Here is a 72,089-nt window from a genome sequence, read left to right on the forward strand (position 1 = left end):
CAAATCATCCTAAAGTGTCAACATTTGATTGTGTACCACTACTCAGATATTTTAAGATGATTTGGAAATGAAGCTCGAAAACAATGCAAGAAAGGGGATATTGTCTTCACATTACTTGACATGGGATTTGATCTAAAAAGTTAGCATTTGAAGACAGTGGTCAGGTAAACAAAACCAAAGCATGGATTGCTGTCTGAGCTTGTCCATATACTGCTTACGGGGTAAAGAAACCAAATGTAATTTAGATGAACTATACCATTTAACAGGAGTGTGGAACTCCTACGTGAAGTCGTTACAGTATAGCCCTCTGACGCAATTTCCTAAAGAGCATTTCAGGTAGGTCTTACCACTTAGCTTCATAATCATAAGGCATTATGCTGCCTGCTTAAAATGCTGTAGGAATATATAGACATGGATTAGCCAATAGTGCCTAAGTCATGCAATATGATGTATAATGAATAGATTATAAGGTGTTATGAAGGCACTTATAACACATTATGATGAGGGTATTCATAGGAAGTGTTACCCGCAGTTCTTGCGGAAGGAACTGTACCCCACATCCCCACCTACTAGTGACATTGTGAAAAATACCACACCTTTAGACAGGAATTGTGTAGCTATGTTGACATTTGTGTTCACCGTTTCATTAGAACGTTTAACACATTGAGAGTATTTGTCAGGTCAAATGACTTAGGCGAATGACATGCCCACGTACATTGAGACCTTATAACCTTAGTGTCAGAAAAGGTTCATTTTCTTCACATTTGAATTATGGTAATTTGACTTACTTGTAATGTATTTGATGTCATGTATGTGGGTTGGTCCCATACTTTATGAATGGTTTTCACCTGATGCTTTTATGGTTAGTTACCTTACACATGTATTTTGTTTCATTTCCTTATTACATTTTCATGACCAATTTACACTGAGTGCACAAAACATTAAGAACATGACAGACTGACCAGGTGAATCCAGGTGAAAGCTATTATCTCTAATTGATGTCACTTGTTAAATCCACTTCAATCAGTGTAGATGGAGGGGAGGAGACAGGTTAAAGGTTTTTTAAGCCTTGACACATGGATTGTGTGTGGGTGCCATTGTCAGGGTACTCAAGGAAGCAGGAGGGGTGAAGTCAGGCGCAGGAGACTAATGTCCGTGAAACCACGTTTAATAGGCAAAATCCCAAAACTGACAAAAAACAAGTAACGCAGGGAAACAATACAATAATGGAACGAGCCCGGAAACAGAGTAGGGGCGCAGCCCAATCTCGCAGCCTTACAACACACAAAGGCAGAGGGAAAAAACACCTAACCCCAGCCTAACAAACCAGACAAAAAACAATCACGCACAAACCCAAACCTAAACAAAAAGACTAAATAACCCCCCCACTAATGTACTAACACAATACAGGTGCAAACCTAAACCAGACCTAACCAAAAGAAAATGAACAGAGGATCGGTGGCAGCTAGTAGGCCGGCGACGCCGAGCACCGCCCGAACGAGGAGAGGCGCCACCTTCAGTTGACTTTGTGACAGCCATTCAGAGGGTGAGTGGGCATGACAAAATATTTAAATGCCTTTGAACGGGCTGTGGTAGTATGTGCCAGGATCACTGGTTTGAGTGTGTCAAGAACTGCAACGCTGCTGGACTTTTCACTCTCAACAGTTTCCCGTGTGTATCAAAAATGGTCCACCACCCAAAGGACATCCAGCCAACTTGACACAACTGTGGGAAGCATTGGAGTCAACATGGGCCAGCATCCCTGTGGAAAGCTTTCGACACCTTGTAGAGTCCATCCCTTGACGAATTGAGGCTGTTCTGAGGGCAAAAGCGGGTGTAACTCAATATTAGGAAGGTGTTCCTAATGTTTGTACACTCAGTGTATAGTACTATGCATTTTGATTGTTGGATTGATAGGATATGCCCATACATTGCCAATACAAGAAAGTGAGTTCCTTAACACTATTGTTTAATGGATAACTTAGGTCTGATGGATAGAATTGCCCCTCATACTCTCTTGTATTATTTGTAACAAACTTTTTGCATGTATTTGTATGAACAAACCTCCAAATTATTGTCATATCTACTTTTTAGGAAGGCTATTCTGCAGAGTTTTGTGTATGGTCACAACTTGTTTTATTTAATACATTAACATTTTAGTAATTAAGCAGAAGCTCTTATGCAGAGTGACTTACAGGAGCAATTCAAGTTTAGTGCCTTGCTCAAAGGTACCTCGACAGACCTAGTCGCAGAGTACGACCCTGCCTCACACAGGAAGCGGCGCAGGTCCTAATCCAGGTACTTGTCATCTCCCGTCTGGATTACTGCAACTCGCTGTTGGCTGGGCTCCCTGCCTGTGCCATTAAACCCCTACAACTCATCCAGAACGCCGCAGCCCGTCTGGTGTTCAACCTTCCCAAGTTCTCTCACGTCAGCCCGCTCCTCCGCTCTCTCCACTGGCTTCCAGTTGAAGCTCGCATCCGCTACAAGACCATGGTGCTTGCCTACGGAGCTGTGAGGGGAACGGCACCTCCGTACCTTCAGGCTCTGATCAGGCCCTACACCCAAACAAGGGCACTGCGTTCATCCACCTCTGGCCTGCTCGCCTCCCTACCTTCCCGCTCAGCCCAGTCAAAACTGTTCGCTGCTCTGGCACCCCAATGGTGGAACAAGCTCCCTCACGGCGCCAGGACAGCGGAGTCAATCACCACCTTCCGGAGACACCTGAAACTCCACCTCTTTAAGGAATACCTGGGATAGGATAAAGTAATCCTCCTAACCCCCCCCCCCTTTAAAAGATTTAGATGCACTATTGTAAAGTGGTTGTTCCACTGGATATTATAAGGTGAATGCACCAATTTGTAAGTCGCTCTGGATAAGAGCGTCTGCTAAATGACTTAAATGTAAAATGTAAATGTAGTCGGCTCGAGGAATCAAACCAGTGACTTTTCAGTTACTGGTACAACGCTTATTAATATTATAATGAGTTGCTTTCCTTTTATCATTAAAACATTCCTTTCCAGCTTGTGGTCGTGTTTTCTTCAAATGAGACACTGGAGGAGAGGGAAAGATCAAACTGATTATTTATTTAGTCTTGTGTCACTCATTTTCAGTTTTTCAAGTTTATGCAGACACACACACACATGCAGGCACACACACACACACACACACACACACGTTCCACGCCAATGCTCCTGGTTTCTACAGTAGCTGCTCATGTGATCATGTACACAGACTGCATGTCTGTCTTTGTGGGGTGTCTGATGTGTTCACCAGTAACATACAGGAGCCAATGATGGTATGGCACGGTATGTATTGTACAGTATGGTATGGATGATGAGTTTCTGATCTTTTCCTATTTCATCCCACTCTGAAATGTACCACGTGATCGTAATAATGATATTCTCTTCACACCCTCCACTCACTGAGGGTCAGAGGTCACAGTCAAACTAGAGTGTTCATCATCTTTATAAACATGTTAAAAACGCTAACTACTTGTGATCACTTTACCCGCTGAATCACTCGAACAGTTATCTACCATGAGGTAAAGTTATCTAACATGAGGTAAAGTTATCTATCATTTGGTAAAGTTATCTACCATGAGGTAAAGTTATGTAACATGAGGTAAATGGGGCAGCAGGTAGCCTAGTGGAGCGTTGGGCCAGTAATCGAAAGGTTGCTGGATCAAATCCCCGAGCTGACAAGGTAAAAATCTGTCGTTCTGCCCCTGAGCAAGGCAGTTAACCCACTGTTCCCCGGGCACGGAAGACGTGGATGTCGATTAAGGCAGCCCCCCGCCCCTCTCTGATTCAGAGGGGTTGGGTTAAATGCGGAATACACATTTCAGTTGAAGGCATCAGCTGTACAACTGACGAGGTATCCCCCTTTTCCCTACAGTTCAACAAAACCATGTTCTTCATTCCTACAGTACAACAACAGCCCCTTCTAGTGGTCAGAAGTGTTGTGTGCAGGACCCTGAGTTTTTACTGACATTGTGACCTTCTAGACAGGTCATGTGGGCAGGAGACAGGTAATATGGACCTAGTAATGAGTTCTGCACCACAGACACATCGCAGTGCACTACCTACAGTGCAATAAAGCATAACACTATTATCAGACTGCCCCACCAGTAGGAATCAGGTCAAGTTGTCATCCTACTGGAGGCTTTACATGGGGGAAAGGAACATTTATTGAAAATATTATAACTTTTTAATATCAATGCATTAAGTTGTATACAAAAGAAATCTAGTTTAATTGTCACAAAACGTTAAAATATTTATCCAAAAACCAGATGTGTTTATCGTTGCTCCTCCTTATGATGTAACTTCCGCTCAATAAGAGAAAGTGTGTCTTTCCCGCCTTTATTTGCTTTGCACCGACAGACTGGAACTCAACACGCAGCACACAGTTGTTTGTAATAAGGGGTCACCATGTCTATTTCTTATCTGTTTGGTTTATTATTGACAATCCTGTTCGTTCAAGGTAAGAGATTGTGTTTTGACTTTGTATTTTTTCTGGGTGAAGCTGACATTTTGTGTCTTAAGTCTCCCCAATTCCTGACACATATTTACAGTAGTGTAGTTGGTTTAGCTTTTTCAATGTCTTGAGTGTTTGCTTATCTCTCAGCCATTTGCCGTTCTCTTGAAAAAGTTACAATTCTCAGGAAAGAGAGATTGCAAAATATAAATTCTCCCTCAAATAGTTTTTCTGCAAAATGGCGTTGGCAGTAAAGCATTTTTGGGGCGTTGGCTACAGTACCAGCACTGTTACAGTATTTCTTTGGTTGTGAGATGTCTCTCCTGCTCCTACAAACTATATCACTACATGTTAATGTTATCAGGGTCTGTAAATTTAAACTGTTTTTATCTATTCAAAACACATCTGGTTTGTGTCATAAGTTTCAAATCTTCTCCTAACCCGGTGGTAATTGTTTTTCAACATACATGATCTCTTCCTCCTTTTTTCGGCAGGCTGTTGGGGTGGAGAAGAAACCAAGAATGTTAGTTGTGCAAGCCTCCGAACTGGAAATGCTTACAAATACTGTGTAAAGGACAAGGAAAAACCTAAACGTGTGGAGTGGCAATCAGTGGATTCCAATAAGGTAAGATTTCTGTTTATTGTATCTCACAAGACTCTCGTGACTACAACTACAGATGATGTACAACTTTCAAACTGGGTATTCAATATGATTCACAGGCTTCACTATCAGACTACTGTAGAATCAGAAATATGACTGTCTTTCACACTTCAGGGGAGGCAGGTAGCCTAGTGGTTAGAGCGTTGGGCCAGTAACCTATAGGTTGCTGGATTGAATCCCCAAGCTGACAAGGTAAAAATCTGTTGTTCTGCCCCTGAACAAGGCAGTTAACCCACTGTTCCCCGGTAGGCTGTCATTGTAAAAAAGAATTTGTTCTTAACTGACTTGCATTGTTAAATAAACAAAAAATACAGACAGTTGATACAGTTTAATGACAACATGTAGAATATTGTTTTTCAGTGTTACTTTACTCTTATATTTTTTCTTCCACAGACGTCTATGTGGCTTGCTACGTGGCTTTGCCAAAACAAAGACACTACACATACACACAATGTGATTGATGTCAGCTACTCCTGCATCACCCTCCTGGAGTGTATCAACGTAGACCACACTGCCATAAGCAATGTGACTGTGAGTATGGCTATTTATCACTGCAGTTTAGGCAATGTACAGTTACCTTGTAAACTACAATACCAGACCAAACTTTCCAGTTGCATGTTAATAATTTGATATTGATGTTATCATATTTCAGGAGCATTTGACCCATTTCATTGTGTCTGGTGCATCAGGTGAGATGGATGTGTATATTGCTTTTCAAATTTGAGGAGCCTTCTTGTTTAATAGTTTTTTTCTCATATTCATATACATACACTGCCGTTCAAATGTTTGGGGTCACTTAGAAATGTCCTTGTTTTTGAAAGAAAGCACATTTTTTTGTCCATTACAAAAACATAAAATTGATCAGAAATACAGTGTAGACATTATTAATGTTGTAAATTACTATTGTAGCTGGAAACAGCTGGCCTTCTAGGCAGAGTTGCAAAGAAAAAGCCTTATCTCAGACTGGCAAATAAAAAGAAAAGATCAAGATGGGCAAAAGAACACAGATACTGGAAAGAGCAACCCTGCCTAGAAGGCCAGCATCCCGGAGTCACCTCTTCGCTGTTGACGTTGGGACTGGTGTTTTGCGGGTACTATTTAATGAAGCTGCCAGTTGAGGACTTGTGAGGCATCTGTTTTTCAAACTAGACACTCTAATGTACTTGTCCTCTTGCTCAGTTGTGCACCGGGGCCTCACACTCCTCTTTCTATTCTGGTTAGAGCCAGTTTGCGCTGTTCTGTGAAGGGAGTAGTACACAGCGTTGTACGAGATCTTCAGTTTCTTGGCAATTTCTCACATGGAATAGCCTTCATTTCTCAGATCAAGAATAGACTGACAAGTTTCAGAAGAAAGTTATTTATTTCTGGCCTGTAATCGAACCCATAAGTGCTGATGCTCCAGATACTCAACTAGTCTAAAGAAGGCCAGTTTTATTACTTCTTTAATCAGCACAACAGTTTTCAGCTGTGCTAACATAATTACAAAAGGGTTTTCTAATGATCAATTAGCCTTTGAAAATGATAAACTTGGATTAGCTAACACAACGTGCCATTGGAACACAGGAGTGATGGTTGCTGATAAATGGCCTCTGTACGCCTATGTAGATATTCCATACAAATGTGTCGTTTCCAGCTACAATAGTCATTTACAACATTAGCAATGTCTACACTGTATTTCTGATCAAATCTTTGAAAGGTAGAATATACAGCTTATATATATATTGTCTTGTTCTAGATGAGCCAAAGGAGCTTTTGGAGAAAGAGCCCGACAGTCAGAATTCAATTGCAGGTGAGTGTTCCTCTGTAACAACAGAGCAGAGCATATTGAAGGAGAGATGTTGTTTCCACTGGCTCTCTGTTGGGTAGTCATCAAATGCTTCTCAGTTATACATTTCATTAACTATGTCTTTCATTTTATTTTTAAGATGATGTGAAGCAGGATGTTGACAATGAAAACCCCAACCATGACAACACTCACACATGGCTCTTCCCAGGTGAGTGAGTCCACGTGATCATTGTGTGGTACAGTAACACTCTCTTATTAAGCTTAAAAACATGAAATAATATCGTAGCCAATATCAATGGGCAAAACTGTGTTCAACCATTACAAATATTATTGCATCTCTGACAAGTGATTGTTGCAGTCAAATTCCACTTGACTGTTGAGTCACAGTAACTAGGCTTCTCCAAAACTGCCCTCTGATGCCACTGATGGTCATTAGTAGCCTACCAAACTTGCTAACGGACAGTCGCTAATGGTGTGTTCCCTCTAATCACTCTGACAGAACCCTGGCATTCAGAGTTTGAGTAGAATAGGATCACCTGTTGCGCAGTGAGAGCCAGCTCCTCATAACTGGTTGATACATGGAATAAAATAAGTGTTCCTATATAGGCCCATGTTGCGCAACATTTTTCTATAGGCTGTGCTATGCATTTGCGTGAGAAAACAGTTTTGATGACCTATATTAAAAAGAGGAGGATCCCATCAGCTTTCTATAGGCTAGGCCTACTATATTTATTTCTCAACTTTGCTCATATTAAGCACATTTCTTCCCTTTACAACTGGAGTAGCCTATCTGGCTGGGCTGAAAATGAACCGCTGGAAAGGTGTCCTCCATTTGCTATTCAAGTGCAGTCTTTTCCCCTGCCCCTGTTCCCACAGAGGCATGATAATGGCTTATTCTACATACAAACCAATTTCACACATATATTATTTAGCATACTGTATGTAAAGACAATATTAAAGTAAGAATAGTCTGATGGGTGAGAATATTACCACTTGTGAATCATGCCCAGTGTGTATAGTCTATAAGGCAAGAAACAGTACTTGACTTGTTGGGTGACTTTTTCAAATCGAAGTCGCATGTTTCATGGTTTTCTTTTCTGGATTGATTTTATTTTATGGATTTATCGACCGATGGCCTGTAAGGTCTGGAAAGATATATCCATTTGTTGTTTGTTATGTTTTGACAACTATTTTTGTCTAGTATTAAGCCCAACTAAAAAGCTTAAACTTCTGGAGAACTCAGAATCCAGCAAAAGTATATGGACACCCCTTCGGATTCGGCTATTTCAGCCACACCCATTTCTAACAGTCATGCAAACTCCAAAGACAAACATTGGGAGTACAATGGCCTTACTGAAGAGCTCAGTGACTTTCAATGTGGCATAGTCATAGGATGCCACCTTTCCTACAAGTCAGTTCATCACATTTCTGCCCTGCTAGAGCTCAACTGTAAGCGGTCAACTGTAAGTGCTGTTATTGTGAAGTGGTAACGTCTAGGAGCATCAACGGCTCAGCCGTGAAGTGGTAGGCCACACAAGCTCACAAAACGGGACGGCCGAGTGCTGAAGCGCATTGCGCCTAAAAATCCCCTGTCCTCGGTTGCAACACTCACTACTGAGCAGTGTAAAGCACTTATGTAAAAATACTTTAATGTACTTCTTAAGTAGTTTTTTGTGGTATCTGTACTTTACTTCACTATTTATATTTTTGTCAACTTTTACTTTTACTTCACTACATTCCTAATGAAAATAATGTACCTTTTACTCCATACATTTCCCCTGACATCCAATAGTACTCTGGATAAGAGCGTCTGCTAAATGACTTAAATGTAAATGTAAATGTACTCGGTACATTTTGACAGGAAAATGGTCCAATTCACACACTTATCAAGAGATCATCCCTGGTCATCACTACTGCCTCTGATCTGGCGGACTCACTAAACACAAATGCTTCATTTGTAAATTTTGTCTGGGTGTTGGAGTGTGCCCCTGGCTATCTGTATTTTTTTTCAAATAATAATTGTGCCATCTGGTTTGCTCAATGTGAGACATTTGAAATGGTTTATACTTGTACTTTTGACACCTAAGTACATTTTAGCAATTTCATTTACTTTTGACACGTAAGTATATTTAAAACCAAATACTTTTCGACTTTTACTCAAGTAGTATTTTACTGGGTGACTTTCACTTTTACTTGAGTAATTTTCTCTTAAGGTATCTTTACTTTTACTCAAGTATGACGATTGAGTACTTTTTCCACCACAGCTACTGAGTTCCAAATGACCTCTGTAAGCAAGGTCGTCAGCACAAGAACTGTTTTGTCGGGAGCTTCATGAAATTGGTTTCTAATGGCCGAGCAGCCCCACACAAGCCAAAGATCACCATACGCAATGTCAAGCGTCGGCTGGAGTGGTGTAAAGCTCGCTGCCATTGGACTCTGAAGCAGTGGAAACTCGTTCTCTGGAGTGAACAATCATGCTTCACCATCTGGCAGTCCGACAGACAAATCTGGGTTCGCCAGATGCCAGCAGAACACTACCTGCTCCAATGCATAGTGCCAACTGTAATGTTTGGTGGATGAGGAATACTGGTCTGGGGCTATTTTTCATGGTTCGGGCTAGGCCCCTTAGTTCCAGTGGAGGGAAATCTTAACACTACAGCATACAGTGACATTCTAGACGATTCTGTGTTTCCAACAATTTGTGGCAACAGTTTCCTGTTTCAGCATGACAATACTCCCATGGACAAAGCGAGGGCCATACAGAAAAGGTTTGTCGATCGGCGTGGATGAACTTGACTGGCCTGCACAGAGCCCTGACCTCAACCACATCGAACACCTTTGGGATGAATTGGATTGCCGACTGCGAGCCAGGCCTAATCACCCAATATCAGTGCCCGACCTCACTAATTCTCTTGTGGCTGAATGGAAGTACCTGCAGTAATACTCCAACATCTAGTGGAAAGCCTTCCCAGAAGAGTGTCCACATACTTCTGGTCATGTAGTGTATCTATGAGGATCAACCATCCATCAATTCTTGTGTAAGAAGTACTTTCCCTGTATAAGGCTGAATATTTTTGTTGATACATTTCAAAGTTGAACAAATTACTTTACACATTAACACATTTCATCAAGTTTTGTTAATGTTGAAGCAGCACCCATCACTCCCATAACACGGCCCGTAAAGATTGGCCCACACTGGATCAAAGTATTTTATGATGAACAAAGCCCTGCTCGTAAACAGAAGTGGCTGTCACAAACCCACTATAGAGGGGGTCAGGAGATGGTTGAGTATAGTCCCACTGTAGAGGGGGTCAGGAGATGGTTGAGTACAGTCCCACTGTAGAGGGGGTCAGGAGATGGTTGAGTACAGTCCCACTGTAGAGGGGGTCAGGAGATGGTTGAGTACAGTCCCACTGTAGAGGGGGTCAGGAGATGGTTGAGTACAGTCCCACTGTAGAGGGGGTCAGGAGATGGTTGAGTACAGTCCCACTGTAGAGGGGGTCAGGAGATGGTTGAGTACAGTCCCACTGTAGAGGGGGTCAGGAGATGGTTGAGTACAGTCCCACTGTAGAGGGGGTAAGGAGATGGTTGAGTACAGTCCCACTGTAGAGGGGGTCAGGAGATGGTTGAGTACAGTCCCACTGTAGAGGGGGTCAGGGGATGGTTGAGTACAGTCCCACTGTAGAGGGGGTCAGGAGATGGTTGAGTACAGTCCCACTGTAGAGGGGGTCAGGAGATGGTTGAGTACAGTCCCACTGTAGAGGAGGTCAGGAGATGGTTGAGTACAGTCCCACTGTAGAGGGGGTCAGGAGATGGTTGAGTACAGTCCCACTGTAGAGGGGGTCAGGAGATGGTTGAGTACAGTCCCACAGTAGAGGGGGTCAGGAGATGGTTGAGTACAGTCCCACTGTAGAGGGGGTCAGGAGATGGTTGAGTACAGTCCCACTGTAGAGGGGGTCAGGAGATGGTTGAGTACAGTGCTACTACACAGAAAAAGATAAGGTGCATAGAGGAAACCTTCTCACACTTTGTGCAGGACAACAATCCTGTCCCCATGAGAAGGGGAGACGTACCACATAGCTCAGCTGAAATGACATAAAGTGAGAGTGAGGTTGAACAGGATAATTCCTCAGCTCCAAAGGACAAAGGTGGTGTGAATGAATCATTGGAGTTGTTACCTGGTGAGCCAGAATCTACAACAATGACCTCTCAATCTAAGAAAAATAAGAATAGGAAAAATGCTAAAAATGAAGCTAGGAAAGTGGCTATTAAGCCGAGTGAATCGGAACCAAATAAAAACAGGATAAGAGTACCCAAAGGCAGTACAACTCTGGGGAATACAATTGAAGACAGCCAAACATCAATGTTGGCCTTCATTCAAACAATCCGGAACCAACAAACACCCAAGTCGCCCAGAGTACCAGGCTCCCCATCAGACTGGAGGTAGGACACCTGCAGAAAAGAAGACTGATATGGAGGATGTAATTCAGGGAGAAGTGGAGAAAAGTCCCCGTAATGAGCCATCCAGACAAAAATCATTGATGAATTGTGGAACATGAATGAATGAAATCATCTAGGTGTGAGTAGCTTATATTACTGGTTTCAGAGAATGACATTCTGTGTATGTGAGTATAACCTCTGTCACTGACATGGCTTTTCAAGAGAATGTGCAATCTCCAGATAATCTCACCTTAATGCAAACTCTCGATATATGTCACAAACAAAACCCGCCTTCAAAATAGAAACTCAGTTCCCTTAACCCAATGATTAGAAAACATCGTACCGTGAACCTTTTTCAAACCGTTCATCAGGTTTAAGTGCTCTGGGACCCATCGTTCCAAGTTTACAGAAAGTCAGTTGTAACGTGTACCCTTAGATTGGGGAAGCAACTACAGGGAGAGCAAATAAATAGAACAAAACAAGAAAATTATGCTACCAAGATCAACTACTGTTAGAAGGCTATTTTAAAACCTTTTCATTTGTGTGAATATGTCAACATCTGATGACTACATTTTGTTTTTCAGTTGGTGTTGTTGCTCTCGTGCTGGCCATTGCTGGTTCGCTCTTAGTGTTTATTTATGTGTACAAACCTTGGAGAGACAAACAGTGGTGAGTATCCTATATAACTGTTTCTATACCAGTTTTATAACTGTTTTTGTCTTTAAGTCAATTAGAATTGTTGCAGAGGGTATATGTTAGTTATGAGACTAGTTCTCTCTGTCTTACTACTAGGGTTTAAAATCAGACCAATGGGGTCCTAGCAGGTCACAAACAGGATGAGAACAGCCTGGAACTTGCAGGCCACTTACAAACTATAGACTTGTCGGCCATTTTGTCAAGTTACTGTTGTTTATCAAACATTATCCTTAATTTCTTATTAATGTAATAATCTAATCTTTAGCAACCAAGGCCACAGAGAAGTGGAAGCGGGTCAGGGCATTCCAGAACCAAACTCCATTCCTCTGATGCAGAATGAGCGACGTGATGCCAGGTAAACCTTTCCACATCCCTTTATTGATCTGTAATCAACCACTGAATGATAGTCTCTCTTGTCTTCATCTGTTGCTATGGGTCATATTAGTTTCTGTCTCTATAGAACAGTAGCTCTCCAACCCTGTTTCTGGAGAACTACTGTCCTGTAGGTTTTCACTCCAACCCTAATCTAGCACACCTGTTTCTAATAATTAGCTCAGGGACGGGAAACTGGCAGCCTGCAGACCCCCGTTTTACTGTTGACAGCTAGAATAGTAGAATACACAAGGTGCAATTAAAAAATTTGGTTGTGCATCAGGAGTTTTTCTCTTGTCATGTCAGTCATTGAAAATCACTCAATCACTCAATTTTTTTGATTGGTAAATGAATCTGACCAGCTACCTAAACCTAAACATCGTCGAATTGCTGACAGTGAGGGTGGGCATTGATTTTGTATTGATATCATATTGACATGCATACATTTCTCTCCACCCTATGGCAAAATGAATAGAATCGCAGCAAACTTGCTTTAAATCCTGTTGAGGATAGGGGGCAGTATTTTCACGGCCGGATGAAAAACGTACCCAAATTAAACTGCCTACTACTCGGGCCCAGAAACTAGAATATGCATATTATTAGTAGATTTGTATAGAAAACACTCTGACGTTTCTAAAACTGTTTGAATGATGTCTGTGAGTATAACAGAACTCATATGGCAGGCAAAAACCTGAGAAAAATCCAACCAGGAAGTGGGAAATCTGAGAATTGTAGTTCTTCTTTTGAATCCCTATCGAAACTACAGTGTCTGTGGGGTCACGTTGCACTTCCTAAGGCTTCCATTGGCTGTCAACAGCCTTTAGAAAGTTGTTTCATCCTTCTCCTGTTACTGGGCAGAGAATAGTAGCTCAGTCAATGAGTGGACTGCCTGAGGACAAAGGGCTTGGTTATGCGCAAGCCTGCGAGTGCGCCGTTCCTTCTTTTTCTCCTGGAATGAATACGCTATTGTCCGGTTGGAATATTATCGTATTTTTATGTAAAAAATTCCCTAAAGATTGATTGTAAACAATGATTGACATGTTTCTACGAACGGCAATGGAACATTTAGACTTTTTGTGTCTCGATTTGCGCTCGCGCATTATGCCTTTGGATTGTGATCTGAACGCACGAAAAAAACGGAGGTATTTGGACATAAATATGGAGTATTTCGAACAAAACAAACATTTCTTGTGGAAGTAGGAGTCCTGGGAGTGCATTCCGCCGAAGATCTGCAAAGGTAAGGAATGATTTATAACACTAATTCAGAGTTTTGTTGATGCCAGAACTTGGCGGGTAGCTGTATAGCTTGCATTGATGGTTGAGCTATGTACTCAGAATATTGAACAATGTGCTTTCTCCGTAAAGTTATTTTGAAATCTGACACAGCGGTTGCATCAAGGAGTAGTGTATCTATAATTCTTTAAATAATTGTTATATATTTTGTCAACGTTTATGATTAATGTGCTCATTCATCGGATGTTTTGGTGGGAATACATTTTCTGAACATCATGCGCCAATGTAAAATGCTGTTTTTGGATATAAATATCGAACTAAACATACATGTATTGTGTAACATGATGTCCTATGAGTGTCATCTGATGAAGATCGTCAAAGGTTAGTGCTTCATTTTAGCTGTATTTTGGGTTTTTGTGACACATCTCCTTGCTTGGATAATGGCTGTGTGGTTATTGTTTGTCTATGTACTGTCCTAACATAATCTAATGTTTTGCTTTCGCTGTAAAGCCTTTTTGAAATCGGACAATGTGGTTACATTAAGGAGAAGTGTATCTTTAAAATGGTGTAAAATAGTCGTATGTTTGAGAAATTGAAATTATTAGATTTTTGATGTTTTGTATTTCGCGCCCTGCTGTTCCATTGGATGTTGCTAGCGGAACGTCTGTCATCAACAGGTTTAAATCTGCAAAATGTTCTCTAATCCCCATAGCAAAATGTTGCTTAGGGCCGCTCTGACTGCATGTGTGAGTGTAAATGTGGGTATGCAGACCCACGAGTCACTGTGGTCCCTCATAATGAATTCAGATTTCTGTGGCCCCCCATCAAAGTTGCCCATCCCTGGAAGCTGCATCAGGTTAGTTACAACTGGGGTTGGAGACAGAACCTACAGGAGGGTGGCTCTCCAGGAACAGGGTTGGAGACGGAACCTACAGGAGGGTAGCTCTCCAGGAACAGGGTTAGAGACAGAACCTACAGGAGGGTAGCTCTCCAGGAACAGGGTTGGAGACGGAACCTACAGGAGGGTAGCTCTTCAGGAACAGGGTTAGAGACAGAACCTACAGGAGGGTAGCTCTCCAGGAACAGGGTTGGAGACAGAACCTACAGGAGGGTAGCTCTCCAGGAACAGGGTTGGAGACAGAACCTACAGGAGGGTAGCTCTCCAGGAACAGGGTTGGAAAGCCCTGCTATAGAAGGCAAAGGAAGAATTACTCAATAGATCTGCATGGCATTTCTTAATACCAGTAATGTCTATTGGCAAGCAACAACTTTCAGCAAAGTCCCTGCCTTTTGAGCCCTGCCCAGGCAAGACATAATATATTCAAGCCAGAAGGGCAACTGGTGTATTTTTGACTGTGGTGTAATGTATCGTAGATGATTCCAGTTGTACCTGTGGGTATCTGACTGAACCTTTGGTACATGTTTTATCACAGAGACATCAGAAAGCCTGATGACGCTGAGACTGTTGAGGCTGTGGTTGTTCTCAGGTTAGTTAGAATACCTCTATTACATCTTTATACTCTACTCTGTCCTGGATCAGTTTGCCTTGCTTATCCTTTCAGTCATGGTCATCATGATATAACTTTTAGTGACCAAGGAGGTGAGCCAGGAGAGGATAGCAGGCAGCCCATGGACAATGAAGAGACAGGCGCTGACACCTCTCTGCTGAATGGAGATGCCAGGTAAACTGTACCACATGACTAATCACCTGTTGTCACGTCCTGGCCAGTATAAGGGTTAATTGTTATTGTAGTTTGGTCAGGACGTGGCAGAGGGTATTTGTTTTATGTGGTCCGGGGTGGTGTTTTGGTAAAAGGGTGTTCGATTTAGTATTTCCGGGTTTTTTGGTTTAGGGTCTATGTTTATGTATTTCTATGTGTAGTCTTGTAAGTGTGTTTCTATGTAGAGTTAATTGGGGTGGACTTCCAATTGAAGGCAGCTGTGTGGTGTTGCCTTTGATTGGAAGTCCTATATTAGTTGGGTGTGTTTGTCTGTGTGTTTGTGGGAAATTGTTCTGTGTTTAGCCTTGTGCCTTGCCAGACTGGCTGTGGATCGTTCGTTCTCTTGTTTGTTGTTTTTCGTGTTCATTTTGATTTAATAAATGTTCAAAATGAACAAACACAGTCCTGCTGCATTTTGGTCCTCCTTCACCGACGATAGCCGTGACAGAATTTCCCACCAACTAAGGACCAAGCAGCAGAAGAAAGGGGACTTCGAGTTGGACTGGCGGGAGAGATGGACCTGGGAGGAAGTTCTGGACGGGGCTGGACCTTGGCACCAGGCTGGGGAGTACCGTCGCCCACGGGAGGAAATTGAGGCAGCCAAGGCAGAGAGGCGGAGGTATGAGGCCTTGGACGCGCTGAGCGAGAAGCACGAGAGGCACCCCCAATAATTTTTTTTGGGGGGGGCACACGGGTAGTTTGGCTAGGCCTAGGAAGAGCCGGAAGCCAGCTACCCGTGGTTATATGGAGGAGCGTATGAGGTCGAGAGCGCCATAGTGCGCTCCTCAGCGAAACATCTCACCCCTACGCACGCACAGTCCGGTGCGCATTATTCCAGCCCCTCGCAGGTGCCGTGCTAGAGCGGGCATCCAGCCTGGTAGGAGGATGCCTGCGCAGCGCATCTGGTCGCCGGTACGCCTCCGAGGACCAGGCTACCCAACTCCCGCTCTACGCACGGCTACCATCAGGCCCCTGCACAGCCCAGTCTGCCCTGTACAAACACCCCGCTCGTACAGGGCTACTAGTTCCATCCAGCCAAGACGGGTTGTGCAGGAGGTAAGATCAAGACCGACTGTGCGCCTCCATAGCCCTGGGTTTCCAGCTCCTGTCTCTCGTGTGGACCCGGAAGTGCGTCAACCCAGTCCGACTCGTCCTGTTCCCGCTCCCCGCACTAGCCTTCAAGTGCGTAAACCCAGCCTTGCCAGTCAACAGTCACCAGAGCTGCCCGCCAGTCAACAGTTGTCGGAGCTGCCCGCCAGTCAACAGTCGTCGGAGCTGCCCGCCAGTCAACAGTCGTCGGAGCTGCCCGCCAGTCAACAGTCGTCGGAGCTGCCCGCCAGTCAACAGTCGTCGGAGCTGCCCGCCAGTCAACAGTCGTCGGAGCTGCCAGACTGCCCCGAGCTGCCGGAGTGGCCAGACTGCCCCGAGCTGCCGGAGTGGCCAGACTGCCCCGAGCTGCCGGAGTGGCCAGACTGTCCCGAGCTGCCAGACTGCCCAGACTGCCCCGAGCTGCCAGACTGTCCCGAGCTGCGAGACTGCCCAGACTGTCCCGAGCTGCTAGACTGCCCAGACTGCCCCTTGTGCCTTGCCAGACTGTCTGTGGATCGTTCATTCTCTTGTTTGTTGTTTTTCGTGTTCATTTTGATTTAATAAATGTTCAAAATGAACAAACACAGTCCTCCTTCACCGACGATAGCCGTGACACCTGTCAGTCCTCTGTAATGTAGGCTATGGATATGGAGAACATTTGTATCCTTCCCAATCGAGATCTTTAAATCCTTATCAATGTAATAATCTCAACTTTAGTGGCCAAGGAGTGGAGGATGGAAAACCGTCAGACAATGACAGAGCAGACACCGAAACCTGTCAGAAGACACATGTTGATTCCCCTCCACTGAATGTACCCAAGGTTGTCAGGTAAATTCTCCACATGAGGACTCCTTTGATAGATCGTCATTATCTGTTGAATGACAATCTCATTTCTCCCATGTATCATGTTAGTCTCTGCCTCTATGGAGGACAGTGTTGTTTGTGCTGGATGAAGAGTTTTAATCCTGATGATAGCCCTGTTATTGCACCCACAGGGTTAACAGCCAGACTGATGACACACAGCTTCTGGGTCAACCTCAGAGCAATGGACACGTGCCATATAGAAGGTGAGAATGTGTATTTATCTGTGTGTAAAGTTGCATGGGATGGTAGAGGAGGTTAAATAACTGGTTGAGGTCATGTTTCCTGATCCAGTCTGTATCTTACTCCACAGGGAATCACACCTGACCAATGGGGCTCCAGGTCAGGGTGCTGGTGAGACCCCTCCTCTGAGACCCCTCCTCTGCAGGTGAGTCACTCCTCTGTCATTTAGGTCATGAACATGTAGACCATGTGTGCCCCTCTCAAACAGATCCTTCAATTGTTATCCATGTAATAATCACCCTTAGAAGCCCAGGAGAGGAAGGCGGGCTAGAAGGGCAGGACAGGAAGTCAGCAGACTGTGGGGGAACAGACCCTGAATCCTGTCAGAAGACGCATGCTGAACCACCTCTAGTGAATGGACACCATGATGTCAGGTAAAGTTGACCACATATTGATACATTGGATAATCATCTCACCAACCCAATTATCCCCCAGTTCATGTCAGCCCAGTGTTTCCCAAACGCTGACCTGGGGACCCCAAGTTTTGGTTTTTGCCCTAGCAGTACACAGCTGATTCAAATAATCAAAGCTTAATTATGAGTTCATTATTTGAATCAGTTGTGTAGTGCTACGGCAAAAACCAAAACGTGCACCCCCAGGGGGGGCCCCAGGACCGAGTTTGGGAAACCCTGTTATCTCTATAGGGGACAGTATTATGGTGGATCATGAATGTTGATGTTGATGTCTTATTATTCCAACAGGGTTAACGATGGGACTAAGGAAGTGACTCCTGGTGCACAGAGTCCAGGACCTCCTCAGATGAATGGAGGACCTCCCATGTCTAACAGAGCTGCAGAGGAGACCACTGCTCTATTGGACAAACAGGCCTTGGACAAGGACCAAGTCACCAAACCTCCTGAGTTAATAGTAAGTACTGTTTATGTCTTCTGACAACTGGTGAACTGTTTGGCTTGTTATCTAAAATGACGGGGCTCGTTGTCTTTTTGGTCCAACATATTTGTAACTGTTGTGTTTTCCCAAGGATAAAGGACCTAATGATATGGAGTCAAGAAGAGGAGAACTGTAACAAGCGGTGGACGTTTGTATAAGAAAATAAAACCTAATAAGTTATGATAAGATACAGTAATATATGATATACAGTACTTAATATAAGATACACATATGTGACTAGCTTCATCATAATTAGTATTGTCAACCCCAAGACACATTCTGAGCAGTGTGTTTTACTGCACATTGATTTTCAGAAAGCTCAACAGTTTATTAAGTTCATTCTCTATGTGACAGGTGTAATCTGGATAGGTTAGGAAACGTGTTTAAGCAAAATCAGTTCAAATTCCAAAACAGCCCAGCCCAGATAACTAAAATGACAAATTATTATTATCTGAAAATGAGTGTGACTTATGACTGATTATGATAGAGCATGTCACATATTAGCTACAGTATACAACACTGTAATGATATGAAAGGATGGTAAGATCATGCTTACGCTAGTATTGTATACTATACATACAAGCAAATATAAATTACATACACATGAGAAGATGCATAAAACATAAACCTCTTTAGTAGAGACATTTCCAAGGTCCTGAGGTCTCAATGTCTTGTGGACATGTCAAATAGCTAAACATTGACCAGGTGTTATTTACACTATGTATACACAAATGTATGTGGACACCCCTTCAAATTAGTGGATATGTCTATTTCAGCCACACCCGTTGCTGACAGGTGTATAAAATCGAGCACACAGCCATGCGATCTCCATAGACAAACATTGGCAGTAGAATGGCCCGTACTGAAGAGTGGCTTTCAATGTGGCCCCGTCATAGGATGCTACCTTTCCAACAATTCATCAAATTTCTGCCTTGCTAGAGCTGCCCTGGCCACCTGTAAGGGCTATTATTGTGGCGCGTCATTGGCTTAGCCATGAAGTGGTAGGCCACACAAGCTCACAGAACGTGACCGCCGTGTGGTGAAGCGTGTAAGTCGCAATCGTCCGTCCTCAGTTGCAACATTTTACATTTACATTTTAGTTATTTACCAGACGCTCTTATCCAGAGCGACTTACAGTAGTGAATGCATACATTTCATACATTTCATTTCATGCATATTTTTTTTTTTTGTAAATGTATTTAAAAAAAATTGTACTGGCCCCCCGTGGGAATCAAACCCACAACACTGGCGTTGCACACACCATGCTGGCGTTGCAAACACCATGCTCTACCAACTGAGCAACACACACTACAGAGTTCCAAACTGCCTCTGGAAGCATCGTCAGCACAACTGTTCGTCAGGAGCTTTATGAATTGGGTTTCCATGACCGAGCAGCCACACACAAGCCTAAGATCACCATGCGCAATGCCAAGCGTCGGCTGGAGTGGTGTAAAGCTTGCCGCCATTGGACTCTGGAGCAGTGGAAACGCGTTCTTGCTTCAACATCTGTTAGTCCATCAAACGAATCTGGGTTTTTCGGATCCCAGGAGAACGCTACCTGCCGTAGTGCCAACTGTAAAGTTGGTTAGAGGAGGAATAATGGTCTAGGGCTGTTTTTCATGGTTCGGGCTAGGCCCCTTAGTTCCAGTGAAGGGAAATCTTAACTCTACAGCATACAATTACAATATAGATGGTTCTGTGCTTCCAACTATGGGGCAACAGTTTGGGGAAGGCCTTTTCCTGTTTCAGCATGACAATGCCCCCATGCACAAAGCAAGGTCCATAGAGAAATTATTTGTTGAGATCTGTGTGGAAGAACTTGACTGGCCTGGACACGTGACCTCAACCCCATCGGACACCTTTGAGATGACCTAATCGCCCAACATCAGTGCCCGACCTCACTAATGCTCTTGTGGCTGAATGGAAGAAAGTCCCCGCAGCAATGTTCCAACATCTAGAGGAAAGCCTTCCCAGAAGAGTGGAGGCAATTATAGCAGCAAAGGGGGGGACCAACTCCATATTAAAAACCCATGATTTTGGAATGAGACGTTTGATGAGCAGGTGTCCACATACTTTGGTTATGTAGTGTAGCAGAGACATCATTCTCACAGGGCCCAGTCTAAGAAGCTTTATTTTACTGAAGAAATTACTATTTGAGAGTTACAGCATGTTAGTTTTAAAATAACTTGCAGAATTTGTCCCAACTTCAGCAAAATATTTCACAGACATTTAACACACATCTATAATCCTACTTTCAGTAAAGAAAGTTGATGTACCATTTTCCTTTAGAGACTAGAGCTCTCAAACTCAACTCTGGACCTCAAAACAAGTTCCACTGCATTTTGTCATTCTTCCCCTCTAATCAGGGACTGATTTAGACCTGTGACCCCAGTTTAGTGCAATTAATTATCAGGTATTACAGAAAACCATCAGGCTCCGGACCTCGTAGGGTAAGAGTTGAGTACCCCTGCTCTAGAAAATACTACAACAGACTTTATTTAAACCACCGTTTTCATAGGAAAGCATGATTGGTCAGTTTAAACAGGTAACACTTCATATGGATGTTCTCTTTATAATGCATTATAGGAGCATTAATAACACCTTCTATTCATAATGCATCAGGATGCACAACATAGGTGCTAATAACTGCTCATGAACATCTATAACTGCATAAAGCATTATCACCAGGATGTGTAATGCCTTATGAAGCAAAGTATTACTATGCCAGATGCCATATTTGAAAAGCACATTAGGATCGTTATATTATACATTCTGTGCTCATTAAGTGGTAGGCTATATTCTAATTTCACTGCATACCCTCTTACACCTATGTAACTCTGTCTTGCGGGCATAAAGGGATAGTTCACCCAAATTACAAAACTACATGTTGTTCTTACCCTGTAAGCAGTCTATGGACAAGATAAGAAAGCAATCCATGCTTTGGTTTTGTTTACTGTACTTGGTTAGGGAAATGCAAACATTTTAGCATTTGTGGCACAAATCCAAGTCAATAACCCTGTTAAAAGCATTTTTTGCAAATCATCCTAAAGTGTCAACATTTGATTGTGTAGCTCAATTTAATCATTTTAAGATGATTTGGACATGAAGCATGAAAACAATGCAAGAAAGGGGATATTGTCTTAACATTACTTGACATGGGATTTGATCTAAAAAGTTAGCATTTGAAGACAGTGGTCAGGTAAACAAAACCAAAGCATGGATTGCTGTCTGAGCTTGTCCATATACTGCTTACGGGGTAAAGAAACCAAATGTAATTTAGATGAACTATACCATTTAACAGGAGTGTGGAACTCCTACGTGAAGTCGTTACAGTATAGCCCTCTGACGCAATTTCCTAAAGAGCATTTCATGTAGGTCATACCACTTAGCTTCATAATCATAAGGCATTATGCTGCCTGCTTAAAATGCTGTAGGAATATATAGACATGTATTAGCCATTAGTGCCTATGTCATGCAATATGATGTATAATGCATAGATTAGAAGGTGTTATGAAGGCAGAAGTGTTACCCACAGGTCTTGCAGAAGGAACTGTACCCCACATCCCCACCTACTAGTGACATTGTGAAAAATACCACACCTTTAGACATGAATTGTGTAGCTATGTTGACATTTGTGTTCACCGTTTCATTAGAACGTTTAACACATTGAGAGTGTCTGTCAGGTCAAATGACTTAGGCGAATGACATGCCCACGTACATTGAGACCTTATAACCTTAGTGTCAGAAAAGGTTCATTTTCTTCACATTTGAATTATGGTAATTTGACTTACTTGTAATGTATTTGATGTCATGTATGTGGGTTGGTCCCATACTTTATGAATGGTTTTCACCTGATGCTTTTATGGTTAGTTACCTTACACATGTATTTTGTTTCATTTCCTTATTACATTTTCATTACCATTTCATAGTACTATGCATTTTGACTGTTGGATTGATATGATCTACTCATACATTTCCAATAGAAGTGAGTGAGTTAAGCCTATTGTTTAATGAACGACTCAGGTCTGATAGATACAATTGTCCCTCATACTCTCATGTATTATATGTAACAAACTTTCTGCATGCATTTGAATGAGGAAACCTCCATTACTGTCATTGTCATATCTACTTTTTAGCCTGCAAGTTTAGGAAGACTATTCTGCAGGGTTTTGTGTTTTATATAATAGAAATGTAGAACCTAAGATTACTTCTTAATATTATAATATGTGTTTCATTCATTTCATCATTAAAACATTCCTTTCCAGCTTGTGGTTGTGTTTTCTTCAAATGAGACACTGGAGGAGAGCAAACTCTGATTTATCTAGTCTTCTGTCACTTTTGTTTTTAGTTTTTCAAATTCATGCAGACACACACACACACACACACACACACACACTAAGGCTCCTGGTTTCTACAGTAGCTACTGTAGACCCTCACAGATGTGATCATGTACACAACTGTACTGAGTCCAAAGTACTGTACAGTATGTCTGTCTTTATTAGGTGTCTAATGTGTTCACCAGTAACACACAGTAGACAATGATGGTATGGTACAGTATGTGGAGGATAATGAGTTTATTGATATGGACATTTCCCATAACTTTTGCCTGTGGTAGTGATACATGTTATGTACTCCTCTTCTTCATACAGATGGACGGAAAGACAGACAGACAGGTGGGCTGAGTTTGCCTGTGTAGATGGTTGATAGATTGTTACATGATGCCTCTCCCTCAGTAGTTTCCCTGTGTAGACGGTTGATAGATTGGTGCATGATGCCTCTCCCTCAGTAGTTTCCCTGTGTAGACGGTTGATAGATTGGTACATGATGCCTCTCCCTCAGTAGTTTCCCTGTGTAGACGGTTGATAGATTGGTGCATGATGCCTCTCCCTCAGTAGTTTCCCTGTGTAGACGGTTGATAGATTGGTGCATGATGCCTCTCCCTCAGTAGTTTCCCTGTGTAGACGGTTGATAGATTGGTGCATGATGCCTCTCCCTCAGTAGTTTCCCTGTGTAGACGGTTGATAGATTGGTGCATGATGCCTCTCCCTCAGTAGTTTCCCTGTGTAGACGGTTGATAGATTGGTGCATGATGCCTCTCCCTCAGTAGTTTCCCTGTGTAGACGGTTGATAGATTGGTGCATGATGCCTCTCCCTCAGTAGTTTCCCTGTGTAGACGGTTGATAGATTGGTGCATGATGCCTCTCCCTCAGTAGTTTCCCTGTGTAGACGGTTGATAGATTGGTGCATGATGCCTCTCCCTCAGTAGTTTCCCTGTGTAGACGGTTGATAGAACAATTGTCTTGTTTTTTTTCATTTTCAGATAGCCAGGGTCACACTCCAACACTCAGACATTATTTACAAAATATGCATTTGTGTTTAGTGAGTCCACCAGACCAGAGGCAGTATGGATGACCGCGTGTTCTCTTGATAAGTGTGTGAATTTGACAATTTTCCTGTCCTGCTAAGCTTTCAAAATGTAATGAGTACTTTTGGGTGTCATGGAAAATGTATGGAGTAAAAAGTACATTATTTTCTTTTGGACTGTAGTGAAGTAAAAGTAAAAGTTGTGAAAAATATTATTAAAGTAAAAAAAAAATAATATTAAAGTAAAGTACAGATACCCCAAAAAATGACTTAAGTAGTACTTTAAAATATATACTTTACACCACTTTTAAACAGCATGATCATTACACAGGTGCACCTTGTGCTGGGGACAATAAAAGGCCACTCTAAAATGTGCAGTTTTGTAACACAACACAATGTCACAGATGTCTCAAGTTTTGAGGGAGCATGCAATTAACATACTGACTGCAGGATTGTCCACCAGAGCTGTTGCCAACTAATTTAATGTTAATTTCTCTACCCATAAGCCGATACCAACATTGTTTTAGAGAATTTGGCAGTACATCCAACCGGCCTCACAACCGCAGACCACGTGTATGGCGTCATGTGGGCGAACAGTTTTCAGATGTCAATGTTGTGAACAGAGTGCCCCATGGTGGCAGTGTCGTTATGGTATGGGCAGGCATAAGCTACGGACAATGAACACAATTGCATTTTATCAATGGAAATTTGAATGCACAGAGATACCGAGACGAGATCCTGAGGCCCATTGTCGTGCCATTCATCCGCTGCCATCACCTAATTTTTCAGCATAATAATGCACAGCCCCATGTCGCAAGTATCTGTACACAAATCCTGGAAGCTGAAAATGTCCATACTCACCAGACATGTCACCCATTCAGCATGTTTGGGATTCCATGGATCGACGTGTACAACAGCGTGTTCCAGTTCCCGCCATTATCCAGCAACTTCGCACAGCCATTGAAGAGGAGTGGGACAACATTCCATAGGCCACAACAGCCTGATCAACTCTATGTGAAGGAGATGTGTTGTGCTACATGAGGCAAATGGTGGCCACTTCAGATACTGACTGGTTTCTGATCCACGTCCCTACCTTTTTTTTAAGGTATCTGTGAGCATCAGATGCATATCTGTATTTCCAGTCATGTTATATCCATAGAATAGGGCCTAATGAATTTATTTCAATTGACTGATTTCCTTTTATGAACTGTAACTCAAAAAGATCTTTGAAATTGTTGAGTGCTGCATTTATATTGTTCTTCAGTATAAGAGACAGGACTTTGGATGAGGGGTTATCCCACCCTGGAGCTCCAGAATTCCATTGGCTTGTGGGTGTAGATGTGTAAATCAAACCAAGGTTGCAATTGGAGTGATATAATTATAACTACAACTTCACACCAAGTCCTTTAAAATACTTTGCATGTTTGATTACCTATTCAAATCAAAATGTCCTTGTGCACCTAGTGTTCATCTAACTCCATGTCTTTATAAATCACAACTTTGAACACTTTGAGCAACGAGGCACAATAAAAGGTACAGCCCATATCAGTTACCTATTGAGAAAGTTAAACCAAAGACAGTACAGTATGAAGATAGGCTAAAATTGCTTCTTCAACAGAAATCCCTGATCACACTTGAAGGTGATGTCATGGTAATGTTGGCTAGCTAAGCTCATGCACAGACACAAGTCATCGGGTCTAACGGTCGTCTCGCGCCAATTTGCCATGTGCAGGCCGCTAAATCAAAGGCACTCTTTCGATATAAAGTAATTTTTTATGAAAATAGTTGGAGTAATAACATGTTGAAATACTTAAGACATTGGCTCAAATCTAGAATGTGCCTTCGAATTTTGAGAAAATTAACAGCTAAGGAAGAATATTTCTCTTGTCTCATTGACTTCTCAAACCCGAATCCCCGGCCTGGTCTACTTAGTCTGCTTAGCAAGCGTTCCCGCGATGTTGCGTATCAAGGTTTAGAAACTGTGGTGATACAGTCACTTATAACTCCTTCTGTTTTCTAAACGGAAGTTACTGAAGCAGGAAGAAGAAAAGTGTTTTTTCTTTTTACAGAACCAGCAAGCAAGATGGCAGCTCTAAACAGACCACAGACTAAAATGTATCCATTCAGCCTGTTGTTTGTCTTTTTGGTGCTCCCGTATCAAGGTAAAGACTAAGTTGTAACAGTATTTGCACTTTAACATTGCTACATTGCTATAAAACTCCCTGAAGGCAGAAAGTTCTCTTACTGTATTGTGTCACCTGGGCGAGGTCGGCTAGCAACCCGTTAGCCTCATACACAACCTGTTTGTACCTGTGATTTGTTTAACTGTATTAGGATCTCAAACATTGGCAGCTGCAGTCTATCTCTATTTCATTGTGTTTGTGTTTAAGGAAGTTTGTTAGTAACATTAAAGTAATGTTACATAGAAAGTTGTACTAAATGAATGTCTTCTTCCGTACCTTGCTTAGCATGCTCTCCCATCAAGAAAATGGACAGGTGTGAAGATTTCAGGACAGGAAATGGATATGTGTACCCATATGAAACTCCGGCTGGATCTGGAATTGAGGTGTACTCAAACAATGTTAGTGGAGATCTTATGGTTTTATTCAGGATTTGTACTACAGACTTTGTCTTGATTCTCCACCCTTCCCCCAAGTGCAGACTTGCACACTTCCCGACATGGATTTCACAATGTTGGAAAGTCCCTGCAGCTAATGTTTACACCAATCCAATCCTTTTAACCATGGCGGGAAGTGTGCAAGTGTACACTTTGGGGAAAAGGGTGTAGAATCAGGACACAGACTGTATATGTTGGTATTTTTTTAGATAATAAGTACTATGTTGTATGACAAATCAGGGCTTTTTGATTCAAACCTGAATTCAATTCTTTCTTTTCTTATGTGCTTTCCCACAGATTCCAATAGCCTACCGTGGCATGAACAAGCCTTTTGAAGCAAATGTTTCTGATAAGGTGATAAGTGTCAACAACAGTGCTGTCATCCTCTCTGAATGCCTGAATCTGACATTCACATTCTTTCATGTTCTCCAGGTGAGTCCTGTTATTATTTCACACAATTGAGATGATTTGATTGTTGAAAATGATTTTAGAGATTCTTACTTCCCATGTGTCTTCTCTTAAGGGCATGGTTGAGGAGTGCCATTTGCATTACATTGTTGCAGGTAAAGAATGATTTTCCTATTTTCTTTCATTTTAAACTTCTTGCACTTTCATATTGGTACACATATCCAAGGCAGTTAACGCTAATTTCTCTGGATAAGAGCGTCTGCTAAAATGTAACCAACGTAGACTGACAATTCAACTGACATTTTAATTTACAATCCGACTGACACCCCGGGTGAGTACTCTAATATTAGCAAACTAATATCACCTCTTTGTCTGATCTTTGTCTGTAGAGAGGGAGCATGAGGCTGTGACAACTATCACTCTGACTGACAATCTGACTGACACCTCGGATGACACGTCAGGTAAGTACTCGTAACTAACATAAAGACAGCTCGTTACTGTCTATAGCATCTCCATCTGTAATAAAGTACATATTCAATTGAAATTACTTTACTCTCTGATTAAACTCAGGAAATGGAGACAAAGCCAAAGCCACTAGCCCCACAAAGGAAATCACTGGTAAGTGTTTCCATATTGTTTCTTTTGTTTGACATTCTACTGTCACCATAGCTCCTTCTTCTTTTTCTTCTGAACCCAATTATGGACAAATGCGATAAGACAAACAAACCCCTAACTAAATCAGCAAGAGTTTTGAACACTCTGGATTCAGAATGTGGACTAGTTGATGTCTGGCATGAGATCAAACCTCAAGCCAAAGATTATACTTTTCTAATGTACCCAACTCATATTCCAGAATAGACTACTTATTTTTTCCCAAAAGCTATCTGCTGTGAACAGTTGCTCCATTGGTACGTTTGATTTATCCAATCATGTCAAAATATATTTATCTGTGAACCTGAGCAGCTTTGTTCCTCTATCCAGAAATTAGAAACTTAATACATCTCTAATGGCAGATTAAAATTTCAGAGCAGAAATGCATTGTGGGATTGTGAATTACATACAAGATAATAGTGACCCTACTGTACATTAGATGCTTCCACTGTATGGGAGGCGGCAAAACCCACCCGAAGTGGTGAAATTATTTCATATGCATCATTTAAGAAAAAGAACAGTGAGAAGTTGTGTGACATTAAGAAAGATGCGAACAATTGCACAAAAGGTTTTCTACTGAAAATTGGAGGCACATACATCTTGAAGCAAACTAAATCTTTAACAAACTCACCATATCAATGATAACATGTTCCATGTTGACAAAAACATATGAATATGATAACCAAGTTAGCTCCTTGCCTATCAATTATAAAAGGAGCAACCAGAATGGACGTTACACGTCCCCTCTTTAGCAAAATGAAAGACCTCATCCGTTGGTCCACTCTCCCATAACAATGATTGGAGGATAAACATAATACTGGTCAAACCTGAGTCTATGGGGTCTGGGTCTGTCCAATTTCCAACTTTACTATTGGTCAGCCCAAACTCGCAAATTGTTGTCTGGGTCTTTGGGCAGATATGACTCCCTATGGGTTCAGATTGAATATCAATCTAGCCATCCTTTGCCTTTGAATCAGTTTCATCATATTTGTGATGACAGTAAGTACACATTAATGGCATGGGCAGACTGTAGAAAGCACTTGGGTATTTCAAACACGTTTTTTTTTATATGCTCCTATTTCTTGTTGCCCAATGTGTTCTTAAAAGTCGGCCTTCATAATTGGTGCTCGCTGGGTCGTAGGAGGATCGCAGACTTGTTCCATAGTGGATTAAATACAATGAAGGGATTTATCCAAATCCATACTGAATATAACATCCCTGGTACACATTTGTTTTAAGTGCCTTCAAATCAGAAATGTTATCTTTATATTTATCAAAGAATTAAAGCTGAGATCTCAGTTATCAGAAAATAATTAATAACCACATCTATATTAGCAAGTAATACTTGCTAAGATGTATTGTCCATTATCCAAACATTATGAATCCTCCTTTGTTTCACTTCAAAGGATGTGGGAAAATGACTTTGATGAGGAGGTATGACTTGAGATCTGTAATAAGATCCACTTCCCATTTACTAGTCCCAATATTAAGGAGACTAACTACAAATTAATGTTCAAGTTTTAGCTTACCCCTGTTGAATTAAACTGTATGTTCCCAGACACTAAATTGCCTGAAATGTAAGACAGAGAAAGTACCTTTTTTTCATTTATTCTGGCATTGCAATAAGCTAATGGATTTCTGGCACTCTATTCATACAGCCACTCAGATCATTTAGATATGATATTGGTACAATCCAGTGGCGGTTGGTGCTGTTTATGATGAGGGAGGACAATAAACATTTTTATGGGCCTTTTTTCTATTACAGCATATTGGATGACTGTCATTCATATTCCATTCACCCAGCTCAATGTAACATCGATAGATTTAGGCCCCTACATGATACTCTAATTTTCCCTATAGCCTTTATGATGTTGCTACAACCTAGCCTATGAATGAAAGTTTACAATGTAGGTGCACAGGTCGAGATACATTTTAGTAATCAAGATGACAGACAGTGACACATTCAATACCGCCTTGCACACTCTGGCCTGCATCTAGCTGATCTAGGGTGTAATCATTAGTCCAACAGTTGCAAACGAGAGTTACTATTGGACAAATTCAGGTATGTTTATCCCAGTTTCGTTCTGTTTGCTTCCGTTTAGGAAATATTTTTCAACAGAATCGGCTGAGTGAATACACCCCGATCAAACGCAAAAACAGTTCACTTTCATAGGAGCCAGATCGTTGTATAATTCCTTCTCGTATCTATGCCCTCTCCTCCTCTCACCTTTTATTTCTCTCTCTCTGAGTCAACTACTCACCACATTTTATGCACTGCAGTGCTAGCTAGCTGTAGCTTTTTCTTCAGTACTAGATTAATTCTCTGATCCTTTGATTGGGTGGTAAACATGTCAGTTCATGCTGCAAGAGCTCTAATAGGTTGGAGGATGTCTTCCGGAAGTTGTCATAGTTTCTGTGTAAGTCTATGGAAGTGGATGAGAACCATGAGCCTCCTAGGTTTTGTATTGAAGTCAGTGTTCCCAGAGGAGGAAGGAAACTAGCTGTCCTCTGGTTACACCATGGTGTTACCCTGCAGAGTGCTGTTGTGGCTACTGTAGACCTTCATTGCAAAACAGTGAATATATTTAGTATAGTTTTATCTAAAAAAAGATCACTTTTTGAAGGTTAGAATATTTTTATTAATATCAAATTATTTGAGGAGGATGGTTCCCCCCTTCCTCCTCTGAGGAGCTTCCACTGGTACAGTACCCAAGCCTTTACCTCCTTAATCAAATGCTGAATACTGTGCTTGATTCAGACAAGATAATGTTGCTGACAACTTACTTTGCAAATAAATGTATTCTTGTGTGTTGGAAAAATGACAACCCACCCACTTTTCATCTGTGGCTAAAACAAGTTGCAGACTTCTTGCCATTAGAAAAATGAATAATGGACTTCAGATCTGCAGATCCACATTCTTGAAAGTATAGTTTTTTATTGAAAAAAGCACTTAAAATAGTACTTCTATTTCTTATTTTATCTACATTTATTGCACTAGTTGTTTGAAAATCTCTGAAAATGTGTCTGCATTAACAACACTAACAGTATTATGATATTACAGTATATCTGCTGCTATCAATAGCTAAGTTGTAATACTAACTGCTTTAAAAACTGATGAAAATGATGTCTGCTGCTATTTTATTTAGTTTTGCATGGAATGTATTTTCTGTTAGTCTGTATAATTGTTTATTTATTATACAGTTGAAGTCAGAAGTTTACATACACCATAGCCAAATACATTTCAACTCAGTTTTTCACAATTCCTGACATTTAATCCTAGTACAAATTCCCTGTCTTAGGTCAGTTAGGATCACCACTTTATTTTAAGAATGTGAAATGTCAGAATAATAGTAGAGAGAATGATTTATTTCAGCGTTATTTCTTTCATCACATTCTCAGTGGGTCAGAAGTTTACATACACTCAATTAGTATTTGGTAGCATTGCCTTTAAATTGTTTAGCTTGGGTCAAACGTTTCGGGTAGCCTTCCATAAGCTTCCCACAATAAGTTGGGTGAATTTTGGCCCATTCCTCCTGACAGAGCTGGTGTAACTGAGTCAGGTTTGTAGGGCTCCTTGCTCACACTTTTTCAGTTCTACCCACAAATATTCTATAGGATTGAGGTCAGGGCTTTGTGATGGCCACTCCAATACCTTGACTTTGTTGTCCTTAAATCATTTTGCCACAACTTTGGAAGTATGCTTGGGGTCATTGTCCATTTGGAAGACCCATTTGCGACCAAGCTTTAACTTCCTGACTGATGTCTTTAGATGTTGCTTCAATATATCCACATAATTTTCCTACCTCATGATGCCATCTATTTTGTGAAGTTCACCAGTCCATCCTGCAGCAAAGCACCCCCACAACATGATGCTGCCACCCCCGTGCTTCACGGTTGGGAGGGTGTTCTTCAACTTGCAAGCCTCCCCCTTTTTCCTCCAAACATAAGGATGGTCATTATGGCCAAACAGTTCTATTTTTGTTTCATCAGACCAGAGGACATTTCTCCAAAAAGTATGATCTTTGTCCCCATGTGCATTTGCACACCGTAGTCTGGCTTTTTTATGGCGGTTTTGGAGCAGTGGCTTCTTCCTTGCTGAGCGGCCTTTCAGGTTATGTCGATATAGGACTCGTTTTACTGTTGATATAGATACTTTTGTACCTGTTTTCTCCAGCATCTTCACAAGGTCCTTTGCTGTTGTTCTGGGATTGATTTGCACTTTTCGCACCAAAGTACGTTCATCTCTAGGAGACAGAAAGCGTCTCCTTCCTGAGCGGTATGACGGCTGCGTGGTCCCATGGTGTTTATACTTGTGTACTATTGTTTGTACAGATGAACGTGGTAACTTCAGGCATTTGGAAATTGCTCCCAAGGATGAACCAGACTTGTGGAGGTCTACAATTTTTTTCTGAGGTCTTGGCTGATTTCTTTATATTTTCCCATGATGTCAAGCAAAGAGGCACTGAGTTTGAAGGTAGGCCTTGAAATACATCCACAGATACACCTCCAATTGACTCAAATGATGTCAATTAGCCTATCAGAAGCTTCTAAAGCCATGACATCATTTTCTGGAATTTTCCAAGCTGTTTAAAGGCACAGTCAACTTAGTGTATGTAAACTTCTGACCCACTGGAATTGTGATACAGTGAATTAAAAGTGAAATAATCTGTCTGTAAACAATTGTTGGAAAAATTACTTGTGTCATGCACAAAGTAGATGTCCTAACCGACTTGCCAAAACTATAGTTTGTTAACAATACATTTGTGGAGTGGTTGAAAAACGAGTTTTAATGACTCCAACCTAAATTTATGTAAACTTCCGACTTCAACTCTCTCTCTATATATATATATATACAGTATGTGTCATGTTTTGTTCCTTTACATGATACTTCTATAGCACAGTTTAACAGGATCTCAACAACTGACGTAGACAGCTTTTTGTTTTTCAGCTGGTGTTGTGGTTATCTTGGTTCTGCTGCTGGGCATTGCTGGTTTCTTAGCGTACAGATATGGCTACATTCCTTGGAGAGACAAACATCGGTGAGTACCTTTTATGATCTGCAGCAACAATAGTGCTCAGAGTGTACAGCCAGTCAGCTTAGCTGTCCAAAATGAATTCAGAGAGGATAAACTAAGGACTTAGGACTGAACGCAACCTTTCCTTTGTTCATCACACACCACGTCAGATTTGCTCTTGCACAGCCAGCTTGGCTGGGTCGGGACTACCTTAACACCAACGGGGAAAACCAGAGGTGAGTCAGACTCAGTCAACCTGAGGACATTTTTAGTAGCTACGTGGTTTAATGTGCTTCATTATACATTACGAAATATCAGTAATCATGCCAGACAACAGCTTAGAGCAGCAAGAAGTAACACGTGTTGTTGTTTTAACTTCTCTAAGGGACAACGGAGATCCTGATGATCCAGCTGCTGAGGACGCTGAGTCTCTCCGATCTGTGCTTGTCGTTGGCAGGTTAGACAGCCTATCTGTTGAATGTAATATTTATGCTCCTACTATACTTCATGTCTTCCTCAATCTATAACTGCATTTGTCCCTTTGAACCATCAGGGACCAGGGGGATGGGGTGGAAGAGGAGAGGGAGCCACCACACAGTCAGGAGACACATGTTGAGTCCTCTCTGCTGAATGGACATCTTGTGAACAGGTTAACCTTTCTCTGAGAAAGACCCTCATTACTTCATTACCGGTTGAGTCTCACTATCCTCAGTCAGAGCTGATCCCATGAGTCATTGATCCCACAGGTTTAATAGAAAGACCCGTTTGTTTAACACATGATCCTTATATTCTAATACCTGTTATACCTAATGAGCATGGTAAATGCTCACGCATGTTAAATCTTTTTTTAGCAGTCAAGGAGAGAGAGGTGAGCCAAGCGAGATGTTCGTTCAGTCAATGGGCAGTGAGGGAACAGATACTGAATTCTCTCAGAAGAGACATGCTGGATTTCCTCTGGTGAATGGAAACCATAAGGCCAGGTAAACTTTACCACATGATGAATACCTTGACAGATCTTCATTGAATGATACAGATGTAGGATCTTAATTTGAGCCGGTTTGCTACAGCAGGAAAATAATCCTGCAGCAACAGGGCAAATCAAATCGGTCATTTTAAAGTGGAAATTACCAACTTTAGAAGCCTTTTTAAACTTTGAATACACTACAAGTTTGCATTTCCTGTTGTGCAGAAAAATGCTCAGCAACAAAAGAGTGATCAAATTAAGATTGTACCTCTGTAATCTCACAATGGGTCATGTAATAACGTTTGTCTTGTGGTGGATCAATGATGATGTCAGGTAAACTTGACTACATATTGATTCATCCACAACTCATTGAGTAATAATGTCACCAACCCCATTTTCCCACGGTTCATGTTAGCCTCTGTCTCTTTAGTGGACAGTATTATGGTGGATCATGAATGTGAATGTTGATGTCTTATTACTCCAACAGGGTTAACAATGAGACTAAGGAAGTGACTCCTGGTGCACAGAGTCCAGGACCTCCTCAGATGAATGGAGGACCTCCCATGTCTGACAGGTGATATTGTAACTATTGCTAAAGTAACACTGTTCTGAGCTTTTTCTCCACTGTATTGTAATTGTAGGTACAGGACTGTATAATAACCATGTTTTTGCCATGTTTCCTGATCCAACCTGTCTTACTGTGTTCTGTGTCTAAGGTTGGAGAACAACCCTGTTGGTCAGTGGATGAAGAAAACTGCTCTGGTGAACAAGCAGGACCAGGACTGGTCAACAATGGCATGAAGCCAGTTGAAAATATATAGCATATAAGATGAAACTAAGTGTAAATATAATAAAATAAAACATGATATACACTGTAATATAAAACAGTATAATATAATATGATATAATATCGTAACACTTACTTGAAGCTGCTTCTTGTATAGTGTTATATATTCTAATGAATGCATTGTTAACAACATGAATGATGCATTAATGCATTCATAGGACATAACTGTATAGTAAAATGCTAGTATAATACTGTGCTGGTAAACTGCTAGCTGTGGGGTTGCCCCCAGCTGTGGTTTCTATTATTCAGAGTATCTACACTCAACTGTGGTTCAAATACATAGTTTTTAGCTTAGTTGTTACCGTAAACTAGCCCTTCTTAGAGACAAAGTTATGGAAAATGCCGTATAACTACTTACCATTCTGAAGTGTAACAGTCAGGTTTTTATGTAACAATTGTTAATCCCTTTTTTAAATGTTTATTTATATATTTGTTTGCTTTGATTTGATTGAATTAGTATGACTAATGCTTCAATGACCATGCATTATTTTACCCTGCCGTATAGAAGGATATTATTTTACCCTCCCGTATAGAGGGATATTATTTTACCCTCCCGTATAGAGGGATATTATTTTACCCTCCTGTATAGAAGGATATTATTTTACCCTCCCGTATAGAAGGATATTATTTTACCCTCCCGTATAGAAGGATATTATTTTACCCTCCCGTATAGAAGGATATTATTTTACCCTCCCGTATAGAGGGATATTATTTTACCCTCCCGTATAGAGGGATATTATTTTACCCTCCCGTGTAGAAGGATATTATTTTACCCTCCCGTATAGAAGGATATTATTTTACCCTCCCGTATAGAGGGATATTATTTTACCCTCCCGTATAGAAGGATATTATTTTACCCTCCCGTATAGAAGGATATTATTTTACCCTCCCGTATAGAGGGATATTATTTTACCCTCCCGTATAGAGGGATATTATTTTTCCCTCCCGTATAGAAGGATATTATTTTACCCTCCCGTATAGAAGGATATTATTTTACCCTCCCGTATAGAAGGATATTATTTTACCCTCCCGTATAGAAGGATATTATTTTACCCTCCCGTATAGAGGGATATTATTTTACCCTCCCGTATAGGATATTATTTTACCCTCCCGTATAGAAGGATATTATTTTACCCTCCCATATAGAAGGATATTATTTTACCCTCCCGTATAGAAGGATATTATTTTACCCTCCCGTATAGAAGGATATTATTTTACCCTCCCGTATAGAGGGATATTATTTTACCCTCCCGTATAGAAGGATATTATTTTACCCTCCCGTATAGAAGGATATTATTTTACCCTCCTGTATAGAAGGATATTATTTTACCCTCCCGTGTAGAGGGATATTATTTTACCCTCCCGTATAGAAGGATATTCTTTTAGTGACTAAAACATTTTCCATTATCCAAAATATATTTAATTAAAACATATATATTTCTTCTCATACCGCATGCTGTATGTTCTTCAAATATAATTGGAGCACAGAGACACCCTTTAGGAGCGGAAGACAATCTGCTCATCTCTAATATCCTACTTGGCTTAGATGAGAAAGGGAATGCAGAGAGGTGTGAAAGGGAGGACACTACTCTGTAGCAAACACTAACAGAGAGGAGAGAACACTGTGGTGCATAGATGGAGGGGGGATAAAGGAGAATCATAGCCTACTATCACTACCTTGACACATACTGTATAATAGAGGAACACAGCTAAATCCAAACACTTGAGGGCAGTAAAGAACCAGGAAGAACCCAGTGACATCACCAGTGCTGGTTCAGTCTTAGTTTAATAGCTGACTGTCTATTATTACAGCGATGTTAGGTTCTGTGGGTGATGTGTACTACTCATGCCATCTCAGAGTGCCCAAAATGGCCACTAACCTTGGCAAGGGCTATTTTTACCTTTCTGCTGAGATGGCCTCACCTCTGTGGCTGTATGAGTGCTGGGGAGTGGAGGAGTGTATCTGGGGTGACACGGAGGCTGTGTGAATGATGCAGATTGCCCCTCTATCTGTCTGCCTAGTAGGCCCTAGGCGTGTGTTCACGTGTGTCTTTTATTGTAACAGTGCTGAAGTGTGGGGTGACTGGGTGGTCAAGGCTGGAGAGCTCCCCCACAGGGACTACCACTGAGGAGGCACAGTAGGGGCCAGGAGAGGGAGGAGTGTGTGTATCATACATGTACTACAATGTACGAAACACACACATTATATTTTGTATGAAACACACACACACACACCGAGCAGACAGAGCAAAGGAGCAGAGGGACAGGATTGATGATGATGGTAGTAGGAAGCCATATAATTATGAATTAAGACGCTCTGATGCACATAATAATTAGCTAAGAGCTAATTAGCTAACGATTAGATTCTACAATGGCCAGGATTATGAGCCATCAAGGAAACGAACCCCTCCAGGAGACACTTATCAAACACTGATGACACACTATCAGTAACAAGGAGCTTTCAAGGGAGGCTGGATACTGTACTACAAACCCCTTCACTTCAATGTAGGGCCCTCACATCACAAACTATAAGTTAAGGGGAAGTGAACACTACAGAAACATTCATGCTTGTAGTTTGTTGTTGCCATGGAAAACTCACGAATGTAGTTTCACTTCCTGTGAATGGCCGGCTTTCTGCTATGAAACATCCAAAATGGTGGTTGTACAGTACTGCACCATACTGCTATCCATGTGATCTGCAGTTTGCATTATCATATGGCTCACTAAGTCTACTGTATACCTAAGCAACTCTTCACATTTTTTAAGTAATCTGCCCAGCCCTGACTGAAACCACCCACCTCTGTTCTCAATGTCTGCCACTGGTGCTCAGGACCATTTGTTATGAACAACCGTTGATTTCTCAGCATGAACCCACCCTCCTCACCCTCCTCAACATAGAATAACCTTGTTGGTCGTCTTCCAATCATGGTGGGCGTACAGGACCAATCGCTAACCAACCAACCCTGAGTGGGAGTGAGAGCATGACTCGTATTGAAACAACGTCTCCTTTCTCTCGCCTTTCTTTAGCTTTTCTTTGATTGTTTTGTTTGTTTGAAGGCCTTGGATAGAAGACAAGAAAAATAATCAACCCACCCACAGTTACATCTGCATGTGGTTGAGAAGAGAGCTTACTCAGAGCAAGGCAGAGGCTGGGAGTGTTGAGTCTTGTACTCCTGTTGGTACGAGGCTGAGGTTTAATACACCACCATACTCAGATCCCATCACCCTGCAGGCCAAACCATGAATAAATCATTAGCACTTAAAGACACCTTTTCATTTTCAGCTTGAAAGACACCCACACAGCATTAGAATGAATGCACATGGAAAGATTGTAGGGAAACTCTAGTCCATTATTGACACAAGGTAGTTCGATTTTAAATAGTTTTTTATTAATATGTGCGGATACAGGGTCGCGCTGACCTGCGATGACGCAAACGCTCACAGAAAACCACCACCCCCTTTGGCCCAGATAGACAGACAGCTGTCAAAGCAATGACGTGAGAAAAGAATCACACATCAGTCCTCAAATAAAAAAAGAACAAAACTGAATCAAGGTTTTACATCAACCTCTCTTTAGAAAGGATTCAGCAGTACAGAATATATTAATGGAGAAAAACCCATCATAGTAAAATCTAAGAGAAGTACTCTAAATGGAGATGTACACATTATCATCACCCCAATGGCACACGATCAGTACTCAGTCCTAAAAGTTCCTACTGATGATGAACCTCCCAAACTGAGCCCTTCCATCCATACACCCAGCAACAGTTCTACCAGTTGTCACTCATCTCTTACCAACACTTCTCTGCCTTAGACTGTCTACCTGTCTGGTCATTCCTAATGTCTAATACTGTCTGGCTGGGTCTGACCAATGAACATACTGACCTGCTACTAACAGCATCACAGCCCCTCCTACAGTATAGAGCCCAGAGCACCTCATGCATATTTCCCAGACCCTGCCCTTGTACACTTACAGCCATGCAGAACACTCACCAATAGACCTTGATAGGTGACTGGCCACTTAGACCAGCATCTCTAGCCTTCAGTGAGCCCCAACCTCGTGGGGAGTATGTGTGTCCCATGGAGCTGCTCACTATAGAGATGGTTCATCAGTGTCCCATAGCGTTAGTCATCCACACATGCAGAGTTTCAGACACAGTTCAGATCAGAGTCACACAGTCAGAGGAGCCAGAGTACTGGGATATGTGTTCAGAAATATAAAAACATGCCTACAAAAATGAATAGGTCAACGTCAGCCTGCTCCTAGCTCCTACAGTTACGTGGATCGACTTTGAACATGTAAACGGTAAATCCCTTATGATCTTTTATGATCTCTAGCGCCACTTCACTGTACACCGTAGTTTAAACTACCTAACCTGACTGGACATGTATGTGTGTTACTATGCGTGTTGTGTGTGTGTGTGTGTGTGTGTGTGTGTGTGTGTGTGTGTGTGTGTGTGTGTGTGTGTGTGTGTGTGTGTGTGTGTGTGTGTGTGTGTGTGTGTGTGTGTGTGTGTGTGTTGTCTTTTGATTTTGGACCAGAGGTTCTGGGTGTAGAGTACCCAGCCTACCCTACCCAGAAATCCATCTGTTGTAGTCCCACCCTGTGTATAAAAGATGGCCGCCGCTTTGAGCCATAACTCAGCTCCATGGACGGACAGTTACCCAACACAAAAATAAACAGCACAATCCTTGTCACTGCATTTGTGTAATCATACTCCTACATATTCTTAAAACTATGATATAGGTACTGTATATAGTCATGTGGACACGTAACAAGAGACCAATAACAAAATAGTACTAATTTATTATTCTCTATAGGAAAGCCTATTGCATTCCTTATCACTCTGAAAATCTCCCTTGTCCAGTAGATGTGGCAGTTGATTCCTATTATATCTCAATAATTTCACTACACCGACAGAGACCTCTGTGTTACTGTTACAATGGGTTTGTTAGGCCGGTGGAGTTGATCTAATGCGCCTGGTTAGTTGAACAATTGGAACAATTGATCAACTGGAACCTCCTGACTCCTCACCACGGCAACAGTAAGGCATCTAGAACAATAAATCACATCCTTATCTCTGCTTCCTGTATAACCTTGCATGAACACACAGGCACACTGACACTCATCCCCCCGCACACACTCAGTCCCTGGCCAACTGTGACATCACATGTCCTGACACCGCTCCCTTTATGACAGTTCCCTGGGGATAGACTACATGACCCAGTGCTCCTCCTCTCCTCTCCTCCGCTCCGCTGCAGAGGAACCACTGACATGTTTTCACACTAATGCAGAGGTCACAGGATATGGGCATCACAAATCTGGGAGAGAAACAGTCCATCTGAGAAGGTCAGCAGCAGGGCAACGTTACTGTCAGATCACAGGGTCCTCCGCTGTCTATTGGTACACTAAGAGATGACTGTTCTACTGGGGTACAGCTGCAGTGGCCGCAGACTGAAGGGACAGACTGACTCCAACTCTAACCTATAAGAACCTTCAATCCACCTGCCTGCACACATGGAGGTAGGGGCTAGATGCACGTGCAGGGAGTAGTGGGCTGGAAGTGGGTGAGAGAGTGAGGGGGAGGGAGAGAGAGAGAGAGTGTGTTTGTGTGTGTATAGAGGTCTCTCCCTCTGTGGTCTCAGCCCAGTAAATGATTAGCCAGTGTTATTATCCTAATCAGAGGTAACATAGGGATTTAGATGGGGGTGAAACTCCCATTGAGCAGGACTCTGGGTCCTACAGTGCTTTCTGCTGTATAATCACTAGCATTACCACAATACAGTACGACTCCACTGTTTATTGAGATATCAATCTGGTTTAAACAAAGCTTTAGACAAACAAATTAACTCCAAACAAAACTCTGGGATTAATGCTGGGCTAAAAGAGAGCCCATTGGTGGAATAAGATGGGATGAAGTGAGAGAGGTGAGGGAAGAGAGAGAGAGAGAGAGAGAGATGGTGATGCAGGTTGTTCCCCTCCTGGTGAGTCTGTCCGTACACAGTGTCTGTCCCTGTGAGGTCACCAGCTAAAGGTAAACTTTGTAGATCACATCAATAAAGGTGTAGGAGGTGATGATGATAATGATGGCGGTCAGTGTAGGGCATTAATTCACTTTCCTTTATTCCTTCTAATCAAAATACATTCAATTGTCCATTGCTGACCGGTCAATGCTCCTATTGAATTAACTATGAGCCGCAAGGCCAATGTTTAATTAATATTTCCAGTAACAAGCAAAAGAAAATGTGCATAATTATCGGATCCTTCTGTAAACACAAACATACACAGCGGTCCAGTGGTAGGCATATAGTAACACTACCCAACCAGGCTGTTTCCAATGTTAAACCAAGTCAGACACACCAGCACAGTATTGCAGACATGCCTCCTGAAGAATAGCTGGGATGCTGATGACAGGGCCTCCTATCTGAGTCTGAACTAAGAGAGATTCCTCAACCAAGAAGAAATGGAGGAAAAAACTAATATATTCTTAATTCTATCCCGGCTCTCAATCCTTCTCTTTCTCCCCCAAGAGCCACAACTAAACTCAATGTGCCCTTTAGGACTCTTTAGGAAGAAGTGGGACACCCAGGCCCTAACCAAATGTCACCCTGAAGTGGACGCTGGCGAATCCATCTACTTGCCTAAATGTATTGCACATTTAAATGGGCTTTCTTCAGCATTCGCATTGCACAGCTCAGCTATGTACAGACAGAGATCTTGAAAAATAAAAAATAAAGCATGAATAAATGAACATAGAAATAAATATTCCAAATACATAAATAAATATAGAGATAAATATAGCATTAGAAAAATACATACATAAAGAGAATGGCAAAACCTCTCAGCTTTTTAAGGTTGGACAGACTTTAGGGGGAAGGAACCTCATGAATACATCTCTGGTTGGATGGATGGTTTCTCTCTGGAATCGCTTTCATACGGCAACGCAACATTCTGACAGACTTTAGGGGGAAGGAACCTCATGAATACATCTCTGGTTGGATGGATGGTTTCTCTCTGGAATCGCTTTCATACGGCAACTCTGCAATCATTCTGACGTGGGAAGGTCCCATGGATACATCTCTGGTTGGATGGATGGTTTCTCTCTGGAATCGCTTTCATACAGCAACGCAACATTCTGACATTCTGGTCCCATTGGTCAACTCTGCCTGTCATTCTGACTGGATGGTCCCATTGGTCAACTCTGCCTGTCATTCTGACTGGATGGTCCCATTGGTCAACTCTGCCTGTCATTCTGACTGGATGGTCCGATTGGTCAACTCTGCCTGTCATTCTGACTGGATGGTCCCATTGATCAACTCTGCCTGTCATTCTGACATTCTGGTCCCATTGGTCAACTCTGCCTGTCATTCTGACTGGATGGTCCCATTGATCAACTCTGCCTGTCATTCTGACATTCTGGTCCCATTGGTCAACTCTGCCTGTCATTCTGACTGGATGGTCCCATCGGTTAAGTCTGCCTGTCATTCTGACTGTACTGTCTGTGTCTGAAATGGCACCCTATTCCCTACATAGTGGACAACTTTTGCCCTGGTGAAAAGTTGTGCACTATGGTTCCATTTTGAACACAGCATGCATCTTTGTCCCAAGTTCTGTCTTTGTTCGCATAGGGCTCTGGTCAATAGTAGTTCACTACATAGGGCTCTGGTCAATAGTAGTTCACTACATAGGGCTCTGGTCAATAGTAGTTCACTACATAGGGCTCTGGTCAATAGTAGTTCACTACATAGGGCTCTGGTCAATAGTAGTTCACTACATAGGGCTCTGGTCAATAGTAGTTCACTACATAGGGCTCTGGTCAATAGTAGTTCACTACATAGGGCTCTGCTCAATAGTAGTTCACTACATAGGGCTCTGGTCAATAGTAGTTCACTACATAGGGCTCTGGTCAATAGTAGTTCACTACATAGGGCTCTGGTCAATAGTAGTTCACTACATAGGGCTCTGGTCAATAGTAGTTCACTCCATAGGGCTCTGGTCAATAGTAGTTCACTACATAGGGCTCTGGTCAATAGTAGTTCACTACATAGGGCTCTGGTCAATAGTAGTTCACTACATAGGGCTCTGGTCAATAGTAGTTCACTCCATAGGGCTCTGGTCAATAGTAGTTCACTACATACGGCTCTGGTCAATAGTAGTTCACTACATAGGGCTCTGGTCAATAGTAGTTCACTACATAGGGCTCTGGTCAATAGTAGTTCACTCCATAGGGAGGCCCTGGTCAGTACTGCCCTACATATGAAATAGGGTGCCATTTCGGACAAACCCTGTTATTGTTCCTTGCTCAAGGTCCTGTGAGGCAGCCTGAAGTGTCCCAGTTTAACGTTGGTACATGAACCCTCAGGAACAGCCACACAGAAGCAGCTGGCTACCCGCGTCTCTGAGATGGAAGCTAATAGAATAAAAGGCTTTCTCCTAGATATAGAATTACTGTCCCCTTCCTCTGATGTGCATTCAATTCACCCAACAAAAATAGCTTTTTGAATGTACACACTTACAAAATTCCTACGAATATGGTACATATGCTTGAGCATATCACACACCCACATGTACACACTCTCCTGCACATGTACGCACGCACACAAACTCTCTCGCACACACACGCTCTCTCGCTCTCTCTCACACACACACACACACACACACACACACACACACACACACACACACACACACACACACACACACACACACACACACACACACACACACACACACACACACACACACACACACACACACACACAGGGAATTCATTGTCACATTAGGCTCTGGAATAATGCTGAAACTATCTGTTAGAAACAGCAAAATGAAAGACGTTTTGATAGAAAACAAATGTTATCTGACATGCTAAAACCCATCATATTAAAATTATATCATTTAGTTATATCTAGGATATAACCTTTCAAACAATACATTACTGACCAAAATCACATTATGGCTGCTGTCCTTGAACCACAATGCATTGGAACGCCCGTGATGAGGCACAGTATGACATGTTATTATGACATCTATCCCCCATCCCCCCGCCCACACTGAGCACTTCCTGTCTGGGAATGTCAAAGGTCAAACATTAACAACATGTAATGGATTATATTACATAAAATTGTGCCAGGACTTTTTTTTAAACGTTTTTATTTATATGCAAAATCTACCACCCATCATACTCTTTCTCTCTCTCCGTTTTTCTGTTCGAGAGATTTTCACTGAATGGCACAGCACTAGTTATGACTCAAGAGAACAACAGTGAGAGAGCAAGATAAAGAATGACGGGCAGAGAGATAGAGTGCATCATTCAGGTCACAAACTCCAAAACATTTTCTTTTTTTCTTTTGTTGTTTTGTTGCAGTACAAGAAGTCAGTTTTTAATATTTCTTACTTTTTTGTTGCTTTTCTTCATCTGGTTTCTCTATTTACACGGTAGGAGTAGAGTAAGTACTATAGTTTGTGTGGTTCATATGTACAGGGTTAGACTTGCGTAACGGCCGAAGTGGTTCCAACATTTAGAGTCCATTCTGTCACAACCACACATAGGTGACGTGTACACATCCATTGAAGAGGGCATCCATTCTTAAAGGGTGCACAATCTGTCCCTTAATAACCCTCCGGGTGATGCAACAGAAAGTCACCAAGATAACATATTCTTCTCCAAAGTTAGTAAAGCAGTCTTCTACTTTTCAAATGTCTGAAGAAAATAACAAAAAATAATAATAAAAAAAAAGTTATTGTCCGTTCCTCGAGTCCTAAAGATCTACCTCTTGACCCCTGACCCTTGACCCCTCAAACAGCATTCCTGTCCTGTGGTGTACTTCCTACTTCCTCAGTCTCTCCTCTAGTTCTGTACATAAGAGTCAGTTCATAGCAAGATAAAATAAAGGCAACTACTCTTAGGCAGCTCCAACTGCCTTGTCTGAATAATTGTTCTGGCTTCTTTTTACTCAGATGGAGGGTTGTGTCTGATGTTCAGAAACAAGCACTTCTGTGAGTGAGTGAGCGTGTGTGTGTGTGTGTGTGTGTGTGTGTGTCTGTGTGTGTGCGAATGCTCCAGTTTCTGTTCTGGCTGGGAAAATGTATTTTTGGCAACACTGAAGTAGCTTTCAGAGATTTTTTTCCTATGGTATAATAGGCTACTACAGTATATCCCCTGTCTCCACAGCTAACTACGCCGAGCAAATGATGAGCGAACAAAAAGAGAGATGGAACATGAAAAAGGGAAAGAGGAAAGGGAACTAGAAAATGAGAACCATTTCTCTAGAGGAATGTTTGTAGAAATTCAGTGAAATTAAATAAAATTGACTTTGAACAAAGTTAAGTTGAGAAATATCTGTAGCTCTGTATGTGTAAGGTATAAGGGGTTTGTTGGATTGGTACATTCAGAGTGCTGGACTTGGCATCTGTCTGCTGCGTGCCAAGGGAAAGGGGGATGTTGAAGAGAGAGAAGGAGAGAGCGGGTGAATGTTCCAGAGAAGAACAACTCAGCCATCATTCATCTCCACCAGACAGCGGAGGTTCTCTAGGATAAGACTGTTGCCGTGGAGACAGCTAAAACTCTCCTTAAATGTAAATTTGTTCGCTCATCTTTCAATACAAATAAAGAGGGGGAAAAAGGCAACCAATCAAGCAGGAAGTGGAGAGGAGCGAGAGAAAGAGAGAGAGAGGCGGGTTCTGAGGAGGCAACCAGCCAGCCTTCATCCTCATCCTCATCATCTTGGTCCCCGTCCGCATCCTCACGGTTCCAGTCACAGGCTGGTGACCAGCTGCATCTGTCCGTCTCCCTCGCTGTGGGTGGGCTCCTGGACGGGGTGCCCCTCCCCCTCCCTACTGGGCCTCCTGGGGGGCGGGGCCTGGTAGAAGGTCTGCATGGGTGCTCCTCGAGACCCCAGGGCGGGCCTCCCAGAGCTGTAATAGAGCTCCTCAGGGGGCTGGGCCGAGCGGGGAACCACCTCCAGGGGCTCAGGGCTACTGTCCGGGTAGGGCGAGTCTCGCAGGTTGGTGATGCTGGTGTACAGGGAGTCCCTGGCGGGAGAGTCAGGCCCCTGTCCCCCAGACCCCTGGCCTCCGGCGCTGTGCCCACTGTGGCCGCTGTGGCCCAGGCTCTCTGTGAGGTCGGCCGTGTAGCTCTCTGACTCCTCGGGGTCAGACTGGTAAAGGACAGACTGGGCTCTCTGCAGCAGCAGCGGCTCCTCCAGAGCTTTGTAGAGCAGCTCGACGTCCTGCGGCGTCCTCTGGCGCCCGCCTTCTCTGGACAGGAAGTCCTCGTCGTCGTCCAGGCTGATGCTCGGCTCTGGCACAGCTACTCCCGTGCCTCGGCCTACTCCGCCGTGAGGAGGGCCCCTCGCCAGACTACCACAGACCCTATCCCCACCCCCAGCGACTCCCCCACGCAGGTTGTTGTGCACCAGCTCAGAGATGATCATCTTCTCGAAGGCAGCTGCGTCAGACAGGTTGCGCCGTATTCCGTCCCCGCCCAGGGTCTCAGACCCGCGGGGGTTGAGGAGGGGAGGGGGGGTGTCTGCACACCCCATGCCCCCGCCCAGGAAGTCACAGCTGCCCCCGCCACCGCCCACCGGCCCCACGCTGCGGAGGGAGTAGCTGTTGTTGAAGTTACCATTGAGGGGCAGGGTGTCCATACCACATGGTTCACGGGCCTTACACAGAGTGTTCTCTGCACAAACACACAGCACACACAACACATAGGGGTTATTCAATAGAATTATGACTTAAACATTATTATTTGGATAAAATATAATATTTGTGTAAACACTATAATACACACTGATAGTAATATAAAGGTTTTTAGACGTGGACATACTTGGGTCACGGAAGGTTCCTGTAGATCCATGGAGAAGCCACAAAGAAAGGAATGAAAAATACTGGTGAGTGAGTCACTTTTACTCCTCTCTCTCTTTCATCACACTCTCTCTGTCGCTCTATTTTGCTCTCCCTCTCTCACCCCCTCTCTCTACAATCAATAGCTTTTATTGCTATGACAAAGACTAACAAGAGAACACATCAGCCAATAATACCCACAACAAAAGTCAAACCACTCAAACAAATATACAAGCCAATATATTAGCCAGTAAGAGGCTTTGAAACCAACGGTCAGCCATATTGGCACTCCTCAGAAGAAGCAGTCCTTCATCGGAATTAATGGAATTAATTCAATGTTTCAAGGACACAATGACATGTATTGTTAAGTATTTTGATGTTGTAGTGGGGACAGTAATGTTAGAACCAAAAATGATATATCTTTTTAATTTTATGTTTAGCTCTATAATATAATAAATGTGGCAAAAAGAAATGTAGACATTAATAAATGCTTTTCCATAGCTGCCCCCAAAAAGATTTACAACAGTGAGGGTGTGCCAAGATGGAGGAGTGGTGGCTTCAAAACAGCGCCTCCTGTTAGTCATCTAGTGTAAATCATCTATAAATCATTGATAAAACACAGGCACACAAACACACACGGCCTCATAAACAAACACACAACTTGTAGTTTTGACATGATAATCCACCATCATTTACACCACACACACACACACACACACACACACACACACACACACACACACACACACACACACACACACACACACACACACACACACACACACACACACACACACAGAAACCACTGGGGTATATTCTGCTGTCTGCGAGCCTGTGATTCAGTGCATCCATAATGCATGCACCACCATCTCATAAAGTAGCAGTAATGCTTATTCTACGACGCGCCTTCAACACACCAAAATATGTTGTGATTTTCCTCCCAAATTGCCATCACAGAGTGATCGCATCGAAATGAGAGGCATGGCGAGGCATGGCTTCCCTAAGCAAATCCGCGTTAGACTGCGGTTCGGTGTGGATTTAATTTTTAATGCATGGTATGATTTTAATCAAGGCTCGTCGGCGGTTGCTATGGCGGTGGTAGAAGGGCTAATTAGACATTCTAATGAAGTACACTTGCTACTTCCTCTTCTCTCAGGGTTCTAAAAATGTCCCTGCCGCTGCTGAGCCGGACCCCGTGGCCGTCAGGCTGCCTGACGCATTGTGCAGAGAGTGCTTAAAATATTAAACAGAGATGTTGTCTACAATTTCAGGCCTCTACGACGACACAACGGGCTGCTACTATAGTAACTCTCTACTGGCTGGCACACTCCCTCTCAGTCAGGCAAGGAGCACACAGATAGAGAAGAGATAGAGAGGAGGGAGTACAGAGCGGGTACTCTGGATAGCGCCTCTACTTAAGACCTACAGTACTATGAGAGTACTCTGAATAGCTCTACTACTTAAGACCTACAGTACTATGAGAGTACTCTGGATAGCTCTACTGTAAGAATAGGGAATACAAAGTAGGACTACTACCCAAGGGCTACTGCCAGAGGATCTATCTAGTATACTACAATTGAAGTCGGAAGTTTACATACACCTTAGCCAAATACATTTAAACTCAGTTTTTCACAATTCTTGACATTTAATCGTAGTAAAAATTCCCTGTATTAGGTCAGTTAGGATCACCACTTTATTTTAAGGATGTGAAATGTCAGAATAATAGTAGAGAGAATTATTTGTTTTCAGGTTCTATTTCTTTCATCACATTCCCAGTGGGTCAGAAGTTTACATACACTCAATTAGTATTTGGTAGCATTGCCTTACAATTGTTTAACTTGGGTCAAACGTTTCGGGTAGCCTTCCGCAAGCTTCCCGTAAGTTGGGTGAATTTTGGCCCATTCCTCCTGACAGAGCTGGTGTAACTGAGTCAGGTTTATAGGCCTCCTTGCTCGCACACGCTTTTTCAGTTCTGCCCACAAATTTTCTACAGGATTGAGGTCAGGGCTTTGTGATGGCCACTCCAATACCTTGACTTTTTTGTCCTTAAACCATTTTGCCACAACTTTGGAAGTATGCTTGAGGTCATTGTCGATTTGGAAGACCCATTTGCGACCAAGCTTTAACTTCCTGACTGATGTCTTGAGATGTTGCTTCAATATATCCACATAATTTTCCTACCTCATGATGCCATCTATTTTATGAAGTGCACCAGTCCATCCTGCAGCAAAGCACCCCTACAACATGATGCTGACATCCCCGTGCTTCACGATTGGGATGGTGTTCTTAGGCTTGCAAGCCTCCCCCTTTTTCCTCCAAACACAAGAATGGTCATTATGGCCAAACAGTTCTATTTTTGTTTCATCAGACCAGAGGACATTTCTCCAAAAAGTACAATCTTTGTCCCCATGTGCAGTTGTAAACCATAGTCTGGCTTTTTTGTGGCGGTTTTGGAGCAGTGGCTTCTTCCTTGCTGAGCGGCCTTTCAGGTTATGTCGATATAGGACTTGTTTTACTATGGATATAGATACTTTTGTACCTGTTTCCTCCAGCATCTTCACAAGGTCCTTTGTTGTCTCTGGGATTGATTTGCACTTTTCACATCAAAGTACGTTCATCTCTAGGAGACAGAACGCGTCTCCTTCCTGAGCGGTATGACGGCTGCGTGGTCCCATGGTGTTTATACTTGTGTACTATTGTTTGTACAGATGAACGTGGTACCTTCAGGCATTTGGACATTTCTCCCAAGGATGAACCAGACTTGTGGTCTACAATTTTTTTCTGAGGTCTTGGCTGATTTCTTTAGATTTTCCCATGATGTCAAGTAAAGAGGCACTGAGTTTGAAGGTAGGCCTTCAAATACATCCACAGGTACACCTCCAATTGACTCAGAATCTTCTAAAGCCATGACATAATTTTCTGGAATTTCCCAAGCTGTTTAAAGGCACAGTCAACTTAGTGTATGTAAACTTCTGACCCACTGGAATTGTGATACAGTGAATTATAAGTGAAATAATCTGTCTGTAAACAATTGTTGGAAAAATTACTTGTGTCATGCACATTTCCAAAACTATAGTTTGTTAACAAGAAATTTGTGGAGTGGTTGAAAAATGAGTTTTAATGACTCTAACCTAAGTGTATGTAAACTTTCGACTTCAACAGTATATACACCGAGTGTACAAAACATTAAGGACACATTCCTAATATTGAGTTCCAAACCGATGCGCCTGGCACCTACTACCATACCCCGTTCAAAGGCACTTAAATCATTTGTCTTGTCCATTCACACTCTGAATGACACACATTCACAATCCATGTCTCAATTGTCTCAAGGCTTAAAAATCCTTCTTTAACCTGTCTCTCCCCTTCATCTACACTGATTGAAGTGGATTTAACAGGTGACATCAATAAGGGATCATAGCTTTCACCTGGATTCACCTGGTCAGTCTATGTCATGGAAAGATGTTTTGTTTTGTACACTCAGTGTATTTATAGTATCTAAATCCTACAATCAAAATGCTCCATAAACCCGAATAAATCAGATACATGAATCTGAATGGAGTCCACTGTCCCAATCACTCTAGCCACCACTGTCTGCTGCTGTTCTCAGTTCTCAGTGAATTATCACAGCATTACAACTGTATGTGGCACATTTACTCTGGGGAGAGTCTGAGAAGGGAATCTGTCCCCAAGATTTCTCCTTCAGTCACAGATGAAGCTTTACTTCTAATCAATTTCTGCTTCTTCATATCAACAAGGCAGGATTAGAGACCTGGCCAGATGGCTAGGCAGTTGGCACGGCTCTCTCTCTCTCTACTGCTGAATCCGTCTGACAGATACATACACTCACCGCCAGTGAAACACACACACACACTTTTTCCATCCTCCACACACAATGAGGCATAAAAAGACTAACAGACAGAAAAGTATTTCGACGCAAAAAATAAGAAAATATATTTGCATAATATGCAGAAGCACACGCACTACAGACGCACACACACACACACACACACACACACACACACACACACACACACACACACACACACACACACACACACACACACACACTAAGGTTTACTTACCGGTGGAGTTGAAGACCCCAGGAGAAGGGGGAGTGAAGCTCTCAGCCAGTAGGGTGTTGTAGGGAGAGGTGCCGGTATGGGTCTGTAACACTGGGTTGGTCAGGAGGTGGTTTCCCATGGTGGCTAAGAGAAAGAGACATAACATCATAAAACATATAAACATCTACTTTACCATAAACATCAACTTTACCATAAACATCTACTTTACCATAAACATCAACTTTACCATAAACATCGACTTTACCATAAACATCTACTTTACCATAAACATCAACTTTACCATAAACATCTACTTTACCATAAACATCAACTTTACCATAAACATAGACTTTACCATAAACATCTACTTTACCATAAACATCAACTTTACCATAAACATCGACTTTACCATAAACATCGACTTTACCATAAACATATACTTTACCATAAACATCAACTTTACCATAAACATCGACTTTACCATAAACATCGACTTTGCCATAAACATCAAATTTACCATAACCATCTATTTACCATAAACATCGACTTTACCATAAATATCGACTTTACCATAAACATCAACTTTACCATAAACATCGACTTTACCATAAACATATACTTTACCATAAATATTGACTTTACCATAAACATCAACTTTACCATAAACATCGACTTTACCATAAACATATACTTTACCATAAACATCGACTTTACCATAAACATTGACTTTACATAAACATCTACTTTACCATAAATATTGACTTTACCATAAACATCGACTTTACCATAAATATCGACTTTACCATAAACATCAACTTTACCATAAACATCGACTTTACCATAAACATATATTTTACCATAAATATTGACTTTACCATAAACATCAACTTTACCATAAACATATACTTTACCATAAACATCGACTTTACCATAAACATTGACTTTACATAAACATCTACTTTACCATAAATATTGACTTTACCATAAACATCTACTTTACCATAAATATCGACTTTACCATAAATATCTACTTTACCATAAACATATATTTACCATAAACATCTATTTACCATAAACATATACTTTACCATAAACATATATTTTACCATAAACATCTACTTTACCATAAACATCTTTTTAGGTTTGTTTTGGTATGATAATACAAAAATATAACAGACAATATAATTAGAGGCTCTGTATAAATGTGATAACAATGCCTCAAAATATAATACATAATGAATATTCTACATAATACATAATTAACATTATACATAGTAATACAGGCCATTGACAGGTTATTCAAAAATATGTTAAATTCATATTCAAATCGATAGGGATATGTATGTCACAGTAATGTTCTACAGGGTAATGTATTTTACAGTACACCCCTGAATGTTTTTACCTTGCTATTGTAACCTTTGAGTAAAATACATTTCCAGCGGAAAGGTGCTGTTTGCAGGCAGTGTTGCCATTTGGAATATTGTTCTGTATCTTACAACGTAGTCGAAGGGGGAATACTAATGCATATCATTACGTAGTCAGAGAGTGCAGTCATTGAAACACAGTTCATTTCACAGTGAAATGCGAATGCCACCTTTAGACAAATATAATTCAAAGAAATGGAACATTGAGAATGTTCTGTAATGCCCATGTATGGCTTCCGCCCCAGGCGGTCGAATAGAAATGCCATGAAATTAAAAATAGGACAGCATGACGGCGAAGTGCAACCATCAGGTCTCAACCAAACCATTCATCACAGAGACAATGAGAAAGACAGAAATTCACCGAGAGAATTTCACACTAAAACACTCACATTCTTTCATTTCTTTGTTAGTTCGTTCACCCATCAACTCCCTCATTCACTCACTCTCCAATTCTTTCTCTTGCTCTCTACCTCACACACACAGTCACTCTTTTATCCCCTCTCTCATTCTCTCTCTCTCTCTCTCTCTCTCTCTCTCTCTCTCTCACTCTCTCATCCCTGTCTCTCTCCACACCAAATTACTCAGGATTAGCTGTCCAGAAACACCTGAACAATATCCTGTCGACAATTTAAAAACAACAACTTTTAAGTGTTGGAGAGAGAAAGTAGGGCAGGCACTGGGAAGCTGGGGAGCTTCATTCAGAGAGGAGGAAGCCTCATCACGCCTTGTCTCCTGGACAGATCACTATTGTCTGAAGAGAAACAAGTTGATAAAGAAGTTAAGTGGGGAAATCAAAGAGATAAGAGATGCCAGCGATAACAACGAAGACAGCGGCTCTCGCCGAGATTCGTCCCATTTAATTATTCTCCATGATAGCGTCTCTCCTTCTCTTTATTTCCCGCTCTCTCGTTCTTTCTCTCCGTCTCTCGAATGGAGCAGCCATCTTGCGCTTTCTGCCAACAATGACAAACTTTTCTCAAACGCTCGGGAAAAGAAAGGACTTCGCACTTGGCAGCGCCTTTGTTTAGCGTTTCTCCCTCTAGCTCTATCCCTCCTCTATCCGTCCTTCACCTATCCCTCCTCCTCTCTTTATCCCAGCTTCCTCTATCCCTCAATTCCTCCTTCCTCTTTCCCTATAAACTGAGTATACAAAACATTAAGAACACCTGCTCCTTCCATGACAGACTGACCAGGTGTATCCAGCTGAAAGCTTATTGATGTCACTTGTTAAATCTACTTCAATCAGTGTAGATGAAGGAGAGGAGACAGGTTAAAGAAGGATTTTTAAGCCTTAAGACATGGATTGTGTATGGGGTACGGTAGCATATGCCAGGCGCACCGGTTTGTGTCATGAACTGCAACGCTGCTGGGTTTTTCACACTCAACAGTTTGCTGTGTTTATCAAGAATGGTCCACCACCCAAAGGACATCCAGCCAACTTGACACAACGGTGGGAAGCATTGGAGTCAACATGGGCCAGCATCCCTGTGGAACTTTTTCAACATCTTGTAGAGTCCATCCCCGTGGAACACTTTCAACACCTTGTAGAGTCCATCCCCGTGGAACACTTTCAACACCTTGTAGAGTCCATCCCTGTGGAACACTCTCAACACCTTGTAGAGTGGATATTAGGAAGGTGTTTCTAATGTTTGGTATACTCAGTGTATACTTATTCCTCCGTGATGTCAGTTCCAGGAAAGCGAATCTCCTTCCCCAACCCTCCTCTCTTCTTACTCTCTCCTCCTCTCCTCGCACCCCCTCCCTCACTTGTTCCTGTCACTCTCTTCAATAAGACTAATTACCCCGAGCCAGCTCGTACGCTAATCAGTTCATTAAAAACAAAATGGATGAAATTAACATAAAGAGTGACGGTTGATTTAGCGACTACCTCTTTGTCATCATCAACTCTTCCCTCCCTCCCAGATAATTCTGATCCCCATGACGATGGCTGCCACGGCGACGGTATGCCACCGGCTGCTCAGGCTATTGCTTGTGTCAATGCACACTGGCTCCTCTTCCTCGCTCTCTGTCTCTGACAGTAGACTCAGCGGTGCTCCTACTTCGTTGTGCCTGTCTGTCTGTCAGTTCTGATGAGCCTGCCATAGAGGTGTGCATGATTGGAGAGGGGGACAGCAGGGGGGTTAAGGGGGTGGGGAGTCTCACCACGGTTGAGTGAAGGAGTACTGTTGATGTCTCCCGCCATGAAGGAAGATTCCGTCTGCTTCCGAACCGTGTCGTTCCACATCCTGCGGATCCGGCTCTGGAACACCGGAGAAGAGAAGCACACAGTGAAGCAAAACAAGACAGGCAGACAGGAATTAACAAGACAGACAGACAGATAGATAGACAGACATAAATAATCAATATGATATGATATTGTATCTATGTGAGGCTGGAACATTGCCAAGCTTGCATGGATCTGTCTAAAACTACTAAGCAAATACATACATGCTACCAGAGATACATGAAGTAAATAAGCACACGCAGCAGGCATAAACAAGTTAATGCACGCAGATAAACAACATCAGATTGAGACGTGGTAGATCCAAATAGAGATGAAGGTTTCTGATTAGATTTGTGAAGCGTGTGATAGCCGGTATGTCAACTGTAGACTGAGAGTGTATTGTGTGTGTGTTTGGAGTGTTGTCAAAGAGAATTAGGTATGGGACAGGCCTACACTTTTTAGATTGGTGAGTGTACCCGTAATCTGTGGGTTTGTGTATGGCATGATGTGGCCTGTGTGTGCACCCATGTAGTCCCTTAGAGTCTGTGCGTGTATGCATGCGTGCACGTGTGTGTGTGTGGTGTGTATGTGTTTGTGGTGTGTGTACGGTTGTGTCTGTGCGTGTGTGTATGTCCGTTCACTGACCTGTCTGTGTGCGGCAGCGTGGCGAGCCTGGTTGCCAGTGTAGTAGCGGTTGTTGGCACGCAGGGCAGAGTTCTTCAGGGAGCCGTGGGAGCTGGTGGTGGAGGTACGACTGCAGCAGTACGAGTGACGCAGACACTTACTGTACTCCTTATGGACCTGCATGGAGAGAGAGGACAAACATAGCTTAGACACACGCATGTAAGCAGTAGACTCGCATACATACACACTAGTGGTGCGCGAGTCAGCTGTTTATTCACCTGCACCTGCCCATAATTGCTAATAACCCATCCTCAACCGCCCAACTATATGTGATAAAGTGAAAATCTGCACCGGACCCTAACCCGCTAATATAGAAAATGTGCTGTAGGCGACAGTCAGAGATGGCGGAATGATTTTTTGACAGGGGGTGCAAGACTTTTTGTTGTTGCTGGATTTAGATCTGTTTCTGCTTATCATTTTCAACATTTTGGTAGGCTATTAGTTAGTCAACTTGTCTATAATTAGATACATGCAGCTTCTCCTCTGTCATTATATGTTGCCTTAGAAGACTAAATAAACCATTGCTCACCAGAATAAGATCATAAATTGATAGAATGAAAACTTCAATCTAGTTAATATCGGTAGGCTAAAGTTCTCTGTCATCTCTGCTTCTTTCGTGGAAGAAAGATGTTTAGGGACCGGGAGAAAATGTAATAACAAAAAAAAATAAAGTACATTTCCAAATTACATCAGTTTGACCGGTTGTAAGCTGTGAAAACGACCCAACATATTTCTGTTAAGATTTCAGTTGGGCTTGGATGCATATTTTATGTGGTTGAAATACTATCAGCTTTTATGATGTTGATAAAGAGAGCACCTTTACAGACAGTATCTAACTGCACATTCGCATTCTCTCAAGATGCTGAAAGAAATCATATTTCTCCACTCATGTTCCAGAATCAAAATGTAGCCTACATTTGTTGTATCATTTTACTACAAGAAATGCTTAATTCTGCAGGAGTTGATATTAAGACTACAGTGAGGGAAAAAATTATTTTATCCCATGCTGATTTTGTATGTTTGCCCACTAAAAAAGAAATGATCAGTCTATAATTTTAATGGTAGGTTTATTTGAACAGTGAGAGACAGAATAACAACAACAAAAATCCAGAAAAACACATGTCAAAAATGTTATAAAATGATTTGCATTTTAATGAGGGAAATAAGTATTTGACCCCTCTGCAAAACATGACTTACTACTTGGTGGCAAAACCCTTGTTGGCAATCACAGAGGTCAGACGTTTCTTGTAGTTGGCTACCAGGTTTGCACACATCTCAGGAGGGATTTTGTCCCACTCCTCTTTGCAGATCTTCTCCAAGTCATTAAGGTTTCGAGGCTGACGTTTGGCAACTCGAACCTTCAGCTCCTTCCACAGATTTTCTATGGGATTAAGGTCTGGAGACTGGCTAGGCCACTCCAGGACCTTAATGTACTTCTTCTTGAGCCACTCCTTTGTTGCCTTGGCCGTGTGTTTTGGGTCATTGTCATGCTGGAATACCCATCCACGACCCATTTTCAATGCCCTGGCTGAGGGAAGGAGGTTCTCACCCAAGATTTGACGGTACATGGCCCCGTCCATCGTCCCTTTGATGCGGTGAAGTTGTCCTGTCCCCTTAGCAGAAAAACACCTCCAAAGCATAATGTTTCCACCTCCATGTTTGACGGTGGGGATGGTGTTCTTGGGGTCATAGGCAGCATTCCTCCTCCTCCAAACACAGCGAGTTGAGTTGATGCCAAAGAGCTCCATTTTGGTCTCATCTGACCACAACACTTTCACCCAGTTGTTCTCTGAATCATTCAGATGTTCATTGGCAAACTTCAGACGGGCATGTATATGTGCTTTCTTGAGCAGGGGGACCTTGTGGGCGCTGCAGGATTTCAGTCATTCATGGCGTAGTGGGTTACCAATTGTTTTCTTGGTGACTATGGTCCCAGCTGCCTTGAGATCATTGACAAGATCCTCCCGTGTAGTTCTGGGCTGATTCCTCACCGTTCTCATGATCATTGCAACTCCACGAGGTGAGATCTTGCATGGAGCCACAGGCCGAGGGAGATTGACAGTTCTTCTGTGTTTCTTCCATTTGCGAATAATCGCACCAACTGTTGTCACCTTCTCACCAAGCTGCTTGGCAATGGTCTTGTAGCCCATTCCAGCCTTGTGTAGGTATACAATCTTGTCCCTGACATCCTTGGAGAGCTCTTTGGTCTTGGCCATGGTGGAGAGTTTGGAATCTGATTGATTGATTGCTTCTGTGGACAGGTGTCTTTTATACAGGTAACAAACTGAGATTAGGAGCACTCCCTTTAAGAGTGTGCTCCTAATCTCAGCTCGTTACCTGTATAAAAGACACCTGGGAGCCAGAAATCTTTCTGATTGAGGGGGGGTCAAATACTTATTTCCCTCATTAAAATGCAAATCAATTTATAACATTTTTGACATGCGTTTTTCTGGATTTTTTTGTTGTTATTCTGTCTCTCACTGTTCAAATAAACCTACCATTAAAATTATAGACTGATAATTTCTTTGTCAGTGGGCAAACATACAAAATCAGCAGGGGATCAAATACTTTTCCCCTCACTGTATGTGAGAGGTTGTAGATCTACAGTCAGTGTCCAGATTTCATTTAACCCAGCTAGTTCCCTTGATGTGCCATAGGCCTATTTGAAGTCCTCGTCTTGTGACTGTCGAATTTGTATAGTGCCTCACAATCATCACACATAACATAGCCAGCACTGCTATAATCCTCTTTTACCACTTAAAATCTTTCACAAACATAACTTTTCTGGCCCTCCCTTCTTTTTATTTTCAACTCTCCATTTTGCAGCTTTTCTCTTGAATTAAACTCTGACATTGTTATTTTTGCCTCCGTGGGTCAAAGTTCACTTTTTCAACCCGTTCCCAAAATAATTTGCCGATTGGCATGTAGGCTATTGGTGCATGTACAGTTAGGCCCTAAGGCTAATGCCAGATAGCCTAAAACAGCTAAAGAAAAACCTCAATGTAGCCTTGAAATATAAATTACACAAGAATTATACATTTATGGATTTTTCATTCTGAACTTACGGACTCAGACCTTTTAGGGCAAGATTTTCATCACACAAAGACACACATGCTTTGAGCAAATTAACATTTCAAATAGACAGAGCTCTGAATAGTGCACCTAGTGATGTACCGTGCATAATTACCCTGTTTAATTAAAATTTGGTTAAATAATCACCTCCTTCTCACAGGAATTATTAAGGGAAAGTAACAACATAAATCAGGCTGCAGATTGTAATTATATTCCATCATGTCTATTTAAAATGTTATGCTTAGTTTACTCAATAGAAAAGGTCACTTTTAGATATGTGAGTGTTTGAGTTACCTTTTTCTGCAGGGCGCAGTGGAAGATGAAGATGAACATGCCCTGGAAGGCATTGAAGGTGGTGAAGAGGTAGGCCATGATGACTGTGTTCTCGTTGATGAAGAGGAGGCCGAAGGACCAGGTCAGACCTAGCAGGAAGAGCAGGGCGATGGCCCCAATAGCCCATGACCTGGGGAGGAGATGGCATGCTAACGTTAGCTTAGCATCACAATGAAACCACTCACACAGACCGAAGCCAACCCGCTATCCAGCATGGCTATTTTGCCTTAAGATGCATGTATCTCAACTGTACCGGCTTTGAACCTACTATCTGGAATGCTTTGAAAATGATTCATTATTATGACAATACAACGTGGTCTCAGAGCATTTCGTATTATACTGTACGAAAATCTGAGATACTAAATTTAGTATAATATGTTACGTCTCGTATGGTATGTATTCATTTGTGGATCTCCATCATTTTGAAACGTGTATGTTATGAATTCCAATAAGTTGTTGCTAAAGTTGTCCGTGATGAGATTCAAACACTCAACCTTTGGGTTGCTAGACGTTTATGTTATTTGTCCACCCATCAACCCCGACCAACCACCCTACTTTTGTTTTTGCCTTAAATAACCTTCTGTCTTATGTAACCATACCAAACATACCATATTATACTAATTTAAGTGTCCTGGATTTGCATCTACTATGTAACCAGTCTGGACAATAAGACAAACATTATTCTGCTTTTCCTTCATTTTTTCTGATTTCCAACCCAAGTCGCACTGATACAGCCAATGCCCTGATCACATGACCTGGGAGGCTTCACTGACCCCTAACCTCTGCTGAGAGGGACTCACTTGATGTTGTCGAGGCGACTGGAGTCAGGTTTAAGGGCGGAGGAGTTGCGGGTCATCTTGTGCACGGTGATCATGAGGAACACCAGGTTCAGCTATTGGAAAGGTCAAAGGTTACACACCTCTACAACACATTCAGTGGAATCATAGAACACACTCTGGTCTTAAATTGTTGTAATATTTGTAAAGTTAGCATTCCTCCAGGAACTAAGAGGATTAAGTAAATAAGTAATAAGTAGCCTGAATGAACAAGAATGTAATACAGTGGGTCATAATAGCATCATAATGAATGACTGTACCATAATAACAAAAGAAACAGGGCCAATGAAGCTCCAGATGAAGTAGTTATCCACCCGCAACCAGCACCTAGACATGGGACATAGGAAAAGATTCAAATATCACAGTCACACTCGCACACATGCACCCATGCGCACACACACACACACACACACACACACACACACACACACACACACACACACACACACACACACACACACACACACACACACACACACACACAAATCACACATCACACATCACACACCCACACTCGTCCCCTGTCTCGGAAGATATCTTACAGAAGCTAATCAGCAGGCTTCGGCTAACTCTGTTCAAAACCCTTGTCCATGGGGGGGAAGACAACGAAAGAGAACAATCCTCTTCACACTACACTCCATATTACATTCCCTGTTAGGGGAATAGTCTAGGCACTCTAAACTAGCATAATCCTGTCTCTCAATCTACAGGTGAAAAGGGACTGCTTCACACGTACGCTTTCTTGGTCCCATAGCTCCGGTAGTCTATGGCTGCCGAGATGCCCACCACCAGAGCTGGGAAGCAGTAGCCACACAGGTAGTAGTACTTCTTGCGGGAGTACTCGCTCTCAAACACCTCCACCAGCAACAGATAGAGCTGCACCCCCTCCAAACACATCCAGGAGAATGCAGCCAGGAAGAAGAAGTGAAGCAGCCCAGCAAAGATCGGACAGGCAATCTGAGAGACAGAGAGAGAAGGAGAAAGAGACAGGGGGAGACAGAGGGAGGTCAGGGAGTGAGAGAGAGAAAGAATGAGAAGGAGAGTAATATAAAATAAAAAGACAGATTTAAAAAACAGAGGGGTGAAAAGGAGTGAAAGAGAAAGGGAAAATAGCAAAGGAAGGTGAGTAAGATCCAGAAAAGGACAGCATAGGGTCATTCAAGCCCTATAATGAAGGACCTTTCCATTCTCATGGTCCATAATGAACAGCACTTCCCCTTTAGTCTGTCTGATGGCGTTCCAAGTGTGAGACAGACGTCTCTCTGTCCTGTATTAAGTGTTCCATGTACGAGGCACTTGTCCCCTAGCCTGGCCCCAGATCAGTTATTTCACATGCCACATGACAATGTCTTTATACAAGAGAGCACAAACAGATCTGGAACCAGGCTACATGTCCCTCTCTCCCTCTCCCCTCCCCTACTCACGTGGTACTGGGTCTTGTCGATGCCGATAAGGAAGAGGAGCTCTGCGATGAAGAGGTTGATGCAGAGGTTCTTGTGGATGGTGTTGCGGTCAGTCTGCAGGCCCCGCAGGAAGCAAAAGGTAGAGATGCAGATAGCCAGGCACACCAGGCTGATCACTATGCCCACCCAGGTGATCACAAACAGGATCAACTCGTGCATCCTCCCAGGGTACTGTGGAGAGAGGGATGGTGGGGATGGAGAGGGAGGTTTAGGGGTGGGGGAGAGAGATGGGGGAGAAGAGGAAGAGGAGAGGTGAGGGGAGACAGATATAGGGAGGAAAGGGATGGGAGGTAGGAATGATGGGAGACAAGGAGAAAGACAAGGAGGGACAGGGTGAGAGTGAGAGAGAGAGTATATATTTGTAAATGTATTCACATTCAGCTAAAATGTAGAGACAAGGAGACGAGACATCCTGAAAAAATACATGACATTCACATTCAAGTGAATGTCAGTCAGAGTTGCAGGACATGAATTTGTAAGTGTGAGTGCGTGGGAGGGAGAAATAAAAAGAGAGAGAGATTGAAGGAGAAAGAGAGAGTAGTTTGAGTAAGTGTGTGTGTTTACATGCATGTGTGTGTTTGTGTGTGCGTGCATGTGTGCATGTATGTGTGTGTGTGTGCCAAGGTTATTATAGTTTAGTGTTTTATATTCATTTTTATATCTATTAGTTTGAAGGATATTGTTTCAAATTCAGTTTAGTTTCAATTAGTTTCACATTCACTTTACTAGTTTTTATTTAGTTTAAAGGGGCAATCAGCAGTTGCTACATAGATGTTTTGCCTTGTAAATGAATGACATGCACCTATTGATTATTGAAGAATATAACTTATAAATGAGCTTAGTTCAACTGTCGTAGCACATCAGGACTTCAAAAACAAGCTTGTTTATTCTGTTTGGAAACAAAGTAAATGTAAACAAACAATGTATAGCATAAAAAACATGGTTAAAACTATCATTTGGATATCATGCATGGTCAGTCCTTGCATGCATAGCTATGTCTATGAATTTCTTGTTTTTACTTCCTGCTTTTACTTCCTGTTTTGAGAAATAGTAGAAATGGGTGGGGATATTGTAGGAATGGGTGGATTTTAGTCATAATTATGACTGCGGGTGTGTTATCTAGTGACGGCCATCAATATGTGCTGTGTCATTGAGATCCTGTTAAATTACTAGAGGGGCTATTTAATAAACTCTCAACGTTCCATCAGAAACTGATTTCAGCAAGTTTATGGATGTCGATTGACTGCATTGTTTGAATAGAATGTTGGCATATTTGCAGTTACTTTGATATCTTGTCACAGCACTGGTTGACCAACTCCCTGACCAAAATGGCTGATCTTTATCCCATCATAAGAAGGTTCATGTCCATTCTAGTATTCAAAATCCTAATTATATGTGCTGTGATTTGTTGATTCAGCTCTAATGAGATTCATAAACATATATTCCATTGTATTAGCCACAGCAGTTAACATAATTTGAATGAACATTCTACATTACCATGGAAATGATTGTGTCACAATACCAGGCAGACATTGAGAGTGTACCCATGAGTTTACCAGTCAAACTGCCAGGGTGAGTGGTTCCAAGCCCATTTTATTCATCGTTTGCTACAACACCTTGCTTGATTCAGCAAGGTGTAATAACATTTTATCATGTTGTCAAGAGTCCAAGAGTTATCGCAGAAACAGGGCACATTTGATCACTTTTGTCAAGTTGTTGACCATTTTTGGTCACAGCCTTCCAAAGTGTGTTGCATGGATAAATTCCCGGATAAAAACTTTCTGACTTGTGCCTATATGATAACTGCATGAACTTTACAAAAACCATGTGGTCAAAGATCAGGAAGTTTTAACTGCAGTCAACTTCAAGTTTCTGCATTTGCTCTTCATCAACTTCATCCTGTAGCCATTGCCTGCATTGTAGGAGGCTCTATTGTCAACCAATCATTATGGTGTTTTTGTTTGACCCACGGGAAGTGACCAAAGACATGACTGAAACAGGAACACACTTTGTCGTGATTCAGATACTGTATATGTAAATTCAGCAAAAAAAATAAACGTCCTCTCACTGTCAACTGCGTTTATTTTCAGCAAACTTAACATGTGTAAATATTTGTATGAACATAACAAGATTCAACAACTGAGACATAAACTGAACAAGTTCCACAGACATGTGACTAACAGAAATTGAATAATGTGTCCCTGAACAAAGGGGGGGGGGGGTCAAAATCAAAAGTAACAGTCATCATCTGGTGTGGCCACCAGCTGCAATAAGTACTGCAGTGCATCTTCTCCTCATGGACTGCACCAGATTTGCCAGTTCTTGCTGTGAGATGTTACCCCACTCTTCCACCAAGGCACCTGCAAGTTCCCGGACATTTCTGGGGGGAATGTCCCTAGCCCTCACCCTCCGATCCAACATGTCCCAGACATCCAAACATGTCCCGCAGATGTGATGTTTGGATGTACCAATCCTTTGCAGGTGTTGTTACACGTGGTCTGCCACTGTGAGGATGACCAGCTGTCCGTCCTGTCCCCCTGTAGCGCTGTCTTAGGGGTCTCACAGTATGGACATTGCAATTTATTGCCCTGGCCACATCTGCAATCCTCATGCCTCCTTGCAGCATGCCTAAGGCATGTTCACGCAGTTGGGCATCTTTCTTTTGGTATTTTTCAGAGTCAGTAGAAAGGCCTCTTTAGTGTCCTACGTTTTCATAACTGGCTCTAATTGCCTACCGTCTGTAAGCTCTTAGTGTCTTAACGACCGTTCCACATGTGCATGTTCATTAGTTGTTTATGGTTCATTGAACAAGCATGGGAAACAGTGTTTAAACCCTTTACAATGAAGATATGTGAAGTTATTTGGATTTTTATGAATTATCTTTGAAAGACAGGGTCCTTGAAAAAGGGATGTTTCTTTTTTTGCTGAGTTTATATATAATGTGATATTTGAGGCTCTCTCACCAGTTGATAGTCCAATGTACACGCACATACAGTGGCTTGCGAAAGTATTCACCACCCTTGGCATTTTCCCTATTTTGTTGCCTTACAACCTGGGATTAAAATTGATTTTTGGGGGATTTGTGTCTTTTGATTTACAGAACATGCCTACCACTTTGAAGATGCAAAATATTTTTTATTGTGAAACTTGAGAGTGCATAACTATTCACCCCCCCAAAGTCAATACTTTGTAGAGACACCTTTTGCAGCAATTACAGCTGCAAGTGTCTTGGGGTATGTCTCTACAAGCTTGGCACATCTAGCCACTGGGATTTTTGCCCATTCTTCAAAGCAAAACTGGTCCAGCTCCTTCAAGCTGGATGGGTTCCACTGGTGTACAGCAATATTTAAGTCATAACACAGATTCTCAATTGGATTGAGGTCTGGGCTTTGACTAGGCCATTCCAAGACTTTGAAATGTTTCCCCTTAAACCACTCGAGTGTTGCTTTAGCAGTATGCTTAGAGTCATTGTCCTGCTGGAAGGTGAACCTCCGTCCCAGTCTCAAATCTCTGGATGACTGAAACAGGTTTCCCTCAAGAATTTCCCTATATTTAGCGCCAGCCATCATTCATTCAATTCTGACCAGTTTCCCAGTCCCTGCCGATGAAAAACATCGCCACAGCATGATGCTGCCACCACCATGCTTCACTGTGGGGATGGGATTCTCAGGGTGATGAGAGGTGTTGGGTTTGAGCCAGACATAGCGTTTTCCTGGATGGCCAAAAAGCTACATTTTAGTCTCATCTGACCAGAGTACCTTCTTCCATATGTTTGGGAAGTCTCCCACATGCCTTTTGGCTAACACAAAAAAGCAATGGCTTTTTTCTGGCCACTCTTCCGTAAAGCCCAGCTCTGTGGAGTGTAGGGCTTAAAGTGGTCCTATGGACAGATACTCCAATCTCCACTGTGGAGCTTTGCAGCTCCTTCGAGGTTATCTTTGGTCTCTTTGTTGCCTCTCTGATTAATGCCCTCCTTGCCTGGTCCGTGAGTTTTGGTGGGCGGTCCTCTGTTGGCCGGTTTGTTGTGGTGCCATATTCTTTCACATTTTTACTAACAGATTTAATGGTTCTCTGTGGGATGTTCAAAGTTTCTGATATTTTTTACAACCCAACCCTGATCTGTACTTCTCCACAACTTTGTCCCTGACCTGTTTGGAGAGCTCTTTGGTCTTCATGGTGCCGCTTGCTTGGTGGTGCCCCTTGCTTACTGGAGTTGCAGACACTGGCGCCTTTCAGAACAGGTGTATATATTCTTAGATCATGTGACACTTAGATTGCACACAGGTGGACTTTATTTAAGTAATTATGAGACTTCTGAAGGTAATTGGTTGCACCAGATCTTATTTAGGGGCTTCATAGCAAAGGGGGTGAATACATATACACGCACCACTTTTCGTTAACATTTTTTGGGAATTTTTTGAAACAAGTAATTTTTTTCATTTCACTTCACCAATTTGGACTATTTTATGTATGTCCATTAAATGAAATCCAAACAAAAATCCATTTAAATTACAGGTTGTAATGCAACAAAATACGAAAAACGCCAAGGGGAATGAATATTTTTGCAAGGCACTGTATATTAAGCCTTACCACTCAAACGCGCCCAATATATGTGGTGCTGCTCATGGCAACATCATCTCGCTGAGTCTACCTTTAAATTATAAAGTCAATCTCAACGTGACTCGCCAGATTCCGAAGCTTGAAAACCCTATAAAAATAGCTTGAAAACCCCATTCTATTTTCCCCCCTCCCGCCCAAGAAATTACTAAAACTGAACATAATTCTTGATGGTTTTTATTATTGTAGTTAGTTTTGGAGTCAAAGATAACAGTTTCAGTATAGCCGGATGTGGAGGTCCTGGGCTGGCGTGATAACACCTGGTCTGCGGTTGTGAGGCCCGTAGGACGTACTGCCAAATTCTCTAAAACAACATTGAGGCGGCTGATGATTTTTGGGTTTTCATTTACTATAATAATAACCTTGGTGTGTGTCTGTCTGTTGGTATGTCTGTGTGTGTGTGTGTGTGTGTGTGTGTGTGTGTGTGTGTGTGTGTGTGTGTGTGTGTGTGTGTGTGTGTGTGTGTGTGTGTGTGTGTGTGTGTGTGTGTGTGTGTGTGTGTGTAATATCCACTGGACCTACATCAGGCTGGTGGTGGGCCATGAGCACAGCAAAGTTGGTGAGGTGGGAACAGGAGCAGGTGGTGTGTGTGCTGTTGGTGTCCAGCAGTCTACAGCCCTGAGACGACCACTGGCCTGTCATCGACCGCTCAGAGTAATTCCAGAACGAACAGTTGGGACTGTAGTGGTTCTCCAACTGGAGGGAGAGAGTGAGAGAGAGAGGGGGGGGGGTAATTTCAAATGAAAATTAATTAACTTTATTGATACCCAAGGTAAATGGTTCTGTCGCAGGCTTTATAACAACACACAAACATAAATAACAAACATAAAGTGCTGCAATCCATTTAAACATGTTTATATACAGTACAAGCAGATGACAGGGAAATAAAATACAGCCTATTTAAACAGTTGGCAAATATGTGGGAGAGAGAGAGAAAGGGTGAGAGGTGAAATATATTGTAATGCATGTGTACAGTAACAGAACAGGGTGTACAGTGTGGGGGACGTAGTGTTTGATGCTCTGTATACAGTATGTGTATGGGCTTGTTTGTCTACTACAGTACAGTATGTGTATGGGCTTGTTTGTCTACTACAGTACAGTATGTGTATGGGCTTGTTAGTCTACTACAGTACAGTATGTGTATGGGCTTGTTTGTCTACTACAGTACAGTATGTGTATGGGCTTGTTTGTCTACTACAGTACAGTATGTGTATGGGCTTGTTTGTCTACTACAGTACAGTATGTGTATGGGCTTGTTTGTCTACTACAGTACAGTATGTGTATGGGCTTGTTTGTCTACTACAGTACAGTACGTGTATGGGCTTGTTAGTCTACTACAGTACAGTATGTGACGTAGTGTTTAACCTCCTGTATGTGTATATTATGTCAATGTACATTTATGTTTATTTATTTATTATTATTTTATTTATTTATTTTTACCTTAATTTAACTAGGCAAGTCAGTTAAGAACAAATTGTTATTTTCAATGACGGCCGAGAAACAGTGGGTTAACTGCCTTATTCAGGGGCAGAAAGACAGATTTTTAAATTGTCAGCTCGGGGATTCAATCTTGCAACCTTTCGGTTTATGCAAGTGTATGTGAGTGTCATTTTTATGTGAGTGTAGTGTGTATATTGGAGTGTATTGTGTGTATGTGAGTGAAGAGTGCATACTGGAGTGTATTGTGTATGGGAGTGTATTGTGTGTATGGGAGTGTATTGTGTATAGGTGTATATTGTGTGTATGGGAGTGTATTGTGTGCATGGGAGTGTATTGTGTATGGGAATGTATTGTGTATGGGTGTGTATTGTGTGTAGGGTTTGTATTGTGTATGGGTGTATATTGTGTGTATGGGAGTGTATTGTGTATGGGAATTAATTGTGTATGGGAATGATTTGTGTATGGGTGTGTATTGTGTGTATAGGTGTGTATTGTGTGTATGGGAGTGTATTGTGTGTATGGGAGTGTATTGTGTATGGGAATGAATTGTGTATGGGAATGTATTGTGTATGGGAATGTATTGTGTGTAGGGTTTGTATTGTGTGTAGGGTTTGTATTGTGTATGGGTGTATATTGTGTGTATGGGAGTGTATTGTGTATGGGAATTAATTGTGTATGGGAATGATTTGTGTATGGGTGTGTATTGTGTGTATAGGTGTGTATTGTGTGTATGGGAGTGTATTGTGTGTATGGGAGTGTATTGTGTGCATGGGAGTGTATTGTGTATGGGAATGTATTGTGTATGGGTGTGTATTGTGTGTAGGGTTTGTATTGTGTATGGGTGTATATTGTGTGTATGGGAGTGTATTGTGTATGGGAATTAATTGTGTATGGGAATGATTTGTGTATGGGTGTGTATTGTGTGTATAGGTGTGTATTGTGTGTATGGGAGTGTATTGTGTGTATGGGAGTGTATTGTGTATGGGAATGTATTGTGTATGGGAATGTATTGTGTATGGGAATGTATTGTGTGTAGGGTTTGTATTGTGTGTATGGGTGTGTATTGTGTGTATGGGAGTGTAGTGTGTGTGGGAGTGCATTGTGTGTATGGGAGTGTATTGTGTGTATGGGAGAGTGTGTGGACTGTATGTGTGTGAGTCACAGGAGGTTGGTGGCACCTTAATTGGGGAGGATGGGCTTGTGGTAATAGCTGGAGCGTAATGAGTGGAATGGTATCAAATACATCAAACACATGGTTTTCATGCGTTTGATGCCATTCCATTTGCTATGTTCCGGCCAATATTATGAGCCGTTCTGTAAGTATGTAAGCGTATAACATTACATGTAAGTGTATGTATACCTGTAAGTGTTTGAGTGTGAACACCACCGGCTCAGTGAGGAACACTCTGCTGGACTCTTTATTGATGGAGGCGGCGATGACGTGGGAGTTGACCGCCAAGCCCCGCTCCCCCGGTGCTGCCTCCAGCTCCATCTTCACCGTGGCGTTCTCCGTAGACAGGAAGGAGCCCAAGTTCTTATAAAGAACAAACACTACCTTGACTTGGCCTGGAGGGGGAGAGAGAGATGAGAGACGGGGCGAGACAGGGATAGACGGGGAGAGGCGGGTAGAGAGCGAAAGGGTCAGAGAGAGAGACGGGGAGAGGGAGATAGAAGAAGAAAGAGAGATAGAGAGGGGAAATGAGAGAGGGAAAGGAAAAAAGAGAAAATAGAAACAGAAATAGTGTGTGAAGGGAGCATAACAAGGAGAGAGAGTCAGACAGAGAGAGAGAAAATAAAGAGGTAAAGGAGAGGGAAGGGGGAAGGAGAGAGAGTCAGACAGAGAGAGAGAAAATAAAGAGGTAAAGGAGAGGGAAGGGGGAAGGAGAGAGAGTCAGACAGAGAGAGAGAAAATAAAGAGGTAAAGGAGAGGGAAGGGGGAAGGAGAGAGAGTCAGACAGAGAGAGAGAAAATAAAGAGGTAAAGGAGAGGGAAGGGGGAAGGAGAGAGAGTCAGACAGAGAGAGAGAAAAGAAAGAGGTAAAGGAGAGGGAAGGGGGGAAGGAGAGAGAGTCAGACAGAGAGAGAGAAAAGAAAGAGGTAAAGAAGAGGGAAGGGGGAAGGAGAGAGAGTCAGAGAGAGAGAGAGAGAGAGAGAAAATAAAGTAGTAAAGGAGAGGGAAGGGGGAAGGAGAGGGAGTCAGAGAGAGAGAGAAAATAAAGAGGTAAAGGAGAGGGAAGGGGGAAGGAGAGAGAGAGAAAAGAGAAAGAGGTAAAGGAGAGGAAAAGGAGGAATAGTAAAAAGAGAAGAAGACAGAAATAGCGAGAGAGAGGACAGGGGGAATAGTAAGGGGGAAAGGAGGAAAGGGAGAGAGGCAGAGTGACAGAGAGAGAGAGAAAGAGAGAGAGAGTTAGTGAAGGTTAGAATGATGGTAAGAACCGTTTCATTTTGACTGGTGGGAAAGAGGGGAGATTTAATGTGGAGGGCAATGGAACATTCATCCCTCAAGCATTCACAGATCTCCTATTATTCCATATGAATTTTTCATGTGCGTTTGTTTCAATCATTCTAATCTGGTTCCCACTGCAGAGCCGAGCGCTGACAGAAAACAGAGAAGGGGGAGAGGGAGGGATGGGTGGAGGACTGGAGGGAGGGAGAGGAGGAATGGAGGGAGGGAGAGGGGGAGGAAGAGGGGGGCTTGAAGCGGGAGAAGAGATGAGAGAGGGGTATAAGATGGTGGAGAGACGGAGCAAGGGAGAGAGAGAGCGAGAGCTGAGATTGCTCTGTCAGGCTGTGGGTGATAGTCATCTACACGCCTCTCTAGCTATTCTATTAGGAGTGCTGTTAGGAAACCATCAAGGACGAAATGGTCTCAGCGCTTTTATTAATCTGATTGGCCTGTTATTATGAAACAATAACTTGGTCAACTGCATGCAGATTACTTTAGACTCGCATGAAAATGCAAATGGAAACATTGAGTGAGAGATCCCCGAGCCCAAATCTCAGGTCATGAAGTGAACGGGAAATCCATAAGCCCATATCTCAGGTCATGAAGTGAACGGGAGATCCCTGAGCCCATATCTCAGGTCATGAAGTAACCGGGAGATCCCCGAGCCCATATCTCAGGTTCATGATGTAACCGGGAGATCCCCGAGCCCATATCTCAGGTCATGAAGTGAACGGGAAATCCCCAAGCCCATATCTCAGGTCATGAAGTGAACGGGAAATCCCCGAGCCCATATCTCAGGTCATGAAGTGAACGGGAGATCCATGAGCCCATATCTCAGGTCATGAAGTGAACGGGAGATCCCCGAGCCCATATCTCAGGTTATGAAGTGACCGGGAAATCCCCGAGCCCATATCTCAGGTCATGAAGTGAACGAGAGATCCCCGAGCCCATATCTCAGGTCATGAAGTGAACGAGAGATCCCTGAGCCCATATCTCAGGTTATGAAGTGACCGGGAAATCCCCGAGCCCATATCTCAGTTCATGAAGTGAACGAGAGATCCCCGAGCCCATATCTCAGGTCATGAAGTGACCGGGAGCGCTGTAGGGTTTGACTGTGATGTGATGACCGTGATAAGGTTACTGACCATTGCGGCTGTACTGTTTGATGGTAGAGGCGGAGAGCTGGATGGTGCTGTCGCTCACGTAGTTCTGAGGAAAGGACAGGTCCTGAAGGTCCATCTCTGTGTTCAACACGTTTACCTCCAGATCTAAGATACACACACAGGCACATGGGAACAAAGAGTTAGAGTTGTTCTGCTTTGCCAGGATATTGAGCATGCCCTGCTCTACACCAATCCACCTACTGGAATTACTTTTGCTACTAATTACAATTACTAATCACACACATGCATGCACCCCACTGCTTCCATTTCCCCCTATTTCTTACCGATATTGGGGGCCCGGTCGGTGAAGCGGTTGCCGTACATGTTGTTGGCCAATAGGAAGGCTCCTTTCTCCAGGACGTCCAATAACATGGTGGCAGTGTGGGCTTGCTCCGTAGTGTTCATGTCCTGCCATGACTCCAGAGCCTCTGTACGCAGCAGGTTGTCCACTGTCTGCACTACCGCCTGGCAACACAGAGGGGGCGCTAAGGTTCACACTGCTGTATTACACTGCATTACATTACACATGCTACATTTACATTACATTTACGTCATTTAGCAGACACACTTATCCAGAGCGACTTACAAATGCTACTGCTGTACATTACATTTTCTGCTGCTCTACTCTTATAAGTAGACGTTTGACCTGTTATCCAATTTATAACAGAGGCCTGTATGTTTGATTCACCATGTAATTCTCTTATACTATGCAGGCCTGTATGTTTGATTCATCATGTAATTCTCTTATACTTTGCAGGCCTGTATGTTTGATTCATCATGTAATTCTCTTATACTATGCAGGCCTGTATGTTTGATTCATCGTGTGATTCTCTTGTACTATACAGGCCTGTATTTTTTATTCATCTCTGTGATTCTCTTGTACTATACAGGCCTGTATGTTTGATTCATCGTGTGACTCTCTTGTACTATACAGGCCTGTATGTTTGATTCATCATGTGATTCTCTTGTACTATACAGGCCTGTATGACACACACAGGGTCAATAGATTATTCTTCATTGTACAGTGGAAGGGAGAGAATTACAGCTGCACTTCTATGCTCTTCACACAATCACCATACATTTCCCCTTACACTAAACCTATTAAAACCATTCTAATTATATATATTTACCATATACTGTATTACATCTCTGTTACTTCATAAGCTACAGTACAACCAATGCTAAACAAGGGTGCTCTAGTGACACACCACAACACAGCACACTTTGCATAGATCGTACACCACTGCAGATTTCTATGTATTTTGTTCCAATGCACAACAGACAGGTTAAGGAACACATTTGCTGCAGGATGACAGAAATCATTAATATGTAGAAATACATCATACATACTACGATATCACACACAGGATCATTTCATACTATCAAATGACCCCTTCCACATAGCCAGAGATATCATACTGTACTGAACTGTACACAGCCAAGGCTCATACAGCAACGTATATCACTATAGTAACATTACAGTGAAACCTAGCCGAGATATGTCACAGAAACATTACTACCGCTTCTATTACTCCGCCCCACATTTCAGAGAGATACTATGAACATGAGGGAAAACTACAAAGCAACTAGCAGCCTGAGGAAATATTACAGAAACATTTCACTGAGGCATCCACAGAGATATCAGCCATACAGCGCACACACACACGCACGCTCGCAGCATGCAGACACATGCACCTGTACACGCACACACGCAGCACGCTTACACACACACACGCATACGTACACACACACACACACACGCACACACACACCGCTGCACCGTGCTCCGCCTGCAACTAGAATGATTCTGAACACATTACATGATATATCTCAGCCTAAAGAAATCCTATACAGTACACACATACGTCTACTACAGGCTAGGGGTTATCTTTCCCACATTATTCTCAGTAGTCAGTACACTGGTAGGCTAGAAGATATTCTCCATTTAAAGTGTGGGGATTAAAGGGGAAAGTTACCTGGATGTAAGCCCGACAGGTCCGCTCTCTCTTCTGGAGCTGAGAGGAGGGAGGACAATAGAATTACAGTACACTTCTATAGGGTACTGTAATACCAAAACAATGGCAAACTGCAAGTCTAGAGGGATGTTATACACTATGGGTCTGTTAGCATGCATTTTTAAACAC

At 42.4% G+C, this 72,089-nt stretch overlaps 3 protein-coding genes and 1 long non-coding RNA gene across 8 annotated transcripts in view; 2 read left to right on the plus strand and 2 right to left on the minus strand.

The window, feature by feature from the left end:
• Positions 1-4,358: 4,358 nt before the first annotated feature.
• LOC106606838 (uncharacterized) lies at positions 4,359-19,762 on the plus strand. Of its 2 annotated transcripts, XM_014203213.2 has the most exons (16): positions 4,359-4,482; positions 4,971-5,101; positions 5,531-5,668; positions 5,790-5,826; positions 6,873-6,926; positions 7,063-7,131; positions 11,948-12,032; positions 12,325-12,414; positions 15,098-15,151; positions 15,254-15,346; positions 17,192-17,302; positions 17,470-17,541; positions 17,649-17,723; positions 17,824-17,952; positions 18,280-18,445; positions 18,561-19,762. In XM_014203213.2, the coding sequence occupies exons 1-16, from the start codon at positions 4,431-4,433 to the stop codon at positions 18,603-18,605; spliced, it is 1,401 nt and encodes a 466-aa protein (XP_014058688.1). In that variant the 5' UTR covers positions 4,359-4,430; the 3' UTR covers positions 18,606-19,762. The 2 variants fall into 2 exon arrangements, with proteins under 2 accessions (XP_014058688.1, XP_014058690.1); XM_014203215.2 differs by lacking the exons at positions 15,098-15,151; positions 15,254-15,346.
• Positions 19,763-23,028: 3,266 nt separating this feature from the next.
• LOC123741711 (uncharacterized) lies at positions 23,029-26,412 on the minus strand. The gene is made up of 2 exons (XR_006769234.1): positions 26,293-26,412; positions 23,029-23,740 (listed from the first exon to the last, which is right to left on the minus strand). It is a non-coding gene; the product is annotated as an uncharacterized lncRNA (long non-coding RNA).
• On the plus strand, positions 25,762-35,782 carry LOC106592805 (uncharacterized). Of its 2 annotated transcripts, none has more exons than XM_045715413.1 (13): positions 25,762-25,995; positions 26,302-26,414; positions 26,748-26,882; positions 26,974-27,013; positions 27,248-27,319; positions 27,429-27,476; positions 32,458-32,548; positions 32,695-32,760; positions 32,910-32,981; positions 33,078-33,173; positions 33,376-33,504; positions 33,976-34,062; positions 34,205-35,782. In XM_045715413.1, exons 1-13 carry the CDS (start codon positions 25,917-25,919, stop codon positions 34,287-34,289), a joined length of 1,113 nt encoding a protein of 370 aa, XP_045571369.1. In that variant the 5' UTR covers positions 25,762-25,916; the 3' UTR covers positions 34,290-35,782. The 2 variants fall into 2 exon arrangements, with proteins under 2 accessions (XP_045571369.1, XP_045571370.1); XM_045715414.1 differs by having other exon boundaries at positions 33,379-33,504.
• Positions 35,783-43,049: 7,267 nt separating this feature from the next.
• The window catches only part of adgrl1a (adhesion G protein-coupled receptor L1a), a 162,782-nt gene continuing 133,742 nt past the window's right edge, over positions 43,050-72,089 (minus strand). For all 3 annotated transcript variants that reach the window (XM_045715416.1, XM_045715417.1, XM_045715415.1), the window contains 15 exons: positions 71,922-71,960; positions 70,230-70,410; positions 69,928-70,050; positions 67,698-67,903; positions 65,420-65,593; positions 60,242-60,451; positions 59,554-59,774; positions 59,078-59,144; positions 58,782-58,873; positions 57,943-58,111; positions 54,538-54,693; positions 53,832-53,928; positions 50,266-50,388; positions 46,164-46,181; positions 43,050-46,016 (listed from right to left, as the gene is read on the minus strand). In XM_045715416.1, coding sequence (XP_045571372.1) covers positions 45,091-46,016; positions 46,164-46,181; positions 50,266-50,388; positions 53,832-53,928; positions 54,538-54,693; positions 57,943-58,111; positions 58,782-58,873; positions 59,078-59,144; positions 59,554-59,774; positions 60,242-60,451; positions 65,420-65,593; positions 67,698-67,903; positions 69,928-70,050; positions 70,230-70,410; positions 71,922-71,960 — 2,802 coding nt within the window. In that variant the 3' untranslated portion in view covers positions 43,050-45,090. The remainder of the gene's footprint in view (positions 46,017-46,163; positions 46,182-50,265; positions 50,389-53,831; positions 53,929-54,537; positions 54,694-57,942; positions 58,112-58,781; positions 58,874-59,077; positions 59,145-59,553; positions 59,775-60,241; positions 60,452-65,419; positions 65,594-67,697; positions 67,904-69,927; positions 70,051-70,229; positions 70,411-71,921; positions 71,961-72,089) is intronic.

Source organism: Salmo salar, chromosome ssa03, assembly GCF_905237065.1.
Source record: "Salmo salar chromosome ssa03, Ssal_v3.1, whole genome shotgun sequence".
Lineage (NCBI taxonomy): Eukaryota > Metazoa > Chordata > Actinopteri > Salmoniformes > Salmonidae > Salmo > Salmo salar.

Excerpts from the sequence above, each read along its gene's own strand:
- LOC106592805 (XM_045715413.1), top strand. The coding sequence starts at position 25,917 with ATGGCAGCTCTAAACAGACCACAGACTAAAATGTATCCATTCAGCCTG. Across the intron at positions 32,761-32,909 it reads ACCAACGGGGAAAACCAGAG|GGACAACGGAGATCCTGATG; the intron begins GTGAGTCAGACT and ends AACTTCTCTAAG. Across the intron at positions 32,982-33,077 it reads TCTGTGCTTGTCGTTGGCAG|GGACCAGGGGGATGGGGTGG; the intron begins GTTAGACAGCCT and ends TTGAACCATCAG.
- LOC106606838 (XM_014203213.2), top strand. The coding sequence starts at position 4,431 with ATGTCTATTTCTTATCTGTTTGGTTTATTATTGACAATCCTGTTCGTT. Across the intron at positions 12,415-15,097 it reads AATGAGCGACGTGATGCCAG|AGACATCAGAAAGCCTGATG; the intron begins GTAAACCTTTCC and ends GTTTTATCACAG. Across the intron at positions 18,446-18,560 it reads CCAAACCTCCTGAGTTAATA|GATAAAGGACCTAATGATAT; the intron begins GTAAGTACTGTT and ends TGTTTTCCCAAG.